Source organism: Pituophis catenifer, unplaced genomic scaffold (genome assembly GCF_029215685.1).
Source record: "Pituophis catenifer annectens isolate HBS135680 unplaced genomic scaffold, rPitCat1.0.hap2 SCAF_4, whole genome shotgun sequence".
Classification (NCBI taxonomy): domain Eukaryota; kingdom Metazoa; phylum Chordata; class Lepidosauria; order Squamata; family Colubridae; genus Pituophis; species Pituophis catenifer.
In genome coordinates this window covers 122,643,059-122,715,147 of record NW_027256884.1, presented here as the reverse complement: position 1 = coordinate 122,715,147, position 72,089 = coordinate 122,643,059, and the positions used below count along the sequence as shown (strand labels likewise).

The 72,089-nt window shown below is 44.3% G+C and overlaps 1 protein-coding gene across 1 annotated transcript; it reads right to left on the bottom strand.

Moving 5' to 3' along the window:
- Nucleotides 1-32,482: 32,482 nt before the first annotated feature.
- On the bottom strand, nt 32,483-71,267 carry RAB38 (RAB38, member RAS oncogene family). Its single transcript, XM_070944024.1, is given in 4 exon segments — nt 32,483-32,635; nt 44,296-44,576; nt 71,056-71,152; nt 71,154-71,267. Coding segments are annotated over 4 exon segments (645 nt in total).
- Between the last annotated feature and the right edge of the window lie 822 nt (nt 71,268-72,089).

The window sequence follows — 72,089 nt, the reverse complement described above, 5'->3', positions numbered from 1 at the left end:
GAGGCAGTGTTGCTTACCCGCTGAAAGCGCAGCCCTGGCTACTGTTTCTGTCTCTTCTCCAACCACTCGGAGCCCTGCGTAATAGCGCTGCAGCTTGCTTGAGGTAGCTGCCGTTTAGACTTCCCCCACCCCCCTCTTCCTCCATCTTCTTCTCCTCCTTGAGTTGGAGCCTCGTGACGTGGCCAAGGCTGAGGAGGGGTGGGGTAGTAGCTGCATGGATCCCCCGGCGCTGCCCGTGTCCCCTGTCCTGCAATAATGAAGTGCTTTGTCAAGGAAAGCAGAGTTTCAGGCTCCTCCTGGAGCAGCCAGGAGAAGGAGAAGCTGCCAGCGAGGAGGCGAGCCACCCCAGGAGGACTGGAGGAGAGCGCAGCTTCTCACTCATGGAGATCTACCGGTGGGGAAGTGAGCACGGTAAGCGGTGCGCTGGCCAGGAATCGGTCATGCTCCCTGGCCGGAGAGGGTTGCACAAACCTTTCCTGGAGTGAACGTGCAACCCTCTCCTGCCAGGGAGCATGACCGGTTCCTGGCTCGCGCATTTCTTACTGCTTTCTGCGACCACTTCCCCGCTGGTGGATCTCCATGAGTGAGGAGCTGTGCTCTCCTTCAGTCCTCCTGGGGCAGCTTGCCTCCTTGCTGGTGGCTTCTCCTTCTCCTGCCTGCTCCAGGAGCAGCCTGTCTGTTACCTGGCAAGAACGGCCTGCCACCACAGACTGCCTTGCCCTCTCTGCCCTGAGCAACTACCAGAGAACCAGAGAAGCGGCAGCACGAGAACTGCTCTTGCTGGGGGCAACGGGGTGGCGGTGGCAGAAGCAGCAGGCCAGGGCATCCCTCCCTCCCTCCCTCCCTCCGGAGGCCTAGGGCTATGACAGAAGTCTGTTCAGGCAGGGAGACAAGGAAGCTCCAGACCGGCCATCCTTGCCACCACCGCGCCCTTGCCGTTGGCGGCAGCGGTTCTCACACAGCCGCTTCCCTGGCAGTGGCAGGAGCAGCTGGCAGGGGAGAGGGGATGGCGGCAGGCTGCGGCAGCAGACAGTTCAAGCTGGCTAAGAGGCAACGTTCCTCCTCCTGCCAGCCTCGAGCTCAGCTCCAGCCAGTGTCCAGCCAGCCATACCTGGCTTCTCCCTGTGGCAGCTCACGTGGATCCCAGGCAGTGCAACTTCGGGGCCTTTCCTCATGGTGGCAGTGATGAGGCAGGCAGGCAGCCGGGTGCACAGGAGCGACTGGCGGCATCACTTCTGGCTGGCAAAGGGCGGAGTCCCGGGGTGGCAATGATGGTGGGCGGGATAAACGAGCGGCGACCAGGCCGGGAACCGGTTCAGGGGCGTGGCCAGCCAGTGTTATTACCGGTTCTCTGAACTACTAAATTTTTTTTACTACCGGTTCTTGCGAACTGGTGTGAACCGGGAGCAACCCACCACTGGTCCAAGGTCCCTTCCTTTTCTCTTCTCTTCTCTTCTCTTCTCTTCTCTTCTCTTCTCTTCTCTTCTCTTCTCTTCTCTTCTCTTCTCTTCTCTTCTCTTCTCTTCTCCCCTCCCCTCCCCTCCCCTCCCCTCCCCTCCCCTCCCCTCCCATCCCATCCCATCCCATCCCATCCCATCCCATCCCATCCCATCCCATTCCATTCCATTCCATTCCATTCCATTCTATTCTATTCTATTCTATTCTATTCTATTCTATTCTATTCTATTCTATTCTATTCTATTCTATTCTATTCTATTCTATCATATCCCTTACTCAGCCCTTCATCCATCCATCTTTCCATCCATCCTCTCTTCATGGTGCTCCTCAAGCAAAATCTCTCGGGGAAGCCACAGCTATTTAAATAAATGAAGTAACAAAAGGCTGCAATAAAAGCACTCTCAAAAGCTTTGCAATAAAATCCGTATCTTTAGGATTACCCAAAGCAATTTGCCTTGGAATTGCCCTCGCTTGGGAACACAGCTAGGAAAACAAGATTGTCTTTATGTCCTCTTTAAGGGCTCCCCAAAGATATCGATTTGTTTATTCTGGACCTTTCCAGATGATCAGCCTTTCCATCTCTCAAACACCTCCCACGTCTAGTATAAATTCACTTTAGGATTGATCCAGGTTGTTTTAACCATAGCAAGACTATTACCTGGCTTCCATTTCTTGCAATTATTCTGGCACATTTAGGTGTCCCCGGGGAAATTAACCAGAGTTAGTTAATGATGCCAGAATTGCCCATAGTCAAAACTAATTCTACAGTGGTCCAGCAATATATGGTATTGAATACTCTTGACTAACAAACTCATGCTCTAATTATGAGTCTTATTGAACTGTTATAATTGCAACTATTACCACAACCACAACGAAAAGAAAACACACAATGATTTTAAACAGAGGAATTCCAGATCCGTATTCCAACGAACAAGTACCAGAGACAACTGTGTTGGTAGAGCTAAAAGAATCATATGTCACATGAAGGATTTGGTGTTGTTTCATTAAATATACCCAATAATCCCTGGGATGATGATGATGATGATGATGATGATGATGATGATGATGATGATGATAGTGATGATGATGACAATGTTATCCATTCTGTCATATCCGACTCTTGGTGATTCTATGGGCCAGTTCTCTCCACAACTTCCAATCTTGCCCTACTTCTTTGAGTTGTTCTATACTCTGGCTGCTGTCAGGCTTGATGATGTCCGGCCATCGTGTCCTTGGTGACGTGGTTTCCTTTCGCCACTAACTCTCCCAAACAAAATGGCATTCTCCAGTGAATTTCCCCACATGACATGGCCAAAATAAGTGAGATGCATTTTTATGATTTTGCCTTCCAAGTGACATGACTTTCAAAAATTTGGCAACTGTAAAGGCTAGTTGAGTTGAGCTCCATGATCCAGTGGTGGGATTCAAAATTTTTTACTACCAGTTCTATGGGCATGGCTTGGTGGGCATGGCAGGGGAAGGATATTGTAAAATCTCCATTCCCTCCCCACTCCGGAGGAAGGATACTGTAAAATCTCCATTCCCTCCCCACTCCAGGGGAAGGATACTGTAAAATCTCTATTCCCTCCCCACTCCAGGGGAAGGATACTGTAAAATCTGCATTCCGTCCCCATTCCAGGGGAAGGTTACTGCAAAATCCCCATTTCCTCCCGACCAGCTAGGACTCGGGAAGCAGAGAATAATTGGGGGTGAGGCCAGTCAGAGGTGGTATTTATCGGTTCTACGACCTACTCAAAATTTCTGCTACCGGTTCGCCAGAACTGGTCAGAACCTGCTGAATACCACCTCTGATTCTGACTGGCTTCCCATTTGCCAATCAAAAGTCTTGTTGGAAAGCCCAAAGGTGCTTTTTCAAGAGGTAACTGGACTTTCTGGTTTTTCTTTGAAGATGTTCCTCATCCAAGAAGCCTCTTCAGCTCTGACTGGATGATGAAGGATGGAAGGCTTTATACTCCTTGCAGACAGCTGGTCATTTGCATTCTTTTTAGAGGGTCATTGAGGCCACTTGGAGATTTCTCTGTGTCCTCAGAGTCACCTGAGTAGTGCAAATGGGTGTGGAGCCTTCTTGGAACTGTTGAATGGACTGTGTTGTAGACTGAAGATGTCTTCAAAGAAAAACCGAAAAGTCCAGTTGCCTCTTGAAAAAGCACCTTTGGGATAACCATGACTTAGATGACTGAGAATCTCCATAGACACCTACTGGAAAGGATTCTTGGTGGATTGACTCTATTGGAGTTAGGAGTTCTACACATGTCTTGTGGCTTATGGGGTTCTCTAAGTGAAAACCAGCACTTTGAATCTGACCTGGAAGCCTATTGCAACCAGTGCAGAAAATAGAAAATAAATTTAATGCCGTCATTGCAGCTGGAGTTCAATTAACACATTGACCCTGCATTTTGGCTCACCTGCCGTTTCTGAGTGATTTCCAATGGCAGTCCTATGTTGAGCACATTGCAAAAGTCCAATCACGAGTGATAAGAGCTTGAGTCACTGTACCCAGGTCTTCACAGTCCAAGAACGATCACAACTAGAGCACCAGATAAATCTGTGCAGTTTCTCCTGTTTCGCTAAAACAAAGGTCTCCAAACTTTAAAACTTGTGAACTTCAACTCCCAGAATTCCTCAACCAGCCATATTTAAGGTTGCCAAATTTGGAGACCCCCTTACTTTAAAACATCTGAAAGATATCCCAAAGGTGCTCTTTTCAAGAGGCAATTGGACTTTCTGGTTTTTCATTGAAGATGCTTCACTTCTCATCCAAGAAGCTTCTTCAGCTTTGACTGGATGGTGTGGAATGGAAGTCAGAGCTGAAGAATCTTCTTGGATGAGAAGTGAAACGTCTTCAAAGAAAAACCAGGAAGTCCAGTTACCTCTTTTTTTTTAAAAAAAAAGCACCTTTGGGACAACCATGACCTGGATGACTGAGATTCTCCATAGACATCTGAAGGCTGTTAATAGCTTTGTCAATCTCCTATCACCAACAAAAGTGTCCTTGAGATTTTAACCAATATGGAAATTTCCCAGCTGAACAAATAGCTCGTAACTCCCGCTATGAAATTGCAATTTCTTGCATTTTTTTTTAAAGGTTTGCAAACTTTTAAAAAGCGCTCTTCTAAAGAACTGCATTGCCGTGGATATAAAACTGTAACTTAGTTGTTCTTTGATCCATGAAAAAGATAGCTTTAAATCCACCTGGCACCTAAACGGAACATGCTCTTGTTCCAGTAAAATAAAGATAAGTCACTTTCTAACACGGTTTGTCATATCTGTTTATGATGAAATTTGTCAGGTTGGAAATGATAAAGGTCGGCTGATTTTTCACAGCTAACGTAGTTTTTACTGCTTCGTTGCACCTTGATAGATAATCAGTCCTAGACTTATGTGATGCATTGATTTGAGACACCCGTGAGATCTGTCATAATACCCCAGCATAAAAGTTCAGCATTTCTATGCAGGCATGCGATAATAGAGTATGGCCAGAATAAGGAAAGATCTCTTGAAGTTGACCCAACATCTTTCGTAACACATAATCCCTGGGGTTTCATGGATGAGACTGTTCTGTCCCCCGTCCTCACACAGACAAATGCAGTATCAAACACGCCTGCCAATAATTTATTGTATTAACAGACCAGAATTCCTGGCAGACAAGAGTTCTGGCAGCTAACTGTAAAATGCCTGCCAAGTCCAATTAGTACTCCCAAAAAGCAGGAGAGGCCTTATCTGCAGTCCGTTTCCAGAGCGACAAATTATCCACAAGAGTTTAGTCCAAAATATATCTGAGCCCAAGTGCAGGATTCACAATATGAGTTTAAACTTTTGTCTGTCACAAAGCCTGCCGAGCAATCACGCCCCCTTTTATTCCTTGTGGGGCGTGGCTCAGTGACTCAGCTCAATCCCTGGCCCTCCCATGCCTCTTCCTTTGCTGTGCACGCTTCTCCCTCCGACGCTGCCTGGGATCAAGCCAGGATTCATCATTATCACTCTCCATCAATGGGTGCTCCGAAATGCCTTCCTCCTGGCCCATCCCAGGCTGTTCCTCCTGGCCTTCGGATGGAACTTGAGGCATTGCCAGAGAGGAGGGTCCTGGAGAGGGAGGCCTTGTCAGTTCCTCCCCCTCACCTTCTGAGTCCTCTTCCTCCATGAGGACAGGTTCGGGAGTCGGAGTCACTACAGAGCCTGGATGGAAGGGGAATGAAATAATTTTCAGGAGACGAGACGATGAGATTCCATTTGAGTGGTTATATTCTTTTCTGATGCACCAGATGCTTTTTGAATTGGGTTAGCCTAAATGGCTATCTAATAAATTTGATTGTGGAGAATAACAGAATAACCGAGCTGGAAGGGACCTTGAAGGTCTTCAAGTCCAACCCCCTGCTCAACCAGGAGATCCTATACCATTTCAGACAAATGGCTGTCCAATCTCTTCTCTTAAAAACCTACAGTGTTGGAGCACCCATAATTTCTGGAAGCAAATAGTTCCACTGATTAATTGTTCTAACTTTGTCAGGAAATTCCTCCTTAGTTCTAGGTTGCTTCTCTCCTTGATTAGTTTCCATCCGTTGCTTCTTGTCCTGCTTTCAGGTGCTTTGGAGAATAGCTTGACTTCCTCTTCTTTGTGGCAACCCCTGAGATATTGGAAGACTGATATCATGTCACCCCTAGTCCTTCTTTTCATTAAACCAAACATACCCAACTTCAACAACCGTTCTTTATATGTTTTACGAGCATATGAACATAATATAAACATCATCATCATCATCATCATCATCATCATCATCATCATCATCATCATCATTCTTGCCATTGTCTATATACTGCAGGCATCTTCCACATGTTTCCAACCAATACAATCTTAACTCTTGAGCTTTCTTTTGCCAGTTGGGCCCACAATACTTGCTGATGTCATTGATCCATGAACATATTAATAACCATACATTTCATACAGTAAAGGGAATGCTTTCCCTGTCCAGCCATGTCTGACTGTAAAGGGTGGTGCTCATCTCCATTTCTTGGCCAAGGGAGCCAGTGTTGTCCGAAGACATGTTTGTGGTCATGTGGCTAGCATGGCTATATGTCAGAGGTGCATGGAACACTGTTACCTTCCTACCAAAGTGGTACCTATTTATCTACTCACATTTGCATGCTTTCAAACTGCTAGGTGTGCAGGATACAGTAGTATTCTGCTAGGATACTATAATACTAGTGCTAGCACTAGATACTGGAACTAGTACTAGATGCTAGTAGTACTGTTAGGTGGGGATACACTAGCATTCTTCAAATAAAGGTCATTTTTGATTTACGGCTGCAGTTGGGACCAGAATTTTCATTGCTAAGCAAGATGGTTGTTAAATCAGAGGTGGGATTCAGCTGGTTCGGCCTGGTTCGGATGAACTGGTAGTAATGACCCGCGGTGGGCCCACCCCGCCCACCCGTCCTCCCAGGCACAATCCCATCTTATATCACTGTGTTTTTGATGCCACACGCATGTGCGGATTGCACACGCTCACATTTCCGGTGCTGGGCAAACCAGTGGTAACAGTATGTGAAACCCACCTCTGCATTAAATGAGTCATTTTTTTTTTGCCATGGATGTTAACCAAATCAACCAAATGAATCGTGTGGTTTATAAGTTGGGAATGGACATTAACAACTGGGAAACCTTGACCTCCAATCGTTCAGTTTGTAGGCTAAAGACACAGCATGGCCTTCTCCAATTGGAAGAAACACTTGTTCGGCAGGCTGAGGCAAAGAGGCAGTCCCGGAACCAGTGAAATCTGGGGGCTGGGCAGGGGACAGAATCAGTGGTGGGATTCAGCCAGTTTGGGCCGGTTCGGAAGAACCGGTTGTTAAATTGCTGGTTGGCCCCGCCCCGCCCCTTCCAGGAGTCCCCATGTGCCCCATTTTGGCTCCCAGGTAAGTGCAGGGAGGCCTACTAGGCCCAAAATGGGGCACGGGGGGGTACAATTCGCCCCCCCCTCGGCCCGTTTTTGCTCCCAGGAGGCTACAGGGAGGCCTACTAGGCCCAAATTGGGACATAGGGGGTGCAGCATGGGCCCCCCATGGCCCATTTTTGCTTCCAGGGGATGCCTGTCACACCCCCTGGCCACGCCCACCATGGCCACGCCCACCCAGCCAGTCATTAGGGCAGAGAACTGGTTGTTAAATTATTTGAATCCCACCCCTGGACAGAACGTATCTGCCCTCAGTGTGGAAGGGATTGCCACTCTCAAATTGGCCTTTTTAGTCACACCAGATGCTGTTTTAGGACCTCTTTCCAGAGCATACCATAGTCTTTTGAGGCTGAAGGTTGCCAATGATGGTTTATAAGTGAATCTGGTTTCCCCCGTTGACTTTGTTGGGAGATGTCTGGGAAGGTCACAATTAGCACTCACACAATCCCAGTTATGCTTAACACCGGGTTAGAAGCCTTCAAACTGCATTTACTCTAGTGCTGACATAAGAAGGAGAGGCGGAGGCGTCTGGAAAGGGATGTTTGACTTTTCACCTACTTATTTTCCCTGGAGATAATATCCCCTAGGAGATGGGATGGGAGGGGGGAAATTCCTTGGGCTGGAGCAGTAGATTAGGGGTAGAATGACTTGGAAGATGGCCAATGAGTACAGGGGAGTGGGGAACGGAAAGGGAGGGTTTTGGGTCTGGAAGTCAGTGTTGGCTTCGATGGAGTCGGGTTTAAAATGTCATGCTTAATAAATAGGAGTTTTTCTTCAAAGACTTTGTTTGAAATGCAATTTATTTGAGACGACCTCGAAACCTGACAGCCTACCTTTGCAACATTCCTTTGCCTGTCGATAAAGCAGCCTTAGTATATTTATTTTTTCCACCCCTCGATTAGGAAAATATGCCAAAAAAAAATTTCAGCCCTTGTTTCTTTTTCTTTTCCTTTTCCTTTTTTAACATTCAGAAGGCAGCCTACTAAGACAGTTGATGCGCTCCCTGGAGATGTGAATTTGAGCTTGAAAAGTTCTGAACTAGCCGGCCAAAAACAACAACAACAGGAGGGTTAGTGTCAAAATGTTCCAGCCATCCATGTTCTCCCCAGTGGGTTTCCGTCTTACAAACACTTCACATATAATCAATTCTGAAAGGCAGGTGATCCCACACCCTGAGTTTAAGCAGGCAGAAAAACAATGGACAAAAATTCTGTTTTAATGCACAGTTCCCTTGTGTTGTTAATCTAGCGTAGGAAGTTAGCACCCACCCATTTCCTAGACAAATGAAATATTTTAGGAAATATTAAAAGGGCAGAATATTTCCCTAAAAGGGAGGCAGAAACTCACCTCCCCACCTTTGTCAATGGGCCATTAAGGCCTGGACCGCTCTATTCTACATAACAAAGATCTACCTCCTTCAGGCAGAGCCATTTAATTGCCCTTCATTGCATCATCCAGCAAGATTCAACCAAACTTAGCACACAGACAACCTACAAAGCTAGCCATGACCTCTGACAGCAACCAATCAGGATACTCTTCCTGTGCCCCAGGAAGTTCAAAGCCAGAGAGGGTATAAAACCCAGGGACTCTCGGCATCTCTGCCCCTTTTTTCACCCAGGATCTCAAGCCATGCGATCCTGTTCATCAATAAACTTTCTTTCCAAGCAACTTCCATTAATCTTTTTCCCCACTTGGAACTGAACCCAGAAAGATATTTCTTCCAACACTAGGATTGCCAACTTCAGACGAAATAAGTCCCAATGTTCCTTCATCCCCCCATAAATGTCTGCATACGACACACTTGCATTATGCATCCATGCAAATGTGTGTGTGTGGGTTGTGTGGGTGTAAACATAGAGCTCAAAGCGGTGAATGCAATGCAAACGTGAGATTGCACTGGGCTTCACAGCAATAATGAACGTGAGGCGAATATGGAAAAGCAAAGACGTCAGACTGGCAACTAAATGTAGGTTAGTCTACTCTACATGTTCCCCATAGCTACTTATGAAGGTTGTGAAAGCTAGACCTTCAAAAAAAACAAAAAAACAGGAAGAAAATCAACTCATTTGAGCTGCAGTGCTGGAGAAGTTCCCGCGTATTCCTTGGACAGCAAAGGTGACTAACAACGAAATACTGGAGCAGGCATGTCACTGGAAGGAAAATCACAAAACTGTGTCTCACTTACTTTGGCTATGTTATGCAGGGAAATTCACTGGAGAAAGCAATTGTGTTTGGAAGAGTTAGTGGTAAAAGGAAAACAGGAAATCAAAGAACATGGTGGCTGGACACCATCAAAGCTCACCCCAACCAGAGCAGGGAACAACTCAAAGAAGTAGTACAAGATCAGAAGATGTGGAGAGAATTGGCCATAGACCAGTGGTCAGTTCCTCCCGGTTTGGCCCAGTTCGGCCAAGCCGGTAGCGGTGACGATATGACATCACCGAACCGGTTCTCTTTGTTTGGGAGCTGGGTCCTCCCGCCCCCCCCCCCGCATTATTCTTACCTTTTATTTGGCTCAGCCCCCAATCTATTCGCTGCCTCCCGAGTCCCAGCTGATCGGCTAGAAGGAAAAAAACTGTTTAAATTCTTGCCGCGGGGCTTCAAAGGGCCGCCCTACAGCTGATCAGTGTTAAAAGGCAGTGTGGTGGTAGACCAGAGCACTTGAAAAACGAATGAGTAGACCAGTGCCTCCAAAAACAAATGGGTAGACTGGTACAGCTCTGCAAGCAGTTAAAAGCCTGGTAGACCAGTACCTCTGCTAAATCCTAAAGAATTGTCACATTACCATCAAACCACGCCCACAAAATAAGCCACGCCCACAGAACCAGTAGTAAAAATTTTTAGAACCCACCCCTCCCATAGACCCATGATGGCAAATCTATGGCACATGTGCCAGAGGTGGCATGCAGCGCCCTCTCTGATGGCACTCGAGCCATCGCCCCAGTTCAGCTCTGCTGCACATGCGCACGCGCCTCCTGCCAGCCAGCTGATCTTTGGGTCTCTGCCGTTTATGCGCAGGGGGTGGGGTGTGTGCAGGGTGTGTGTGTGTGCATGTTTAGGGGGTGGGGCACATGCAGGGGGTGGGGCGCATGCGGATGGGCGCATGTGCATTCCTGGGGGGAGTGAGTGTGTGGGGGTGCGCATGCATGGGGGACATGCAGGGGGCTATGCACGCATGCACGTGGGGTGGGGCACATGCACCTGGCTATGTGCACATGCATGGAGGCAAGTGCATGCACGGGGCTGCAGGTGCATGCATGGGGGCTGCACACGCATTGCATTTTGGGGATTTGGGTGTCCTTTGGGCACTCGGTCCGGAAAAGGTTAGCCATCAATGCCATAGACTCACCAAGAATCAGAGACTGGATCATCATCATACCGGCCAGAAGACACACTCACTCGCAGATAAAACAAACCTACATAGAACAATAGGGTTAGAAGGGACCTTGGAGGTCTTCTAGTCCAACCTCTTGCTCAAGCATTCTTGACAAATGACTATCCAAACTCTTCTTAAAAGCCTCCAGTGATGGAATACCCACAACTTCTCGTGGCAAGTCATTTCACTGATTAATTGTTCTCACTGTCAGAAAATTTCTTCTTAGTTCTAGGTTGGATCTCTCTTCCATCATCTTCCACCTGTTACTTCTTGTCCTATTCCCGTTGACTGTTTTCACTAATATATGGTGGGATTTTGGCTTTCATATTAAATCTGATATTAAAAAAATGAACGACGTCCAACTTTGTTCAGCGCAGAAGAAATAAAATGTTACAGCCTCAAACTATTGCTTTACATTTCTAAATGTTTCAAGCCATTTCTGTAACATCAATATTATTCCCATGCTCAAAACCTAAAATTAAAATGTCATTTCCCCCTCCCCCACTCCTCAGTTTGGAGTACAAAACCCAGAAGTGGTTTCCAAATAAAAACCATACTGGATAAATTCTTCTATTTGATTAGGACAGAGGGGTCAAACTGGATTTCTTTGAGGGCCGGATCAACATTGTAGTTCTCCTCCGTGGGCTGGTGGGCGGGGGGGGGGGGGGGTGGAGAGCGGGGAGCAGGGGGAGACAAGATGGACGCCTCCTGCAGCACCCTGCTGGCCAAAACGGGGCATGCAGTGCAAGGCCCGTTTTTGGCTGGCAGAATCCTGCTGGAGGCCGGGGAGGCCAAAAACAGGCCTTGTGCGGGGATAGCAAGGCCTCCGCGCAGCCCATTTTGGCCAGCAGAGGCACCACGGGCTGGTCTTTTGATATTTCCAGGCCAGCCCCGCGGGCCAGAGTTTGACACCCCTGGATTAGGACATCCAGTTTTGCAGTAAATGCAGTAATTCCATTGTGGGAATTACTGTGTTTTTCCATTTTTGTGCATACAGGTAATCCTCGCCTTATGACCACAACTGAGCCCAAAGTTTCTGTTGTTAAGTGAGACATTTGTTAAGTGAATTTGCCCCCATTTTATGACCTTTCTTGCCACGGTTGTTAAGTGAATCACTGTATTTGTCAAGCTAATGACATGGTTGTTAAGTCAACCTGGCTTCCCCATTGATTTTGCTTGTTAGAAGGTCGCAAATGACTCTGGGACACTGCAGCTGTCATGAGTCGGTTGCTAAATGTCTCAATTTTGATCACGTGACCATTGGGACGCTGTAAAGGTCGTAAGTGTAAAAAAATGGACATAAGTCACTTTTTTCAATGCTGTTGTAAATCTGAACCATCCCTAAACAAACTGTTTAAGTTGAGAATTACTCATATAAGATTCTTGCCACTATCAACAAAGCTCTCTGTCCATTAGACCTAAAAGGAAAACTTCTGGCTTCAGTTTTATATTGATTTTAAGAATCTTTCGAATTAGGATAAAAATCTGATCCCGATATTTCTTTACTCTGTCTTTTTTTCTTCCTTTCTTCCTTCTTTCTAAACTTTTCTTTCTCTCTCTCTCTCTCTAATTTCCTTGACTTTTTTCTGTGTCTATATTTTATCCGATAATAAACTGTAATTTAAAAAAGAAAACTAAATTAAATCTGAGGTGTGTGTGTGTGCAAACCCAGTTAGTGAACGGTATAAATATAGAATTCCGTTCATGCTTACTGATTCTTCTTTGCGTTTCTTCTGGAATCAAATTGCAAAGACTGCATTTCGTCTAGCATTTCATTCACTTTCCATGGCTATTGAAAGGAAGGCCTATGCCATATCCTTTGCAACAAAAGATACATACCATGATTTATAAATAGATTTTTAGATTTATTTATTCATAAAATACAGGTGTGGTTTCCCTGACCCTTTGCAGAACAGTATGTGACACATAGATTATTTGTTTTTCCTCTCTCTCGTGTTTATTATTCTATGTTACCTGGTGGAATATAGAGGTATCTCATCCATCTTTTATGTAATTTAATTTTTAGCCCTTCCAGCAACAGCAGAATTCTCTGGCTGGATGACATATGACTAAAATAAAATTAAATAAAATACAACCGACAAATACAGTAATCAGCAGAGGAACAGTATATGCATGTCCACTTGGAAGAAATATCCAGGTCCAAACTGGGAGAAAGGCACTCGAGATAAAATGGAGGATGGAGGCTGATTGGAAAGAAAGGTTCTCTTTATTGAGGAAGCAGAACCACCAACCGGATGTGATTCTGGGACAGCTGACCAAATGGAGTTGAGAGTGGGTGGGTTTTTATACCTTCTGGATTCCTATGGGGTCATGTAGGGGTCATGGCTGGCTCTATAGGCAAAAGGGGAAACGCAAAACCTAGGTCGGCTTGTCCAACTTCTGGCCCGCGGGCCGGATGTGTCACGCACTGGCCATGCCCACCCCGTTTTAGTGAAGGGGGAAAAAATTGTGATACGTCATGTGACAACAACACGACACTGTGAGTTTGACATCCCTGTCCAGGGGTGGGCTTCAAAAATTTTAGCAAGGGGTTCTCTGCCCAGTTGCTGGGTGGGTGTGGCCATGGTGGCCATGGTCTAGTTCACCTCCTGCCCCCCAGGGGGGTGCTTTTTGCCCTCCCCGGGCTCCAGAGGCTTTTCTCGAGCCTCCAGGAGAGCGAAAATGGCCTCCCCAGGCTCCAGAGGCCCTCTAGAGGCTGGAAACAGCCCCATTTCTGGCCTTCTGGTAGGCCTGTTTTTTGCCCTCCCTGAGCATGCGCCCTGCACTTACCTGCATCCAAAATGGGCCGCATGGGGACTCCTGGGAGGGGAGGGGTGGGGTGGGCGGGGACCAGACAGGAGTGGGATTTGTGGGTTCTCCGAACTGCACAGAATCTTAGCTAGGGGTTCTCCTGAACCCCTGCGAACTCCCAGCAGCCCACTGCTGCCCTTGTCCTAGATGTTTGTCTGAGCTAATTTTGTCAACCTTTGGCTTGATTGTGTTGCTTGTTGTGTTGCCCTAATTGTGTTGCTTATCTGAGTTTCTGTCTGACCCAGGCTTTCTGAATGGATGACCAAATCTGCATTTCTAAAAACTGGCCTCCTCAGTTTCTGCTTGAGCATGGTTTCTGCCTCCCTTAAGGTTTTTTTTCCCCCCATTTCTCCTTTAGGGGAAATATTCTACCCTGTTTTTTTTAATATTCCCCCAAATATTTTGTTCTTTGTGGGGGAGGGGGTGCTTCCCACACTCCCACACTTTTCTTGGATCCAAAAACTAATTTCATTAGCAGCTTTCCATGTGCCACTCTTGGCACCATTTTCAACGTAACTCTCTTGCCCTCTTGCCAAGACATGCTGGCTTTGAAGTCAGCTCAGTGTTGGGGTTTCATGTTAATCAAACATGGCAACTGCCTGGCCCAGGGGGTCAGATGGGTTCATGCAAATGTCAGATGCTCACAGCATCGTCTTCCATCCTTGACAACATCAAGAAGCAGATGCTGATCAGGTCTGCTCCAGCAATGTGATATGCAGCTTTGATTTGACAAGTGCCATCTCACTGTAGGAGGTTAGTATCCACCCCTTTCCTGGAAGAGTGAAATATTTTAGGAAATATGAAAAAGGCAGAATATTATATTTCCCTGGATGAGAAATGGATAAGCATGTTTTGAAGCAGCTCCCATCTTCCTGCCCCACACTCTTTGTCAATGGGCCATTAAGGCCTGGGCCAGTCTATTCTACATAACAAAGATCTACCTCCTTCAGGCAGAGCCATAGTAGGAATTGCCAAAGATCCAACAAAGATAGGATTAGCCCTCTACACAATAGCAGCAGAAACTCACCACATGTGACCTGGGAAGCACATGTGACCATCAGCCAGCAAGGCTAGCTAAGACCCCCACCCCCTGGGAGTCTGACAACCAATCAGGATACTCTTTCGGGGCCCCAAGAAATGCAGAGTCAGAGAGAGCATAAAAACCCGAGGATTTACTGTATCTGCTCTTTTCTGTTCAGGAACTCAAGCCATGTGATCCTGTCCACCATTAAACCATCTTTCTAACCAGTCTCCATGTTTCCAGTTTCTGTTTCCCCACTTGGAGCAGAACCCAGAAGGATGTTTCTTCCAACATCACCAAACACAAATATGTCTAAGCAAGGAACATTGACTCCCCTCTGTAAGTACGGGAGAGATAAGAGTCTGCCTTCCAATATTTGCAGGATAAGATGCAATGGATGGAAACTAATCAAGGAGAGAAGCAACCTAGAACTAAGGAGAAATTTCCTGACGGTGAGAACAATTAATCAGTGAAATGATTTGCCTTCAGAAGTTGTGGGTGCTCCATTACTGGAGGTTTTTAAGAAGAGATTGGACAACCATTTGTCTGAAGTATAGGGCTTCCTGCCTGAGCAGGGGGTTGGACTAGAAGACCTTCAAGATCCCTTCCAACTCTGTTATTCAGATGCTTCAACTCCATAAGGTGAATAACTGTGTATGAGTCAGCCCACTCCATTCAGATATTTCGAAAGGTTCTATAACTGAAACAGAAACACCCTAATTGAAGTGTGTGTGGGAAGAATTTTAATAATCAGTAATAATCATAGAAGATCTCCTCCACCCCCATCTCAAATAATTGACCAAGGCTATTTGCAATCTAATGAGTACATTTTAACAAAGATCCACTGCTAAAATTGCTCTATCCATTGATGAATAGTAAAATCAATGACCTGGGCAGGAGTAATTAACCAGAGAAAGAATCTGTTCATTTATACTTCCCCAAATCCAAAATTGGTGGCCCAGACACCATCTACACAACAAAGGCAAGCTAACAGATACCAGGAAGGACAATTAAGATTGATCTTTTGACAGAGTCACACACTAGAACAGCATGTACACAGACTAAGATCCAGTCCCCACTTATAAAACAACCTCTCTGTACCTCATTTTATCTGTAGGAAGGAAACCTCTTTGTTTTGGGGAATTAATAAATCTCCCTTCTTCACAGTCTGTGAGGAAACAAGATCAAATCAGAAAGGTTTTCATTCTGATTTGATCTTGTGCAGCCCCAGTTTGAATTGGGACCCCCAAGTTATTCTTATTACATGTGCTTTGCTCACAGGAGTAAAGGAGGAGAGGAGAGGAGAGGAGAGGAGAGGAGGGGAGGGGAGGGGAGGGGAGGGGAGGAGAGGAGAGGAGAGGAGAAGAGAAGAGAAGAGAAGAGAAGAGAAGAGAAGAGAAGAGAAGAGAAGAGAAGAGAAGAGAAGAGAACAGAAGAGAAGAGAACAGAACAGAACAGAACAGAACCTAGGAGTACTCTGTCAAGAACCTAGGAATACTTATCTCAAATGATCTAAACCCCAGAGCTCACTGTAACAGCATTGCCAAAAAGGCTTTAAGAATTGTTAACCTTATTTTGCGAAGCTTCTTCTTCGGAACATTGAATTGTTAACTAGGGCATTCAAACCTTTGCCAGACCAATTCTCAAATACAGCTTGTCTGCCTGGAATCCACACCGTATATTGGACATTAACACAATTGAGCGGGTACAGAGATATTTCATGAGAAGAGTCCTCCGCTCCTCTACTCACAATAGAATCCCTTATGCTACCAGGCTTGAAATTTTGGGTCTGGAAAATCTGGAACTACGGTCTGATCTAAGCATAGTACACAAAATTGTCTGCTACAATGTCTTACCTGTCAATGACTTCCTCAACTTCAACGTCAATAATACACGGGCAAACAATCGATACAAACTCAAGGTAAACCGCTCCAAACTCGATTGCAGAAAATACGACTTCAGCAACAGAGTGGTCAATGCCTGGAATGCTCTACCCGACTCCGTTGTTACATCCTCAAACCCCCATAGCTTCAACCTCAAACTGTTTGCTGTGGACTTCACCCCATTCCTAAGAGGTCCGTAAAGGGGGCATGCATAAGTGCACCAGCGTGCCTACCGTCCCTGTCCTACTGTCCCCATTTATCTGTATTTACTTCCTTTGTTCATGTTTATGTTCGTACTTATACGTGCTACCTTGTACATGTTTGACAAATAAATGAAGAGAAGAGAAGAGAAGAGAAGAGAAGAGAAGAGAAGAGAAGAGAAGAGAAGAGAAGAGAAGAGAAGAGAAGAGAAGAGAGAGAAGAGAAGAGAAGAGAAGAGAGGCAGCATTGAAGCTTCCGGTTTTCTGGAAAGCTGACAAAGAGAAGAGAAGCATTTTTCTTAACTCCAACAAGCATAAAGTTTCCCCCGACAGATTGCAAAGGGATTTTTCTACTCAGATGGCAGCTGGCTTTGAATCAACTTTCTAAGAAGCTCTACCTGTCTTCGTATAATTAATGAAAACTTGGCCGTGTCTTTTTCCCACCTTGCCTTCGCTGCTCCATCTTCCTGAGCCAAAGACACAATAAGGAGTTTTCAACATGGTCTTGCTTTCCAGTACTGCCTGGTTTCTTCTTACAAGGGGCCTATTTTTAGCAGCTGGTTTCTGCCAAAGATCCGAATTCTAATTTACTGGAGCTTGTTGCAGAGTTGTTCAAATTAGCCCCAAGCATGATTTGCTCCCCGTGGGATTAAACCTGGAGCTTTGTAGTTTAAAGGGAAATCTATACTCTGTGTTTTTGTTCCCCCCCCCAAAAAAGGAGGCTCCAATACATGTTATAATTTTATAATAAGTGTTATAATTGTATGTTATATACATACAGGGGATGTGGTGGCTCAGTGGCTAAGACACTGAGCTTGTCCATCCGAAGGTCGGCAGTTCAGCGGTTTGAATCCCTAGTGCCGCATAATGGGGTGAGCTCCCGTTACTTGTCCCAGGTTCTGCCAGATCTAGCAGTTCGAAAGGACGTGAAAAATGCAAGTAGAAAAATAGGGACCGCTAAGATGTTCCTGAAAAGCTCACCAATATGTTGGAAATGGAACAAGATCTATGGAACATATTTTCATCTTTGGTGGACTTGTCCGGCCGCAAAAAAGTTTTGGACTAAAATCAAGAAATAACAGAAAAAATAACAGATCAACCTATTGATGCGAAACCAGAGACATTTTTATTAGGAATATTCACTAGAAAATATACTAAAGAAATAAAATACTTGATTTTAGATATTATAACGGCCGCACAAATATCATATGCACAAAATTGGAAAAGAAAAAACATACCAACAGAGGAAGAATTGATTAAAAAAATCCTAGAATGTGCCGAGATGGACAAATTAACAAAAGAACTTAAAGAAAAGGAAGATATGGAATATTATGTAATATGGAACCAATGGTACAATTGGTTGGAGACCAGAAATAGTGAACAATAAGGACAGGGGAGAAGCTATAAATGTTAAATGTTTATAGGACAATGTATAATATGTATAAAAAGGAATATTATGACTGTTAGGAATTATACTGTAAATAAGAGTGAAAGGGACAAGAGGAAAATGAATCGTATAAAGGGAATTGGAGGGAAATGTAAATATTAGAAGATGATCATTACGAAACAGTTGTAAAAAGGGAATATATATTATGTGTTTTGTGTTTTGTGTTTGTTATATTGTGTTGTGTTATAAATAAAAACAATTTTAAAAAAAGAAAAATAGGGACCACCTTTGGTGGGAAGGTAACAGCGCTCCGTGCGCCTTTGGCATTGAGTCATGCTGACCACATGATCACGGAGACATCTTTGGACAGCGCTGGCTCTTCGGCTTTGAAACGGAGATGAGCATCGCCCCCTAGATTCAGGAACGACTAGCACATATGTGCGAAGGGAACCTTTACCTTTACCAATACATGAGATGCCCAGGCCATGACTCTATCTATCTAGGCTCCAAAACTGAACTGAATGCAATTGGGAAGAGCTTTCTTTAAAAACAAAAAAAAAACAAAAATAAAACTACCCAGAAGAGACAAACAGAAATGCATGACACCATTTGCAAGTCAGGGGAAAAGGAGGTGAGTATTAAAAGAAAAGCTCATCTGATTTTCCGATGAATGTGGCACCTATTGTTTTTTTTCAGATTGAGGAAACTCGTTCTCAATTTACGAGTCCAGAATTTCTGCTGCTAAGCGAGACAGTTGTTAAGTGAATATTGCCACATTTTATCACCTTTCTTGCTGCGGTTATTAAGTGAATAACTGCAGTGGTTAATTAACAGAGAATAGAATAATAATAATAATAATAATAATAATTTTATTTCTATACCGCCCTTCTCCCGAACGACTCAGGGCGGTGTACAGCCAATTTAAAAACACAGGACACAACAATGATTAAAAATTAAAATAATTAAATAAATTTGGCCGATTTAAAACCCCAAAAATTAAAATACCCCAATTTAAAAATTATCATGTCGATAGCCCGGCCTGGCGGAACAACAGGGTCTTCAGTGCGCAGCGAAACACCTGGAGGTCGGAGATCTTACGTATTTCCGGGGGCAGTTCATTCCACAGGGCTGGGGCTCCCACAGAGAAGGCCCTCCCCCTGGGTGTCGCCAGCCGACATAACTTGGCTGATGGCACCCTGAGGAGACCCTCTCTGTGGGAACGGACTGGTCGGTGGGAGGCTATTGGTGGCAGAAGACGGTCTCGAAGGTACCCGGGTCCTATGCCATGGAGCGCTTTAAAGGTGGTAACCAACACCTTGAATAGCACCCGGAAGACCACTGGGAGCCAGTGCAGCTCGCGCAGGAGGGGTGTCACGTGGGCACAACAAGTTGCACCCATAACCACCCACGCGGCCGCATTCTGGACCAGTTGGAGCCTCCGGGTGATCTTCAAGGGGAGCCCCATGTAGAGAGCATTACAATAGTCCAGCCGGGAGGTGACAAGGGCATGAGTGACTGTGCACAAGGCGTCCCAGTCCAGAAATAATAGAATAGAATAGAATAGAATAGAATAGAATAGAATAGAATAGAATGGAATGGAATGGAATGGAATGGAATGGAATGGAATGGAACGGAACGGAACGGAATGGAACGGAACATAGAATGGAATGGAATGGAATGGAATAGAATAGAATAGAATAGAATAGAATAGAATAGAATAGAATAGAATAGAATAGAATAGAATAGAATAGATTTCTTTATTGGCCAAGTGTGATTGGGCACACAAGGAATTTGTCTTTGGTGCATACGCTCTCGGTGTACATAAAAGTAAAGATACATTCGTCAAGGATCATAAGGTACAACACTTAATGATAGTCATAGGAAAACAGTCAATGTAAGTCTTAAGGATACCAGCAACAAGTCATACAGTCATAAGTGGGAAGAGATGGGTGATAGGAACGATGAGAAGATTAATAGTAATGCAGAAGGATAGAATCAAGATCACATGAAGTGTTAATATCACTTAATAATGCCTTGGTAAGGCCAAAACTTGGACTACTGCATCCAGTTTTGGTTGCTGTGATGTAAGAAAGATGTGGAGACTCTAGAAAGAGTGCAGAGAAGAGCAACAAAGATGATTAGGGGACTGGAGGCTAAAACATATGAAGAACGGTTGCAGGAACTGGGTATGTCTAGTTTAATGAAAAGAAGGACTAGGGGAGACATGATAGCAGTCTTCCAATATCTCAGAGGCTGCCACAAAAAAGAGGGAGTCAACCTATTCTCCAAAGCACCTGAGGGTAGGACAAGAAGCAATGGATGGAAACTAATCAAGGAGAGAAGCAACCTAGAACTAAGGAGAAATTTCCTGACAGTTAGAACAATTAATCAGTGGAACAACTTGCTTCCAGAAGTTGTGAATGCTCCAACACTGGACATTTTTAAGAAGAGATAACCATTTGTCTCAAATGGTAGAGAGTTTTCTGCCTAAGCAGGGGGTTGGACTAGAAGACCTCCAAGATCCCTTCCAACTCTATTATTCTATTTGTGATTCTGTTTGTGAGTTGTGAAAATGAAAGCGATTCTTCCGTGAGTTTCCTGCAAAAGGGAGGCTCACACCCCTTCGCCACGTTTGCCGAGAAAAGTACTTAAACGCCTCCATCAATTCAGACTCTGAATATCGGTAAAACACTTGATTGAAGCGGCTTCCTGCATATGCTAAAACTGAGATTGATTAGGGAAAGTTGGATTCCCTTGCTCCTCTTTTGCAGAGAGTTAAAGCTTAATTAAATCCTTTGGATGTAATTAATTCATCTGTAGCAGGGGGTTGATAATATTTTCAGGTAACAGCCCAGGGGCCTTCCCTCTTTAACTTAAATCACGCAAGCTCTTGCATTCTTTCATGAGGTTTCTCCTTCCCAAAATATATCGGGACATGCAGGCATCTGAACCAGTGTTGGGTTTCAAAAAATTTTATTACCGGTTCTGTGGGTGTGGCTTGGTGGGCGTGGCATGGCTTGGTGGGTGTGGCTTGCTGGGCAGGGGAAGGATACTGTAGAATCTCCATTCCCTCCCCACTCCAGGGGAAGGTTCCTGCAAAATCCCCATTTCCTCCTGATCAGCTGGGACTCGGGAGGCAGAGAATAGATGGGGGCGAGGCCAGTCAGAGGTGGTATTTGCCAGTTCTCAGAACTACTCAAAATTTCTACTGAAACCCACCACTGATCTGAACACTCCCCTGGGGCAGAGTTGAAATTTTGTTTTGGGGGTGCTGTGGTGATGACAACTGGCTGCTACAAATTTCTTTAAACACAACTGCATTTATTACAATCTTGAAAAATGATGCAATAAGTACAGGTTACAACCATTCATTTAAAGACTGTTCAAAGCAGGGGTGAAATCCAGCAGGTTCTGACAGGTTCGGGAGAACCGGTAGCGGAAATTTTGAGCAGTTCGGAGAACCCGTAGAGGAAAAACTGGTGATCATTCGAAGTTACAATGGCACTGAAAAAATTCAGTTCAATTCAGAATAGAGCTGGAAGGGACCTTGAGGGTCATCTAGTCCAATTCCTGGCTCAAGCAAGAGACCCTGTACCATTTGAAACAAGTGATTGTCCAGGGTCTTCTTAAAAACTTCCAGCTCCTTCAGAACTCTGGGATGTAATCCATCAGGTCCCAGTGATTTATATTCATCAAGATCAGACAGGTAATCTATTGCCATTTTCTTATTTTAATTTTTATTTCTAGTATGTCTTTTATGGTTATGTTTTTGGTAATTGGGCTACAATTTCTGTTTGCGTGAAGATGGAATGAATTGCCAAGGGTCAGATTTTTTGATCACGTGACCATGGGGATGTTTCAGGGTCATAAGTGTGAAAAACCATCATGTCACTTCTTTCAGCGTCATTGTAACTTCGAGTATTCACTAAACAAACGGTTGTAAGTTGAGGGCTACCTGTATCTGCTGCGAACTTTGCATAGGCATCAGGAAGGGCATCCGGCCAGTAAATGCTCAGCTCCATCCAGTCGCCCAGACTCTACCCCAAATTAAGGGATTATAGGGTCATAAAAAGGGTGTTTATTGTGGAGAAAATCTATGTAGTTGCCAAGAGCAACTAGAACTGGATAGCACATTGTCAGTCAGTCAGTCAGTCAATCAATCAATCAATCAATCAATCAATCAATCAATCAATCAGATGAATCCTGTCAAATGTTCTCCAAATATTCAGAGATAGGTTTTGTCCAAGTCCTGCCTGGAGACAGTCAGATCGAACCAAACATCTTTAATATGCAGAACAGGTGTGTGACCACTGCACTATAGCATTTCCACAGCTCAGTGTGAAGTTATTAGGTGATATTTGCATAGAGACCAGTTCAGAAGAGTCTCAGCAGGCATTCGGTTTTTTCGGGTAACTCACAGTAGGTCTTGTGGATAGAAGAATACGCACATAATTCCTGCTTTCAACTTTTCTACCCCTTCACTTCTTTATTTTCCTATTCTGAGCTGGACAGAATTAGGGGGGGCTTTGATAACTGCAGATGTTAGTAGCCAGCTCATGTGTTCTACACTTTGAGGAAGTTCTGATTAGCTACAACTCTCATTTATCTACACACACACACACACACACACTGGCATATACGTGGGAGTGCAATGGCTCAGCGGTTAAAGATGCTGAGCTTGTCAGCTGGAAAGCTGACAGCCTGGGTTCAAGACCCAAGTGCCCGCCCGGCATGGGGAGCTCCCGTTCCTTGCCCCAGCTCCTGCCAACCTAGCAGTTCAAAAGCATGCAGATGTGAGTAGATAAATAGGTATCATTTTGGTGGGAAGGTAACAGCCTTCCGTGCGCCTCAGTGAATAATCATGCCAGCCACATGACCCCGAAAGTGTCTTCAGACAACGCTGATTCTCTCAGCTAAGAAATGGATATGAGCATCGGGCCCTACAGTCAGATATGACTGGACAGGGGAAACCTTTACCTATACCTCCTTCACAGAGTCATGAATTGGTCTTCCATTTTGATTGTGCGCAACCTAAAAACAGAAATTGCTCCTTTGCTCCTTTGGATGTAGTTTAAAAACTTGAAACTAAGGATATTTGTGTTGTGACCTAGGCTTACTGAGTCATTACAATAGACAATTAGTCCCCAAAAAAAACTGTTTTATTGTAACATCTGAGAATTACGTTCATTCCCAGCTGAGTCCCAATTAGTTGCAAAAAAAGTCATTTGGAAGAAGTCCTTCGGGATAATCACCAATCTTTATCTTCTTTGACACCCTGCCAAAGGCCCTACTTTGCAAAGCCCCACGAAGTTCAGAAACAAACAAGAGACGCCGACTGGAAACAGAGTTAGCAATGTTGCTTTCCTGCAAAAGGCCCAAAGTGCCTTTGTTTCTCTTTTAAGCCTTATGAGAGGGGCCAATCAGCTCCTGGCCTTACTCCCAAGTCGTCCCTTTTGCTTTAGCTGCTCTTGCCTTCTGGCAGCTCTGTGCATACATGCACTAGGAACAGGCTCCTCCTGTTCCTCTGCCTCTCTGCTGTCCGACTCTGGGGGCTCCGGAGTCTGTGCATTGCTCCCAGATGGCCCTGGCCCCATCTCTGGCTCCAACGCAGAGCCCTCGTCCGGGCCTGCCCCAGACTCCAGGACTGGCCCATGTTCCTCCCCAGCCTCCTCATTGTCCAACTCCGCTGCCAGCTCTGCAGGCTGCTGGCGGACCACAACAATTTGTACCACCTCCTCACCATGAGTAGAGGTTGGAGTTTTCTAATCTTTTCCCCCAATTTAGCTTAGTAAAATATTGGAAGGTATGGAAGAAGAAGAAGAAGAAGGAATACAATTAAGGGGAAACTGATTTATGGTTTTGAGTCCATTGAACAAACATCTCTATATGTACCAACTGGAGTGTATCATTTCAGCATAATAATATGAGTTAGAGGCAACGTACAATCAAATTATCAAACTGCGGTAGCTCTTCAGCTAAAATTGCATCCTTAAAAGCAGTAGTACATTTTTAAGAGAGCAAACAAAAAAATGAAACTAAACTGCCCCTCTGCATGTCCAGCTGAGATAAGCAGGTATTTTTCTCCTGATGAACAAGCAGGAAAAACCAAGGTGGAAAGCATTAAAGCTGCAATCTTCCCCAACTCTGAATATATTACAGTCAGGGGTGGGATTCTTGGGGTTTGCAAGGGTTTGGGAGAACCTCTAGCTAAGATTCTGTGCAATTCAGAGAACCCCCAAATCCAATCCTGATTGGCCCTGCCCCTCCCAGGAGCCCCCACACGGCCTGTTTTGGATGCAGGTAAGTGCAGGGCATGCACGGAGGCTCAGGGAGGGCAAAAAACAGGCCTACCGGAAGTTCAGGAAGGCCTCCAGAACCTGAGGAGGCTGTTTTCACCCTCCTGGAGGCTCAAGAAAAGCCTCCGGAGCCCGGGGAGGGCAAAAATGCCCCCCCTGTGGTGCAGCTTTATCATCTAGGTGACCCTTATCCCCGCTCCTCCCCACACATTAATCATTGTTCCCTTAGATACTGCAATTAGGTGGAGGGGCATGGCCAACGTCGCAGCAGCACAACGGACTCTTTGGGGGCTCCTAAAGAGTAGTCGATATCCCCGATGACCAGATTAGCCATTTATATAAATGGCTAACCTGGTCATCGGGGATATAGACTACTCTTTATATATATGAGGGTCACCTAGATGATAAAGCTTTATAAGGTGGTGGGGAGCACAAAGCATTAGCTCCAACAAAATTTTCCTGTATTGATTTATGGATGTTAGTTCGTGCCGGTAAAGGATTCAAACCATCATTTATGTGTGTGGATTTTTCCTTATACACCGGAACCTGACACTATGATGTGGGAACCGGAATTCCAGTCGGCTCCAGAATTGAACGGGGGCTTCTGGTTAAGACCTTTGTGGCTCTTTGAGTGCTTAAAGTTACCGACCCCTGGTTTAGTCCACCACCGCAACTCAAAAGCATTAATTTTTCAGCACTCAGCCTCCCTTACGGTCCAATCCTCACAGCCATACATTCCTCCTGGTAAAAGCCCAGCTTTGGCAATACAAATTAAAGCATCCCAAACCGATGGGTTTACGGCCTTTATCTGAATGTACAGTGTGAGCAGTCCTCAATCTTATGACCATTGGTTCAATGATGGCTTGAAGTTATGACGGTGCTGAAGAAAGTGACTCACTGCCTGCTCTCGAAATTACGACCTTCACATCAACCGCGGATTCATGCGATCACAATCTGGGCACTTGGCAATTGGCTGGCTTTGACCACAGTTGCAGCATCCTGCAGTTATGTGAACACAATGTGTGACTTTCCCAGCCGGATTCTGACAAGCGAAGCCAATGGAGAAAGTCAGATTCAATTTCACGACCACAAGATTCACTTAACGACTGTGGCCACAAAAGGTTGTAATGGGGTGCAGTCGTGCGTTACCTCACTTAACAATGAATTTTCTGACTCCCATTATGGTCGTAACTTGAGGACTAAGCATATTTGGTAAATGCTTCCAATTTGTTGCTTGTATCCTTACGATTTATATTGATATTGTTTCCTGATTGCTTATTTGTACCCTATGACTATCATTAAGTGTTGTACCTTATGATTCTTGATGAACGTATCTTTTCTTTTATGTACACTGAGAGCATATGCATCAAAGACAAATTCCTTGTTTGTTCCTTTACTTGGCCAATAAAGAATTCTATTCTATTCTATTCTATTCTATTCTATTCTATTCTATTCTATTCTATTCTATTCTATTCCATTCCATTCCATTCCATTCCATTCCATTCCATTCCATTCCATTCTTTCAAATTGTTTTTATGGATAAGTATGTTTTAATTTGCATGCCTTTCCAAAATTTAGATTTTTTTTTAAAAAAAGTTTTTTTTTTAACCTCTGGGATAATAGATTACATATCTTGATTTTATTCTCTGTGACACGTTTTCAAATAATTTGAAGGATGCAATTTCTCCCTTCGTCGGCCCGCGAATACCAAAATGAGCCATCAAAATAGTACACAATGCTACTGGAATATAGCATTCTTCACTGGGCTGCCATGGAAAATAGATATTCTACACCCTTCCTTAAAAAATCTCTAGAAAAATTATTGCAAACCACTCCATCATGCGTATCTCCAAATTGCCATGAAAATATTCAGTTCCATTATTGTTGTTGCTTTTTGTAGATAGCGTTGCATACAAAGGTTTAAGCAGCTCTGGTCAAATTGTATGCTTCATTGAATCCTTAAGTGAACAGAAGCTGACACTGCCTTTCTACACAGTGAAAGATAAGCACAGCAACTTTCTGCAAATGCAGACTTATTATTTATGTGCAATTGCTTGCAGATTCAAAATAAGAAAACAGCGAATGTGGCAGGTGTAGAGATTTGGACATCCTTCCAGTTAATTCAGTACTTTTTTTAAAAAAAAACTCTTAAAACTATTAATAAGGCCCCCAAAGACTTAGTAAGTCTACCATGATCTAGGCGCAGACAATTTGGCAGAAGAAATAGTCAGATCCTTCCAACTTTTCAGAGTCTTAATATTGTTCTGTAGCAGGGGTGGGTTCTAAATTTTTTTACTACCGGTTCTGTGGGCGTGGCTTATTTTGTGGGTGTGGCTTGGAGGTCATGTGACTAGGTGGGCGTGGCTAGCTGGTCAGAGTCATTTCTGGAAGCTCCTCGCACTTACGACCAGTCCTCGCACTTACGACCCGACTTATTTGTTTGCTTTTAACACTGATCAGCTGTAGGACGGCCCTTTGAAGCCCCGCGGCAAGAGTTTAAACAGTTTTTTTCCCTCTAGTAATCAGCTGGGACTCAGGAGGCAGCAATAGTTGGGGGTGGGACCAAATAAAAGGTAAGAATAACGTGGGGGGTGGGTGGGTGGGGGAGAGAGAACCGGTTCGGTGATGTCATATCGTCACCGCTACCGGCTGGGCTGAACCAGACCGAACCGGGAGGAACCCACCACTGTTCTGTAGGAAGTTAGCACCCACTCATCTCCTAGGAAAATGAGATATTTTAGGAAATATTAAAAGGGCATAATATTTCCCCTAAAAGGGAGGCAGAAACTCAGCCCCCCACCGTTGTCAATGGGCCATTAAAGCCTGGGCCAGTTTATTCTACATAACAAAGATCTACCTCCTTCAGGCACAGCCATAATAGGAATTGCCCAAAGCCCCTTTCATTATATCATCACCCAGCAAAAGTCAACCAAGCTTGGGATTCAGGACAACCTACAGAGTTGCCCCCTGCATGGCCCCATGGGAGTCTGACAACCAATCAGAATGCAAGCTCAAAATCAAAAGCCCAGAGAGGGTATAAAACTCAGGCACTCTCAGCATCTCTTCCCTTTTTTTCTCTTCAGCCAACTTCTTCAAGGCATGTGATCCTGTCCACCATTAAAACCATCTTCCCAAGCAGCCCCCATGTTTCCAGTGTCTTTCTCCCCACTTGGATCCAAACCCAGAAGTGTCATTTTTAATTGACACTTCCTAATTACTGTTTCATATTATTCTCTGCCAACATTCATAATTCTTTTTTTGCCAATTACTGAAGCATAGATTCAAATTATCTCTTGTTGATATTACATGTGGTCATTCTTGATCTCTTTAACTTTCAACTGTATATCACCAAATGCTTGTATCTCTGACAACTGAGGGGCCCCTCTGTAAATGTTTCTACTTCAAAGGAATACTCTGCCTTTCATCTGGTTAATTCGCTTCCCTTAAACAAGCACATTTCCTTTCTTACAATAAAGAGGGCCCTTCAGTGATCATCCAGCTGGATCCGCTGCATTTACCTACTTTAGAAGGACATTTCTTCCAACAATTCTGTCTACATACAGCAGCTGTGGGTTTTTCTAAGCAGCTTCTGAAAATGAATATATTTCTTCCCTCTTACAGCATGAGAAAGCTATTCAAAAAAATATCTAAATGTTTCTGGCCATCAATTTAAAAAAACAGTGTTTGGGAATGGAAGTTCATGAAACTGTTGAAATCAGGAGCCAATCTGGAACACTAAGAATAATCTCTTAGTATGTATGTAATGATATTAAATATTACATGTTGTAACAGCAGAGAGGGTTATATTCGCACAGTACTGGGAAAATGAAGAAACACTGCAAGATGAAGAGATAATTAAGAAAACACTAGACTGTTGGAAGAAATCTCCTTCTGGGTTCTGCTCCAAGTGGGGAAACAGACACTGGAAACATGGAGACTGGTTGGAAAGATGGTTTAATGGTGGACAGGATCACATGGCTTGAGTTCCTGAACAGAAAAGGGCGGAATAAAAGCGAGTCCACAGGTTTTTATGCTCTCTCTGGCTTTACATTTCCTGGGGCACAGGAAGAGTATCCTGATTGGTTGTCAGACTCCCAGGGGGTGGGGGTCTTAGCTAGCCTTGCTGGCTGATGGTCACATGTGCTTCCCAGGTCACATGCTTCCCAGGTCACATGTGGTGAGTTTCTGCTGCTATTGTGTAGAGGGCTAATCCTATCTTTGTTGGATCTTTGGCAATTCCTACTATGACTCTGTCTGAAGGAGGTAGATCTTTGTTATGTAGAATAGACTGGCCCAAGCCTTAATTGGCCATTGACAAAGGGTGGGGGCAGGAAGATGGGATCTGCTTCGTCTGTAAAATATGCTTCTCCATTTCTCATCCAGGGAAATATAATATTCTGCCTTTTTCATATTTCCTAAAATATTTCACTCTTCCAGGAAAGGGGTGGGTGCTAACTTCCTACAAGACCATTATACTGGACTTGTATAATGGCAAAGAAGTATTGGAGAAGGATTAGGAATTGGATTAAGGAAATTACTAATGTGGACCTCCAAAGGAAACCTGAGATATATTTACTAGGTATTCACCCAGAGGGGCTGAGTAAGAAAAAATGGTATCTCACTCTACATATTTTAGCCGCAGCTAGAATAGCGTTCGCCCAACAGTGGAAAGAAAAAGAGATACCGGCTAGTGCCCAAATTATAAATAAAGTATTAGAGTGCACTGAGGCGGATAGAATGACGTATATGTTGAAACAAAAGGAGGATTCTCAATTCTTTCAAAGTTGGGACAGTTGGTATTGGTGGTTGAATAAAAGGATTGAGATGAAGTGAGGGCCTAAGTCAATATGAGGAGAGATATATTTATCTAGATTGAAAGATAATTGTATGAAAACCATATTTGGAGATTATTTACTTTATTCTGTGTTGTGGGCATAATTATTTATTGAGGACAGGAACATTATTTGCCGGGATAGATGTGTTTGTATGTTTAGTGTTATGAATGGGGGAGGGAGGGAGGGAGGGGAATGTATTGTTTTTGTTGTTATGTATAATCAATGTTTTTGTCTTATGTTGATTTTAAACTTGGAAAAATTAATAAAATGTATTTTTTTTTTTTAAAAAAGAAAACACTAGACCAGTGATGGCTAACCTTTTTGTCATCGCGTGCTGAAAGCGTGCGCGTGTGCGACAGTGTGCGCATGTGTGCTGGCACCCATAATGCAATGTGCTCGCGACCCTCCCCGCACTACCCCCGCCCTCCCACACATGTGCACACCATCCTCCTGTGCTCCATTTTGGGCCTACCAGGCCTCCCTGCAGTCTCCTGGGACCAAAAATGGGCTGCGGGAGGGGGCACACTGCACCCCCCGAACTCCCCCCACCCCCACACTTGTGCCCGTGACCCCCACCCCCTCACACATGTGCCCACAACTCCCGCATGAACCCCCCCCCCATGCGTGGCAGAGACCCAAAAATCAGCTGGCTGGCGGGAGGTGCACGCGCCTGTGTGGTGGAGCTGAGCTGGGGTGACGGCTCGCGTGCCCGCAGAGAGGGCTCTACATGCCACCTTCGCCATCACGGCACTAGACTGTGGAGAAATTGATATATTGACATTGAATAATTAAGCAGAAAGAAGACACAGAATACTATCAAACATGGAATGTATTTTACCAGTGGTTGGAAAAAAGATTAAGAATATAATCAGAATTGTTAAGCAAATTAAATACCCAGACAACAGAATGTTTATTAAGCACTAAGAAATGTAATTAATAAAAAAATCAATAAAATTTGAAAAAAAAAGAGAAGAAGAATCTCTGCTACAGCAATCCCCCCCCCAAACTTACTGGGTTTGGTAATGGTATGTGGGAATTACTTTGAGAGACCCTTGGCCCACGGCCATAGTTCCCCACTCCTGTTTTACAAGCAAGTCTAGAAAGATTCTACGTTGACTGCAGGACACTCTTGGAAGCTGTTATTTCTCTGAAAGAGGTTGGCTGAAAGGATATCCATACTTCTGTATTCACTATTTTCTTATTCTGAATCTGTGAATAACGGCCCAGAGTAATAGCAATAGCAATAGCAATAGCACTTAGACTTATATACCGCTTCATAGTGCTTTACAGCCCTCTCTAAGCGGTTTTACAGAGTCAGCCTATTGCCCCAAACAATCTGGGTCCTCATTTTACCCACCTTGGAAGGATGGAAGGCTGAATCAACCTTGATCCTGATGAGATTTGAATTCATCATACAACTTAGCCTCCAGACCACTGGTGAAATCCAATTTTTTTTACTACCAGTTCTGTGGGTGTGGCTTGGTGGGCATGGCAGGGGAAGGATACTGCAAAATTTCCATTCCCACCCTACTCCGGGGGAAGGGTCCTCATTTTACCCACCTCGGAAGGATGGGAGGCTGAGTCAACCTTGAGCCTGGTATGATTTGAACTGCTAAATTGCAGGCAGCATATTGCCCCCAACAATCTGGGTCCTCATTTTACCCACCTTGGAAGGAAGGAAGTCAACTTTGAGTTGGACAGGATTGAACCAACCTTCCTTCCTTCCTTCCTTCCTTCCTTCCTTCCTTCCTTCCTTCCTTCCTTCCTTCCTCCCTCCCTCCCTCCCTCCCTCCCTCCCTTCCTTCCCAATAGCACTTAGACTTACATACCGCTTCACAGTGCTTTACAGCCCTCTCTAAGCGGTTTACAGAGTCAGCCTATTGCCCCCAACAATTTGGCTCTTCATTTTACCCACCTCGGAAGGAGGTGGGAGGCTGAGTCAACCTTGAGCCTGGTGTGATCTGAAATGTTAAATTGCAGGCAGCCGGCAGGCAGCGGAAGCATCCTGCAGTACTGCACTCTAACCACTGCGTCACCGCGGCTCAATATAGGTAAATCCTCAACTTATGATTGCAACTGAGCCCAAAATTTCTGTTGGTAAGGGAGATATTTGTGAAGAGAGCTTTGTCCCATTTTACGGCCTTTCTTGCCACAGTTGTTAAGTGAATCACCTCCGTTGTTAAGTTAGTAACACATTGTTAAATGAATCAAGCTTCCCCATTGACTTTGCTTGTCAGAAAATCTCAAAAGCTGATTACATGACCCTGGGACACTGCAACTATCATAAATATAAGTAAAATGCCCAAATGTCCGAATTTTGATTATGTGGCCATGGGGATGCCACCACGATCCTAAGTATGAAAAGAGGTCATAAGTCACTTTTTTCAGTGCCGTTGTAACTTTGAATGGGTCATGAAACAAACGGTTGTAAATTGAGGGCTTACAATACATGCGTTCAGGAAGATGTCAGGTTTAACTTTATACCATGTTGAGGTTATGTCAGTTTCTCTCCAGTTAGGGATTCATGGAAACATACCATTAAACCAAGATTTACAAGGACTGAGATGCACGATGAGAAAATCTTCAAGGTAGCCATCTTTAACAGGGATGAAATCTACTTACTTTCCCTACCGGTTCGGAAGTGTGTGCGCCACATCTTCACATTGGATTTTGGACCCTCTGCGCATGCGCAAAGCCTTCTGCGCATGCACAGAGGGTCAAAAACAGGTTACTTCCTGGTTAAAACCAGGAAGTAACAACATCCGGGCAGGTGGGCGGAGGCTTGCACTGCCGCCGCTACGGTTCACCGAATCATGCACCGCCGCTACCAGTTCGCCCGAATTGGAGTGAATTGGTAGCATTTCATCCCTGATCTTCAAGAGAGTTAACTCTCACACCATGAAAGTGACAAACAATATATTCAGACACCTTAGTCTTTTAAGGAAAGCACTTTGGCTGAGCAAGTATAATTAACATAAATTGCCCAGGTAATAACCCCTATTTGCATAAGATTCTCGAACAAACTACTCGAAGGAATAATAATAAAAAAAATATTTGTTTTAAACATTTGGGCTTTTTTCTTTTTTCTTCCCAGCCATATGTCGAGGAAGGATACACATTTTCTAATCTTGGTTTCTGTTTGTTCAAGAGCAACTGCCTTGCATTGGAGAGATCCTGCTTCATGGGTTATTCATGAGTTCTTATGGGCTCAGTTCCAATGTCCATAAACAACTTGGAGATTGCTTAGGTTCTGAAACAAGCTGAGCAGGGATGGCGTTTGGAGGAATTCAGGTGAAGGTTAATGACATCTGGCTTGATAGGCTGCCCAGGTTCACTGTTGCTGGAAATTATGTGCTTCACCAAGCACCGAGCAGCTTCCTCAATGTTGATGTTGTCCTGAATGGGGGGGGGCAAAAGACAAGAAAAGGAGAAGAATGAGTTATAGTAGCCGGTTCCTGATGTTCTCTGGACATCTTGGGGTTGCAATCCACAACATTCCTAGAAGACAATACAACCCCCAAGAACTTTTAGCCAACATTTGAATGCCCAGAACTCTTATGGCCAATAATACCCCAAGCAGATATTCTCAAATATCTAATGTGCTACAACACTCAGAATTCCTAGACCGCACAACCAAATTTCTGGACAATGTAAGTGACTAAATTAGAGAGTCTCCGTTGAATGAAGTCAATCTGAAACTCATTATCTTTTTCTTCTTCTTCTTCTTCTTCTTCTTCTTCTTCTTCTTCTTCTTCTTCTTCTTCTTCTTCTTCTTCTTCTTCTTCTTCTTCTTCTTCTTCTTCTTCTTCTTCTTCTTCTTCTTCTTCTTCTTCTTCTTCTTCTCCTTCTCCTCCTCTTCCTCCTCCTCCCCCTCCTCCTCTCCCTCTTCCCTCCTTGTAAAAGATACTTATGTCAGTGGCAAGAAATCCATGCTAAATACAATTCTACTTCCAGTACCACCCCCAAGTTTAAACTTCAGGAAACTGCCAAGTAACGCAACATGATTTTCTACAATTGTGGAGCCAATAAATGAATAAAATATGTGCTCTAAGCCTACATTAATTTGATACCTGTGGCAGTTCACCTCCAGGCTAAAAAATTATTTTCCATGCGGCTCTGAGCTACTTTATATATATTATATACAGAGAATTTAAAATGAGTTCTCAGGAAAAAAAAAATACCCATGCTTACTTAAGGCTGAATTTAAAGTACATTGTTTGGTAATTCTGAATGATTTGGCTTTAAGTTCATTTCAGAATCAGTGGCACCAAGGAATCACAGTTGTTAAGTGAATCTGGCTTCCCCATTGACTTTGCTTGTCAAAAGGTCGCAAAAGGTGATCACATGACCCCGGGACATTGCAACCGTCATAAATATGAACCAGTTGCCAAGCGAGCAAATTTTGATCACGTGACTATGGGGATGCTACAATGGTCGCAAGCGTGAAAAACAGTCATCAGTCACTTTTTCAGCGCCGTAGTAATTTTGAACAATCACTAAACAAATGGTTGTACATCAAGGATTACCTGTACATCGTAATAATGGAGGCATGTAGATCAGTGGTGGAACTCAAATTTTTTACTACCGGTTCTGTGGGTGTGGCTTAGTGGGCATGGTGTGGCTTGGTGGGTGTGGCGGGGGAAGGATACTGCAAAATCTCCATTCCCACCCCACTTCAGGGGAAGGATACTGCAAAATCCCCATTCCCTCCCCACTCCTGGGGGAAAGATATTGCAAAATCTCCATTCCCATCCCACTCTGGGCCCAGCCAGAGGTGGTTCTCCGAACTACTCAAAATTTCTGCTACCAGTTCTCCAGAACCTGTCAGAATTTGCTGACTAGCACCCCTGATGTAGATTATAATGAAACAGTAATATTGATACAATATTATTTTAAATTGTCCTCATCCATCCATCCATTTGGGAAGTTGTAGCACTGGATTTTCCCTGGACAAAGTATCTTGGAAGCTGCTTGCAATTCTATCTGTTTACACATTCTTGCAGGAGAACCTGGCTTATAAACTATGAAAATTTGTACATATCACAATCCAATGCTAGGTCTCAATTAGCCAGTGACTCAACTTTGGAATTTAACAATTTGCCAACTGATACTGAACGAACAAGAGGCACTAACCATTGGCAATCACAGACAACAAAAATTGATGGTGAGATTTTCTGAACAGACCTGGCAAATTCCTCTGGTTGACATGTAGCTATTTTCAAGTTGCTGTGAAATGCCACGAGAAAAAGTCACGTAAATTTAAAAACTGTTTTTCAACTCCAGCTGAGAGTGCTAGAGAGAAAAGAGAATTTCACCAGAAGTCTGGATTTAATATCTGCTGCCAAAGATTCGGGCCAACGTTAGAGAACCAATTCTGCATGGAAAAGATTTCAATTCAAATTCGCAGCATCGTTAGATACAACTGAAAGAACAAAAACTCTGTCAGAACCTCTGGAGAATTGCTACCATTATTAACAAGGCCATGTTCCTAAGAACAGTCAAATCTTTTACCTAGGTTTATAAACTAGAATCATAGGGCTGGAAGAGACCTTGGAGCAGTGGTGGGGTTCAGCTGGTTCGGGCCGGTTCGGGCGAGCCAGTAGTTAAATTGCTGCTGGCCCTGCCCCTTCCAGGAGTCCCCCCCATGGCCCATTTTTGCTCCCAGGAGGCTTCAGGGAGGCCTCCTAGGCCCAAAACGGGGCGAGGCTGGCTGATGCCCCCCCCACAGCCCATTTTAACTCCCAGGAGGCTTTGGGGAGGTCTACTAGGCCCAAAACAGGGTACAGGAGTGGTGGTGTGGGGCCCCCGTGTCCCATTTTTGCTCCCAGGAGGCTGTAGGGAGGCGTACTAGGCCGAAAATGGGGTGCAGGGGTGCAGCGTGTCCCCCCCCCAGCAGCCCATTTTTGCTCCCAGTGGGGTGCAGGAGGCCAAGTGCTGCCTGTCACACCCTCTGGCCATGCCTACCATGGCCACACCCACCGAGCCGGTCATTAGGACAGAGACCCAGTTGTTAAATTATTTGAATCCCATCACTGCCCTAGAGGTCTTCTATCCAAACCCCTGCTCAAGGCAGCAGGCCTTATATAAATTCCCAGGGGTTTTTAAGGGGAGTTTTAATGGTTTTTAACACTTAATATTGATTTTATCTGTTTTTATTGCTGTGAGCCACCCTGAGTCCTTTCCGGAGAGAGGGCAGCATATAAGCTTCATAAATAAATGAATGAATGAATGAATGAATGAATGAATGAATGAATGAATGAATGAATAAATAAATAAATAAATAAATAAATAAATGGTTGTCCAATTTTTTCTTGAAAACCTCCAGTGATTGAGCATCCACAATTTTGGGAGGGAGGCTGTTCCATTGATTAATTGTTCTCACGGTCAGAAAATTTTTCCTTATTACTCTTTCACAAACTTCCACCCAATACTTCTTGTCCTGCCTTCTGGTGCTTTGGAGATTAAGTCCATCCCCTCTTCTCTGAAACAGCCCCTCAAGTATTGGAAGACAGTGATCAGGTCCCCACAATCCTTCCCTTCCATTGGTGAGACATAATTAGCTCTCTAAACCATTCATAGCAATAGCACTTAGACTTATATACCGCTTCACAGTACTTTTACAGCCCTCTCTAAGCGGTTTACAGAGTCAGCCTATTGCCCCCAACAATCTGGGTCCTCATTTTACCCACCTTGGAAGGATGGAAGGCTGAGTCAACCTTGATCCTGATGAGATTTGAATTCATCATACAACTTAGCCTCCAGACCAGTGGTGAAATCCAATTTTTTTTACTACCAGTTCTGTGGGTATGGCTTGGTGGGCATGGCAGGGGAAGGATACTGCAAAATTTCCATTCCCACCCTACTCCGGGGGAAGGATACTGCAAAATCCCCATTCCTTCCCCACCCTGGGGCCAGCCAGAGGTAGGATTTGCCAGTTCTCTGAACTACTCAAAATTTCTGCTACCGGTTCTCCGAACTACTCAAAATTTCTGTTACCGGTTCTCCAGAACCTGTAAGAACCTGCTGGATTTCACCCCTGCTCCAGACCCTTTATTATCTTTGTTGATACAAAATTTTTGTTGATTTTGATTTTGTTTTCTGTTGGTCTAAAAAGGTTGTTGATACAACTACTGTAAGCAGGACTGAAAAGCAGGACAAATTAATATATTATCATATTACGTATGAACCACATTTGCTCATTGCTCCAAGTGGCTCAAAGCTACGTATAGAGGTGAACAATTATCAAATCCTTTCCAATTTGATGTACACTGTATGATTTGAATGAGATCTCTCAAAATTCCCAACATGGACTGTAATTTGTGAGAACACTTCCATAGGGCATGAGGTCACAGAAGACTGATACACAATGTGCAATTTTTAAATTTTTTTTGCATAAATACTCTTTGTATCTTTGCTGCCAAAAAACCCCCCAAAATACTGATTAAACTTTGAGCCAGTGTGCAATTTATTTCTGGATAAGTGGGATATAGTTAATGTCCCAAAGATACTTTTTCCAAAAGGTAAGTAGACTTCCTTGATTTTTTTTTCTTTGAAAACATTTTGTTAAATTTGCTATTTCCTAAACTTCTAAAATATGACTTCTGTCTCCATGGAATACAGCAATTCAGTAATTGAAAAACTCCTGATTTATCTTCAGTCAGGTCTATGCTGTAGCTGGGATCTCATATGATCTTTGTGCTGCAGCTGCCAAAAAAGCCAATACCAGCTGCATTAACAGAGGGTTAGAATCAGTGGTAGGATTAATTTTTTTTTACTACCGATTCTGTGGGTGTGGATTTGTGGGTGTGGGACAGGCAGCACTTGGCCTCCTGCACCCCACTGGGAGCAAAAACGGGCTGCGGGGAAGGAGGTGCGCCCCACATGCCATTTTGGGCCTAGGAGGCCTCCCTGGACTTACCTGAGAGCCAAAGTGGGGTGCGTGGGGACCCTTGGAAGGAGTGGGGCAGGAAGGAGTGGGACCAGCCATCAATTTAACTACTGGTTTGCCCAAACCATCCCGAACTGGCTGAATCCCATCACTGGTTAGAATCAAGATCACATGTAGGCCAGTTCCACTGAAGAAGCAGGATGAAAAGTGAAACATTTTCAAAGAAAAAACTTAGAAAGTCCACTTGCCTTCAATAGAATTGAAGAAGCTTCTTCGATGAGAAGCAAAACGTTTTCAAGGGGGGAAAAAACACCAAGAAAATTTGGAAAAAGCAACTTTGGGACAACCATGACCTGGATGACTGAGAAGCTCCATAGATATAGTTAATGGAAAGCTTTCTTGGCAAAAAATAAATAAATTTTAGAAAACTAAGATGACTGCTGTAAGTTACATATGTGGTGATTCGATCTGATTTCTATGTTTAATCCCTCTCCAGTCCCCCCAAATATAAATGATAAGACTCTTTGATTATTGATAATGTTGGAAGAAATATCCATCTGGTTCAGTTCCAAGCCGGGAGAAAGGCACTGGAGACAAAATGGAGGCTAGAGGCTGACTGGAAAAAGGGTCCATTTCTTGATGAAGCAGTACCGCCAAGCACGTGTGAATCTGGGCGGCTGACCAAATGAAGTTGAGAGTGAGGGGTTTTTATACCTTCTCTTGGGCTTTGCACTTGAGCTTCCTGTTCCTGTGCAAGAACGTGTATTCTCTTGGTTGTTGTCAGACTCCCATGGTGCCATGTACAAATCCTAGGAGTTTGTCTGAGCTAAGTTTGGTTGAAGTTTGGGCTGATGCAATGAAGGGGCTTGTTGGGCAATTCCTATTGTGGCTGTGGGATAACCCTACTTTTCTTCAGACCTTACTGCAGGGAGTAATGGATTACCAAATCTGCATTTTAAAAAATCTGGCCTCAGCTTAGTATCTGCTTGGGGGCAGGGAGCTGGGGTTCTGAGTTTCTGTCTCCTTTAAGATTTTTAATTTCTCTTTTACGGGAAATATTTTATTTTGCCTTTTTAAAATATTTCTCAATATTGTTCATTCTTCTAGGAGAGGGATGGTTGGGTGCTAACTTTCTACAGTAATAAAACTGACTGCGCAAGCAGCAAAGGTAAAAAAAAAAAGGAGTGATTTTATGTTAACGTGAAATAAACACTTTATTGAATACACCCTCAAGCAATCTTAAAAGCAGTTTAATGTTTGTCTTTGCATTGTTCTTCCTGCCTCTAGATCAGACCTTAAAGTCCTCCGTTGTAATCCCTGAAATAAATTCCCTTAAATCCGAGTAGCTGGTTTTCTTTTACTTGACATAATGGGCCTTTATTAGTTTTTATGGGCCATTCTCTCTTCCAGATGAAATATTTTATGACTAGCCATGCAAATCTTTTATAGGATTTATGACGCTGCGATCCCAAGATATAAAACTATGCCTAGTTTCATACCGAACAGTAGTTTTACTTTACGATAGCAGAAAATTCTGTTGGTTTTGAAGCTCAAGAGGAAGCGTTATTTTAGGCAATCCGGGTTTTTGATATAGTACCTGTTTATAGAATGACATGCCTGGTGTTGCCTTCTAAATTTGAAGTTTTGGGTGTGTTCCTTGACACACACTATAAAAAACACAACACTACAAAAAAGATGTTGAGACACTAGAAAAAGTGCAGAGGAGAGCAACCAGGATGATTAGGGGACTGGAGACTAAAACATATGAAGAATTGTTACAAGAACTGGGTGTGACTAGTCTAGTGAAGAGAAGAAGGACCAGGGGAGACATGATAGCAGTCTTTCAATATTTGAGGGGCTGCCACAGAGAGGAGGGGGTCAAGCTGTTTTCCAAGGCACCTGAAGGCCAGACAAGGAATAATGGATGGAAACTGAACAAGGAGAGATGCAACCTAGAAATAAGGAGAATTTTTCTGACAGTGAGAGCAATCAACCCATGGAACAGAAGTTGCCTTCAGAAGTTGTGGGAGCTTCATCACTTCAGACTTTCAAGAAAAGATTGGACTGCCATTTGTCAGAAATGGTGTAGGGTCTCCTGCTTGAGTGGGGGGGTTGGACTAGATGACCTATAAGGCCCCTTCCAACTCTGTTAATCTGTTATCTGTTATCCCTCTGAAGGAATCTGGTAGCACCTGTTCCAATTAGCAATTTTTTATTACAAGGCATAAGCTTCGGTAAATCTCATGCATTTGAATTTCATGAGCTACAGTTAGTTTCCTGCTGAAGTGTTGTTGCTATAGAGCAGTGATGGCGAACCTTAGTGCCGGAAAGGTTGTGCGGAAATGTTGTGCGCACATGCTCGTTGGGGCCTCACTCTGGAAGAGCCGAACTTCTGGGTTCTAGCATGCATGCACAGCCAACAATCAGCTGGTTGGTGTGAATGCACAGGCCAGTTTTTGGCACTGCCGCGCACGCAAAGATATCACGCTCTCAAAAAGCTAAACTTCTGGGTTCTGGTGCACATGCGCACCTGACAATTAGCTGGCCGGCACTCACGCGCACACCAGTTTTTGGCACTGCCGCGCATGAAGGACATCTGATCATCGCACACGCATGTGTGCCAGAAACCCGGAAGACAAACAGGCAAGGCCATGTGTGCTGTGTGACATGGCTTCACGTGCCACTTTGGGCATGCGGCTATAGAGTGTAACCTTACTCGTCTCTCCTCTGAGCCTTCTGCTACAGTACAGATAATCCTTGATTTAAAATGATTATTCTGTCTGGCAGCATCCAAGTCTTCAATTTAAGACCACAATTAGGGCTGGAATTGGGGTCATTAAGTAGCTGGACCAGTGGTGGGTTGCTCCTGATTCGCACCGGTTCGCAAGAACCGGTAGTAAAAAAATTTAGTAGTTCGGAGAACTGGTAATAACATTGGCTGGCCATGCCCCCGAACCAGTCCCCAGCCCAGTTATCCCGCCCACCTCATCAGAGGCTTTTTTTTTTTAATTTTTAAAAGCATTTTTTCTACAACCTCTTCGGCTGAAAAAATGCTTTTAAAAGTTAAAAGAAAAGCCTCTGATGATTGCACGGCTGAGCTGGGATCTTCAGAGGCTTCTGAAAACTTTTTTTCTGCAACCTCTTCAGCCGAAGAGGTTGTAGGAAAAAAAAATCCCTTTAAAAGCCTCTGGCGATCCCAGCAGATTTGCCTGATGGTCAGAAGCTTCTAAAAGCATTTTTTTCTGCAACCTCTTAAGGTTGTAGAAATAATGCTTTTAAAAGTAAAAAAAACCAAAAAAACAAGTTGGCCACGCCCACCCAGTCCCATTACCCCCCCATGTCATGCCCACAAAATAAGCCACGCCCACAGAACCGGTAGTAAAAATTTTTAGAACCCACCCCTGAGCCGGACCCAATTTTATTATCATGTTTACCACAGTCATAAAATGGGACAAAGCTCACTTAACAAGTGTTTCACTTAAGAACAGAAATTCTGGGCTCAATTATGGTCGTAAGTCAAGGACTACCTATACTGTAAAGTTAGTTCGGAAGAAAATTTGCTGCCTCTTTTGAACTGATCAAAACTCAAGAAAAAAAAAAACCCAAATAAAGTGCAGGAGATCCCCAACGAGAATGGTCTTTCCATTTCACATGACTTCATGAGTAGTGCAGCAGCCATAACTTTGAAGATGGGTGGTAAACTTTTTCAAGTCCATCGTAATTTCAAACAGTCTTAAGCAACCAGTCATAAATCAAGAACTACCTGTACTTTGTCCCAAAGGTGCTTTTTCGAGAGGCAACTGGACTTTCTGGTTTTTCTTTGAAGACATTTCACATCAGAAGCTTCTTCAGAGATGAGAAGCGAAACACTTTCAAAGAAAAAAAATCTAGTTGCCTCTTGAAAAAGCACCTTTGGGATAACCATGACCTAGATGACTGAGAATCTCCATAGACATTTACCTGTACTTTGCTTTAGAAAGATTTGGTAAGGATGTTTGAATTGGTTAATAAATGACTAACAGATTTGTTTTCTCAAATTTCAAAGACGAGAGAAAGAACATAATTTGGCTGTGAAAAATGAGCTATATATGGAAAAGTTCAAAAACCGCTACTCACGTTAGATTGGATTGGGCTGATATTCGGAAACAGAAATAATTTGAGAATTAGAGGCATTAGGAAACATGCAGTAAAGACTAATTAAATCGGGTATCTTATCTCAAAAATTTAATTACAAGCTATTAGGTTTAAAACTTCGAGGTAATGATGTGAAACTCACCCATAAATTCTTCCCTTCTGAGTTCAACCAAATGCCAAACCCAAAAGATATGCTAATAAGATTTCTAAAATAATCAAGTGAAAGAAGGGAAATCTGCAAAAAGCGCATGGAACGAAAGAGATAAATTGGGATGGAGATAAAGTTTCTTTTTTAAAAACACTAGTTGTGCCATGATACAAATTCTTCAAAGCAATGGGAGGAGAATGATTAAACGTTTCCCTGTCAGCCATATTCAACTCTAAAGGTCAGTGCCCATCTCCGTTTCTTGGCTGAGGGAGCCAGCATTGTCCAGAGACAATTTCCATGGTCATGTGGCCAGCATGACTATATTCTGAGGTGCATGGAATGTTGTTACCTAAAATGGTACCTATTTATCCGGGGCTAAATGCTCTGAAGTCTGCTACCATTTGCTTCGCTACTGGTTCGAAAGCAGGATTTCCTGCTTTCTAGCGAATATAAATCGCGCGGCACAGTAGAAAAATAGGGACCAACTTTGGTGGGAAGGGAACAGCGTTCCATGTGCCTTTGGCGTTTAGTCATGCCGGCCACATGACCACGGAGATGTCTTCAGACAGCGCTGGCTCTTTGGCTTTGAAACGGAGATGAGCACCGGCCCCTAGAGTCAGGAACGACTAGCACATACGTGCAAGGGGAACCGTTACCTTTATGGTGAATATTAGTAAATATATCCCATATAAATGAAAGCACTTCTCGGGTCCTCTATTATTTTTTAAAATGGGGCAGGGTCCTGAAAGCAAAATGTTTAATAATTGGTCTCACAGTGGACTTCCTATCAGAGCAGCCCTAGGTTAGCTCTTAAGCAAAACAAGCAGGTACTTAGGCCATCATGGGAAAGGGGATACCAGAGAGATTTCCCCCTCTAGCAATCGTACCCTTAATGCTTTCATTGTCATACTTGGCTGTAGTTTTCAGCTCTTGTTGAGTCTTAATGTCTTGTTAGATAAGCAATAGAACGGATAAAGAGCTGTGTTTAGGGTTTCCATTGGCCATAATCTGGCCCTTCAGTGGATAGTAGAATCTAATAACAGAATAACAGAATTGGTAGGGACCTTGGAGGTCTTCTAGTCCAACTCCTTGCTCAGGCAGAAAACTCTATACCCGTGATGGTGAACCTATGGCATGCGTGCCACAGGTGGCACGCGGAGCCATATTAGTGGGCACGCCAGCTCAGCTCTGGGGCGCATGCGCATGCCGGTCAGCTGATTTTTAGGCCTTCTGGGCCCACCAGAAGTAGGGAAACAGGCTGTTTCCTGCCTCTGGAGGGCCTGGGGATGGGGTGGGGAAGGCCCATTTTTCTTTCTTACCTGGCTCCAGATCCTCTCTGTGTATCTGGGAAGGGCGAAAACAGCCTTTCCCACTCCCTTGGAGGCCCTACGGAGGCTGAAAGGGCCCATTTCCCGACTCCCGGTGGGACAGGAAGTGACATTTTTTCCTGTCCCCAGCCTCCAGAGACTCCTAGAGAGGCTCCTACAGACTCCTAGAGTGGCTCCAAGAGACTCCTAGAGAGGTTCTGGAGTCTGAGGACAGCAAAAAATGTCACTTCCTGTCCCACCGGGAGTCGGGAAATGGGCCCTTTCAGCCTCCGTAGGGCCTCCAAGGGAGTGGGAAAGGCTGTTTTCGCCCTTCCCAGATACACAGAGAGTATCTGGAGCCAAGTAAGAAAGAAAAACGGCCTACCAGGCCATCATGTGCCAGGAGCGGGCAGGGGAGGGGGGAGGGGGTGGCGCACGCATGCGCGTGGGCACATGCTCATGCGACCCTCCACCGCCCCCCTCTCCTGGCACACGATGGCAAAAAGGTTAGCCATCACTGCTCTATACCATTTCAGATAAATGGTTGTCCAATCTCTTCTTAAAACTTCCAGTATTGGGCAGTGGTGAAATTCAATTTTTTTTCTACCAGTTTTGTAGGTGTGGCATGGCGGGTGTGGCTTGGTGGGCATGGCAGGGGAAGGATACTGGAAAATTTCCATTCCCACGCAACTCTGAGGCCAGCCAGAGGTGGTATTTGCCGGTTCTCCAAACTACTCAAAATTTCCACTACCGGTTCTCCAGAACCTGTCAGAACCTGCTAGATTTCACCCCTGGTATTGGAGCACCCACAACTTCTGGAGGCAAGTCATTGCACTGATTAATTGTTCTACCAAGAAATTTATTTTTAGTTCTAGGTTGCTTCTCTCCTTGATTAGTTTCCATCCATTGCTTCTTGTTCTTCTACCCTCAGGTGCTTTGGAGAATAGGTTGACTCCCTCTTCTTTGTGGCAGCCCCTGAGATATTGGAAGACTGCTATCATGTCAGTCCTAGCCCTTTTCATTAAACTAGATATACTCAATTCCAGCAACCGTTCTTCATATGTTTTAGCCTCTAGTCCCCTAATCGTCTTTGTTGCTCTTCTCTGAATTCTTTCTAGAGTTTCAACATCTTTTTACATATTTTTTATAATGAGTGATGACCAGGGGTGAAATCTAGCAGGTTCTGACAGATTCTGGAGAACCGGTAGCGGAAATTTTGAACAGTTTAGAGAACTGGCAGCAGAAATTTTGAGTAGTTCGGAGAACCGGCAAATACCACCTCTGGCTGGCCCCAGAGTGGGATGAGAATGGAGATTTTGCAATATCCTTCCCCCAGGAGTGGGGAGGGAATGGGGATTTTGCAGTATCCTTCCCCCAGGAGTGGGGAGGGAATGGGGATTTTGCAGTATCCTTCCCCTGGAGTGGGGTGGGAATGGGGATTTTGCAGTATCCTTCCCCTGCCATGCCCACCAAGCCACACCCACAGAACCAGTAGTAAAAAAATTTGGATTTCACCACTGACGATGACCAAGCCTAATTCAATGGGTCAGTACTATTACCTGACACAGAAGGGAGTTACCTTAGCTGATGTTTCGAACCATCCCACAAAACCATTGTCCTTGCAGAACTGGTCCATCTTGAAGCCATTATTCACCAGTAACTCTTGGTCTTGATCACATTTGTTTGCTAATAGGACAGTTGGCACCACCTGGCCATTAGGGAGAGTCAATTTAGTGTCCAAATCCTGCTTCCACTTGGTTACGGCTTCAAAGGTAGCTGGCCTTGTAACATCGAAGACGATAAAAGCTCCCACGGCGTCTCGGTAATAGACCCGGGTCATGTTCCCAAACCTTTCTTGACCTATAAAGGATAAAAGGACACTTTTTAACATATCCACACCTATTACACTGTGAGAGATTTGTGGGGAAGCTGAAAAAGGAAGGGAAAGGAACACAGACATAAGCAATCGGGAGGTAATGGATGAGTTTATCTTGGAGGTATTCTAGTCCAACTCCCTGCTTAAGCAGGAAACCGTACACCGTTTCTTCATGGCAGCCCCTCAAATATTGGAACAGCCATGAAGAAGAGAGGTTCAACCAGGGGTGGGCTTCAAAAATTTTAGCAACGGGTTCTCTGCCCGGTTGCTGGGTGGGCATGGCCTAGTCGACCTCCTGAACCATGGGGGGGGGCATTTTTGCCCTCCCTGGGCTCCGGAGGCTTTCTTCAAGCCTCCAGGAGGGTGAAAATGGCCTCCCAAGGCTCCGGAGGCCCTCTGGAGGCCAGAAATGGGCCCATTTCCGGCCTTTCCGAACTTCCGGTAGGCCCGTTTTTCATCCTCCCTGAGTCTCCACATGCATCCTGCACTTACCTACATTCACAATAGGCCGCGTGGGGATTCCTGGGAGGGGAAGGGAGGGTTAGGCGGGACCAGCCTGGACTGGGATTTGGGGGTTCTCCGAACTGCACAGAATCTTAGCTAGAGGTCCTTCCGAACCCCTGCAAAGCCCCAGCAGCCCACCCCTGGGTTCAAACCTATTTCCCAAAGCACCAGAAGACAAGACAAGAAATAGTAGATGAAAAGTAATCAAGGAGAGAAGCAACCTAGAACTAGGGAGACATTTCCTAACAGTGAGAACAATTAACCAGCTTGCCTTCAGACATTGTGGCTTTTAAGAAGAGATTGGCCAGTCACTTGTTTGAAATGATATAGAGCAGGGGTGTCAAACTCATGCCCCGCGGGCTGGATATGTCATGCGCTAGCCACCTCCACCCCCATTTTAGCAAAGGGGGAAAATTTTGCGATATGTCACATGACGACAACGTGATGTTCAGAGGTGGGTTTCAGCAGGTTCTGACCAGTTCTGGAGAACCGGTAGCAGAAATTTTGAGTAGTTTTGAGAACTGGTAACTACCACCTCTGACTGCCCCCCCAATCTATTCTCTGCCTCTCGAGTCTCAGCTGATCAGGAGGAAATGGGGATTTTGCAGTAACCTTCCCCTGGAGTGGGGAGGGAATGGAGAGTTTACAGTATCTTTCCCCTGGAGTGGGCTGGGAATGGAGATTTTACAGTATCCTTCGCCTGCCATGCCCACCAAGCCACGCCATGCCCAGCAAGCCACACCCACAGAACCGGTAGTAACATTTTTTGAATCCCACCACTGGCAATGACATAAGTTTGACACCCCTGGTATAGAGACGAGAAGACCTCCAAGGTCTCTTTCACCTCTACTATTCTCCATTCTATACAGTTTAACTTATAAGCAATTTAGTCCTCATGAAAAAAAAAATCTGAGAAGACTTTTGAAGCATGAAACAGAATCTCACCTTACTTAACATAGACAAAAAGAGGCATCAACCATTGTGACACAGAAAACACTGTCTGAACGTTGCAAATTTGGCAAAGGGCAAAACAAACCGAGAAACTGTTTTGTAGAATTCTGAAAGAAAACCTTCCGAAGAAGACTCTTAACAGAGACAGATTTAGCATTTAGGTGAACATTTGAAATAGTTATCTCCATGGAAACAGTTGCTAGAAATACTATAAAGCTGCAATCAGTAGTGGAAACACAACTAAGCTTGCAATAGTATATGTTCAAAGAGTGACAGGCCCAAATGAACTGAGTTATTGTTGTGGCAGAGGTTCACACATGCGGGTTCAATGCAGATTTAAAGACAAAAGTTTTAAATGCAAGTATGATATCTTCAAACAGCTTGTTACACAGGGGAAAAAAATACCCCCCAACCATACCTCACGATAACAACCAAATCATGACTTTAAAATGGAATCCAGTTGTGCAAGAAGAAGAATTTGGTAAGCATTATAAAATAGGGATAACTAATTTTTAATTTTTTAAAAATAATTTTTATTCATAAACAACTTTTTTTTTTTTTGAAAAACAATGCATTGTCAGGGTATACCATTTACAAATAAAAAAGACCAAAAAAGGAGAGTGGTGTTAAACATTGACATACATTCCATTGGCATCCTTCTGTCTCAAGAGACTATGGTATCGTGCTCTGGAAAAAGGTCCTAAAACAGCATCTAGTGTGACTAAAAAGGCCAATTTGAGAGTGGCAATCCCTTCCACACTGAGGGCAGATACATTCTGTCCCCGGCCCAGCCCCCAGATTTCGCTGGTTCCGGGACTGCCTCTTTGCCTCAGCCTGCCGAACAAGTGTCTCTTCGAATTGGAGAAGGCCATGCCACGTCTTTAGCCTCCAAGCTGAACGATCGGAGGTCAAGGTTTCCCAGTTGTTAATGTCCATTCCCAGGGCCTTTAGGTCCTTCTTGTAGATATCCTTATATCGCAGCTGTGGTCTCCCTCTGAGGCGTTTTCCCGGCACTAATTCTCCATACAGGAGATCTTTCGGAATCCAACCATCAGCCATTCTCATGACATGCCCAAGCCAGCATAGATGTCGCTATTTCAATAGTGTATACATGCTAGAAATTCCAGCACGTTCCAAGACTGCGCTATTTAGAATGTTGTCCTGCCAGGTGATGCCAAGAAAACGTCGGAGACAGTGCATATGAAAGGTGTTCAACTTTCTCTCCTGCCGTGCGTAAAGGGTCCAAGACTCACTGCAGTACAAGAGTGTGCTCAGGATGCAGGCTCTATAGATCTGGATCTCTGTATGTTCCGTCAGCTTCTTATTAAGCCATACTCTCTTTGTAAGTCTGGAAAATGTGGTGGCTGCTTTACCAATACGTTTATTCAGCTCAGTACCTAAAGAGAGAGTGTCAGAGATAGTTGAGCCGAGGTACACAAAGTCATGGATGACCTCCAGTTCTTGTGCATACAAGCTAATAACAATATAATTGACAATACAATTGGCATGGTGAGTTGACCATGGTGAGTTGGTCACGGTGACTTGGGCATGGTGAGTTGGCCACGGTGAGTTGGCCACGGTGAGTTGGCCATGGTGAATTGGGTATGGTGAGTTGGCCACGGTGAGTTGGCCACGGTGAGTTGGCCACGGTGAGTTGGCCATGGTGAATTGGGCATGGTGAGTTGGCCATGATGAATTGGGCATGGTGAGTTGGCCACGGTGAGTTGGCCATGGTGAGTTGGCCATGGTGAATTAGCCATGGTGAGTTGGGCATGGTGAGTTGGGCATGGTGAGTTGGCCATGGTGAATTGGGCATGGTGAGTTGTCCTTGACGAGTTGGCCGTGTTGAGTTGGTGTGGTGAATTATCATAGACTCGTTGAAGACAAGCTATATTGAGTGACAGTCCACCCAATTGTAGCCAGATAATTACCAACCTGAAAAAGAATGGACTCAGACCTATAACACCAACCCATATTTCAGTAGTGGCCAAAATTGTGGAAACCTTTTGGGAAAAGCGTTATTTTCTAAAAGTAGCTAATAACACCACTTTTTTTGGGAGTAGTGCCATAAAATTATATATCAGTGGAAAGATAATTTAATCGAGAATGTAATGCAATAACTTTTATGAAGGATTTGCTATTAGAATAGCAGTTACAGTATAAAGAAGAAAAGTGAAACACGTAGAAAAAATGTGATATACAAAAATTATCATCATAGAAAAAACGAGATATACAAAAATGATCACCATGTCAGTGAATACTTAGTTGGGTAACCTTTAGCATGAATTATGGCCTTACAATGTCTTCCCATGGAGTGAGCCAAGTCTTTTAGTTCTGCAGCTGTTATCATGTGAAACCAAGATTGAATGATTGCTTCTATTAACTGGGTTTGATTGCTGGCTTGCTTCTGACTAACAAGTTTCTTTAGTCGGCTCCATAGATTTTCCACTGGGTTAAGGAATGGCCTGGGCTACTCCCAGGCCATTCCAGCAGTGGAATAGGATTATCTTGAAACTCCCCAAAAAAGTGGTGTTATTAGCCATCAAACCTCAAAAATACACTTTCCCCAAAAGCTTTTCACAATTTAGGCCACTACTGTATTCAGCTACAAATGGGCTGGCTGAAATGTTTGTTCAAAGTCTCAAGACTGCTTTGTCTAGAGAAAGGTTCACACTTGTGTCAAATACTTGCTATACTTTTATTTACCAATTGCAACACCCCACACAGACAATAATAATTCAAAGGCCAGCAGTCTTGTTCTTTGCTCTCACTTTATGTTCAAGGTTGGACCGTCTCAAATCTAATTTAAGCAGAGTTCAGAAAAACAGCTAACACAACTGAGATAGATCCTTATCCAGAGCATCAGCATATTGTCCTGCTGAAGGAAACAAAACCACTAAAATAATTTAAGACTGATGCAGCTGAACTCAACTCTAAACTCTTGAATTACTAGCAGCTGTTCCTGAAATCAACTCAGAACCAGTGGCTTCTCCATGATCACCACACGGTCCTCTACTTATGACCTATCCTCGCACTTAACAGCCACACGGTTGCAGTTTCCCCACGGTTGTGTGATCAAAATTCAGGCACTTGCCTCCTCCCAACATGTATTTCTGTTAGGAAACGGTTATTTGTCTAACTAGTTGGTCAGGCAATATATAAACCAACAATGTATATCTGCAGTCAGAAAGGTATTATATTGCTTTCAGACTGTATTACATCATCCTGTATCCTGATTGGCTAAGCTCTGTAGCCAATGTACTTAAGGGAAGTCAGGATCATAGCTTGTGTGGATATTACACCATTTTACCTGCTTATTTGCTGTAACTCTCTACCTGATCTCTCTGCATGATCACTGTTTGATCATAGCTACATGTTGTTTTATTTATTGAATGTTTTGAGATTGAACTTGTTCCTGTTTTGGAACTCAAGAAGAACTGTTTTATTGTGTATGACTACAACTGGTAAGAAGACTTTGTACTTGAAATATCCCTGGATTGATCTTTTAACTCTCGTCTTATCTGTGTATGACTTGGATTGTTTTTGGACTTTGCTTTACTTTTTTCTAAAAGTAAAAGACTACAACAACTCAGTGTGTTTGTATGTTAACTGTGATTGTTCATAACCACTCCCAGTCACTTTTCATGTGTTTACTCAAAGGGTACTCTGCTCAATAACCCACAACATCAGTTATGAGCCAAGAATATCCTTAACAATTTCCAACCCTTAAGAAGATATAGCTTCAAAAAGACATATTGTCCAGCTATTTGAACGTCCTGGTTTTTGTGTTGATTTTCACCACAATAGTCAAACAAGCTTTTTGTGTACTGTGTCCTTGTCAATTTCTCTTCCTTCCTCTCTTTCTTCTGCTGACAGGCGCCACAGTCTGGTTTTACATCATTCAATTTATTTCCTGATTCCAGCAGTGGGCTTCGGTCCAGTTCCTTCAAATCTACGAACATTGTAGTCTGAAGATCTCATGACTTGTCACACATTTGTCTGGTGAAATCTGGAAAGTGTATTGTCGTCAGTTCTACATTATTGCTAGCATATGTTTTTGAAAATAAAAAAAAATTGTTGGAACAATACTGCGGTTGAAAAAAAAAACAGACTTTCTGATTGATGGAGAAAGAAATTTCAAATAGATGTAGACATAAGAATATGCATTTTGGGAGTTTTTCACTAATTTTAATCACAGATGCCAAGAAAGCACAAGTAGTCCTCGATTTAGGACCACAACTGAGCTCAGAATTTATGTTGCTAAACGAGACAGTGGTTAACAGTGAATTTTGGCCCATTTTACAACCTTTCTTGCCACAGTTGTAAAGCAAATCACCGTGGCTGTTAGGTTAGTAGCACCGTTGTTAAGTGAATCTGGTCTCCCCATTGACTTTGCTGGTCAGAAGATCAGAAAAGGGGATCACGTGACCCCGGGACATGGCAACCGTCATAAATACGAGCCAGTTGTCAAGCATCTGAATTTTGATCATGTGACCATGGAGGATACCGCAACTTGCTCACCAAGCTATACCCACAGAACCAGTAGTAATAATTTTTGAATCCCACCACTGGTGGAAGGGCTTCATTTTCATAACCTGGTGGCCGTTTTTTGTCTCGATTTTTTTTCCTATCATTGTGCAGCTATTTTGGCTGCCTCGCTTTGTCATCTCAAAAAAAGATCTATTCTAAAAAAAAAAAAACACCACACACCTCCTCCCACCATAGACTGCTGGAGGAGACATGGTTGCATCACAAAATTCTCGATCCACAATTTTCCTTTCTGCAATTCTATAAGTTAACGCAAGGATTCTCTATTAGCCCCATGAGAAATTCATGGGACTCTTTTGACGGATTTTGAAAAAGTACCAACACTTGAGGAGTCCAGAAATACCACACCCCTTCTGACAGCTGTATTTCTCTTCTTTCTTTCTTTCTTTCTTTCTTTCTTTCTTTCTTTCTTTCTTTCTTTCTTTCTTTCTTTCTTTCTTTCTTTCTTTCTTTCTTCCTTTCCTCTTTCCTCTTTCCTCTTTTCTCCCTTTCTTAAAAAATAACCTCCACAAAGCATAATAGGCCAAAAGCCAGTGCATCTGAGGACACAACAGTCTTTTCATTTACAGATCATATCACAGATTCTAGTATCATACTTTTATCTTCTTTTTTTAGCAGGGGAAAAAATTGTTTTCACATGATTTTGAAATTCCATAATTAACATTTTGGCTTTAGATTTTTTCTGATATAACAATGCTGTCCTTTGATAAAGCTAAACTCAAGTTTTGCTTATGATTAGTCTCGATGGGATAATCTGAGGAGTATATATATCATGTGTTAGTCAATCATATCGTCATAGCGATGGCTTCCTTGTGTCTTGAGGTTCCTCCATTGCGAAACCTCAATATGTCTGAGCTTTCAGCATCATCCCCTAAGAAATTTTTTTTTCTTAGAAATCATTATGCTGGGAAAAAAAAGGAGTAAAAGTTCTCTAAATATTTTGGAATGAAAAGGAATTTATTTTGTGCAAACAAGGTCCAAGACTCTAAGAGTTCAGATTCATATGGAGTATATATGCAAGGCTATGAAACTGCAAAATATAAATGTCAAACAAGAATTGTAGGAAGAAGATAATAATTCAAATTATTATTTTTGGTTGGTAAATAAGGAACTAACCTGACTCCGAGGATATGCTATTTTTATTTATTTATTAGATGTTTATCCCCCTTTATTACTTTGTAAATAACTCAAGGTTGTGAACATACCTAATTCTCCTTCTTTCTTCTATTCTCTCCACAACAACCCTGTGAGTTGGGTTGGGCTGAGAGAGAATGACTGGGCCAATGTCACCCAGCCAGCTTTCGTGCATAAGGTGGGACTAGAACTCACAGTCTCCTGATGATTAGCTCAAAGTCACTCAGCTGGCTTTCGTGCCTAAGGCGGGACTAAAACTCTCAGTCTCCTGGTGATTGGCCCAAAGTCACTCAGCCGGCTTTCGTGCCTAAGGTGGGACTAGAACTCTCAGTCTCCTGGTGATTGGCCCAAAGTCACTCAGCCGGCTTTCGTGCCTACGGCAGGACTAGAACTCTCAGTCTCCTGGTGATTGGCCCAAAGTCACTCAGCCGGCTTTCATGCCTAAGGCGGGACTAGAACTCACAGTTTCTTGGTTACTCTTGTCTGCTAGACAAATTGACTTTTTATTTCTTCATGATGTCAGAATGATCATCCATGTCCTTCCTTCATCTGTTTTGCTTACTATACAATCCTTTTGTTGTGGTCTGCAGGCAGCCTGCAGAGCTGGCAGAAAGTTGGACAGTGAGGAGGCGGGGGGTGGGGAACATGGGCCAATCATGGAGTCTGGGAAAGGCTCGGATGAGGGCTCTGTGTCGGAGGCAGAGATGGGGCTGGGGCCAGGGCCATCTGGGAGTTATGTGTGGACTCCGGAGCCTCCAGAGTCGGACATCAGAGAGGCAGGGGGAGCCTGTTCCCAGTGCGCGCATGCGCAGACCTGCCAGAAGGCACGAACAGTTAAAACAAAAGGGGCAACTCGGGAGTAAGGCCTGGAGATGATTGGCCCCTTCCATAAGGCTTAAAAGAGGAGCAAATGCATGTGGACCCTTTGCAGGAAAGCAACTGATGTTCGTGCTGGCCAGTTTCATGTCTGCAGTTCCGTGTTGACTCTGTGTTCTGTGTGGCCTTGCAAAGTTAATTGCCAATTAGGTCTTGGCAGTGTGTCAAGGGAGATAAAGGTGGGTGTTTATCAGCCTTATCAGAAGAACTGTGGCAGACTTCTGTTGGACTCTTTACAACTATTTGGGACTCATCTGTGAATGAACAGATTGAGAATGAACAGGCTCTGAATGAGCAGAATTCACAGCCATTGAAATAAAAAGAGGGGTTTTGGGACTCATTGTGTGCTTTTATCAGGAAGCCTAGGTCAGAACACCTTTAAGGTTACCGCCCTTCTCTTTTTAATCATCCTTGGGACCTGTTGTGGCCCGTCAGCAGCCTGTGCAGTTAGTAGCTGATTCCGACAGCGAGGAGGCTGGTGTTGTGCTGCGCCAGCAGCCTGTGCAGCTGGCGCTCGAGTCAGACAATGAGGAGGCTGGAGAAGATGTGGTGCCAGAGGTGGGGATTCAGCCAGGGCCTTCAGAACCTCCAGAATCTCCCATAAGTGAAGAGGAAGAGCCTCTTCTCAATGCATGAGTGCACAGAGCTGTTAAAAGGCAGAAGTGGCTCCTCAGGAGGAGGTCTCCTTGAGAGTAAGGCTAGGGGCTAATTGGTCACTCCCCTAACCTATTTAAGGAAGGACGACGACTGATGTAATTTGCAGGAAACAACTTCATTCATATTCCTTCACGTCTTGATTCCAGAAACGTTTGATTCGGCTCTTCTTTCTCTCTTGTCAGTTTTCCTGCAAATTGCTTCTGGGCATTCTGCCAACCACAGTAAGATTACAGTTATTTAAAATACTGTGTCTCAGAATTGAGTTATTATTCTTTGGATTCTTGTCGGCTGTTAATGAAGTTAAATTAACAGCCCTTGTTCAGAAAAGACTGATTTAAACTGTACTTGTGTTCGAACAACTACTAAGAAAGCTCATTAGTAGTCATTAATTAGTAAACTAAGGTTTGTATGGACTTTGTGTGTGCTACATTCTTTGGGGTCCATAGCTGGGGCAGAACAGGACCAGGACATGAAAGATGGAAGGAAATGGAAGGTTCTTCTTTATCAAGGACTCTCTAAACCAGGCATTTTTGATATGTGGCATCACTCTCTCGTCTAGCCAGTTTTATCACAATAGTTTTGTAGGAAGTTAGCACCCACCCCTCTCCCAGAAGAATGAAATATTCTAGGAAATATTAAAAAGGCAGAATATTATACCTCCCTGGATGAGAAATGGAGAAACACGTTTTTTTAAAGGCAGGAAGCAGACTCACTCTTAATAGCCCCCACCCTCCTCAATAGCCCACAGCAGATGTCAGCACTTAAGAGATAAAGAGATAGCTAGGTCTATTCATAAGCAAATGTCCTCACCCAAGATCCAACAGAGGTAGGATTAGCCCTCTACCCGTCTAGCAACAGAACTCACCACATGGCACCTGGGGAGATTGCATCACCCAGCAAAGCTCAACCAAGCCTGGGACTCAAAAGACAACCTACAAAGTTACCCCTGCATGGCCCGTGGACGAGTCTAATAACCAATCAGGATACAAGCTCAAATTCAAAGCTGAACAGAGGGTATAAATCTCTCTCTCTCTCTCTCTTATCCATGTGCTTTTTTGCCCAGGACCTCAAACCATGTGGACCTGTCCACCATTAAAAACCATCTTTCCAATCAGCCACCATGTTTCCAGTGTCTTTCTCCCCACTTGGAACTGAACCAGGGGTGAAATCCAGCAGGTTCTGACAAGTCTGGAGAACCGGTAGCAGAAATTTTGAGTAGTTTGGAGAACCGGCAAATACCACCTCTGGCTAGCCCCAGAGTGGGGTGGGAATGGAGATTTTGCAATATCCTTCCCCCAGGAGTGGGGTGGGAATGGGGATTTTGCAGTATCCTTCCCCTGGAGTAGGGAGGGAATGGGGATTTTGCAGTATCCTTCCCCTGCCACGCCTACCAAACCACGCCCACCAAGCCACGCCCACAGAACGGGTAGTAAAAAAAATTTGGATTTCACCACTGAACTGACCCCAAATGGACGTTTCTTCCAACAGTTTATTCTACTAAATGCAAGCCAGCATCTCATACCGTCTGCTCTCGCTTGAGCTAAATCCACTATTTCTTTCAGCCTCTCATCACAATTCACACTTTCCATATCACTTTCTTCACTGACCACCTTGAAACGGATTCTAATTTTCCAATCTTTTAAAGCAAGGTTCTGAAAATTAGATGCAGTGATCTGCGTTAGAGATTCTCTGTTACACGCGTTAAAATTTGGCTTCACTTTTTGCAACAAGCCTTGCATTTCCCTCCAGTCAGATTTCAGAAAGAAAAACTGTCCATTTTCCAGAAATGCGATGTATTATTAAAGGAATGTAACTGAGATAGCATCATGGCTGTTTTCTTGTGCTGAATTTGCATTCCGAATGCATCTTTTTTTTTAAAGAATATCCTCCAACATACTTAACCCAACTCCTATTTTTAAATACCTCTTTGAGGGTTTGTATAGGATCTTGGGCTTTGTGAAGACCTCTATTTCTAAAGAAAGAACTATCAGGCATGGAAAATGAGTCTATTCAGTCATTACAGCTGCTGTTTTCAATGTGAGCCTCAGAAATTAGAATACATAGGCATTTTTTTTTTTTAAAGGACAAATGCAATCAAAATGCAGCCAAGAACCCTAGGCTAAAAATATGGGCCCATTCTTTAACTTACTTACTTAAGGGTAAAGGTTCCCCTCGCACATATGTGCTAGTCATTCCCAACTCTAGGGGCCGGTACTCATCTCCGTTTCAAAGCTGGAGAGCCAGCGCTGTCCGAAGACATCTCCATGGTCATGTGGCCAGCATGATTAAACGCCAAAGGCGCAGGGAACGCTGTTACCTTCCCACCAGAGGTGGTCCCTATTTTTCTACTTGCATTTTTTATGTGCTTTCGAACTGCTAGGTTGGCAGAAGCTGGGACAAGGAACGGAAGCTCACCCCATTACGCAGCACTAGGGATTCGAACCTTACTTACTTACTTACTTAACTTATTTGCATTCTGCCTTTAATTGTTTTTACAAGTAATGCAAGCTGGCAGACATACCCTTCACACCTAACTTCAATTATTATTTTTGGTTAGTAAACATGGAACTGACCTGACTCAAAGAGGAGCTATATTATTTTTATTTATTAGATGTTTATCCTTCTTTATTACTTTGTAAATAACTCAAGATGGTGAACATACCTAATCCTCCTTCCTCCTCCTATTTTCCCCAGAACAACAACCCTGTGAGGTGAATTGGGCTGAGAGAGGGGGACTGGCCCAAAGTCACCCAGTTGGCTCTTGTGCCTAAAACAGGACTAGAACTCACCATCTCCTGGTGATTGGTTCAAAGTCATCCAGTTGGTTTTTATGCCTAAGGAGGGACTAGAACTCACCGTCTCCTAGTGATTGGCTCAAAGTCATCCAATTGGTTTTCATGCCTAAGGAAAGACTAGAACTCATGGTCTCCTGGTGATTGACCCAAAGTCATCCAGTGGCTTTCATGCCTAAGGAGGAACTAGAACTCACTGTCTCCTGGTGATTGGCTCAAAGTCATCCAGTGGCTTTCATGCCTAAGGAGGTACTAGAACTCACTGTCTCCTGGTGATTGGCTCAAAGTCATCCAGTTGGTTTTCATGCCTAAGAAGGGACTAGAACTCACGGTCTCCTGGTGATTGGCCCAAAGTCATCCATTGGCTTTCATGCCTAAGGAGGGACTAGAACTCACGGTCTCCTGGTGATTGGCTCAAAGTCATCCAATTGGTTTTCATGCCTAAGAAGGGACTAGAACTCACGGTCTCCTGGTGATTGGCCCAAAGTCATCCATTGGCTTTCATGCCTAAGGAGGGACTAGAACTCACTGTCTCCTGGTGATTGGCTCAAAGTCATCCAATTGGTTTTCATGCCTAAGGAGGGACTAGAACTCACGGTCTCCTGGTGATTGGCTCAAAGTCATCCAGTGGCTTTCATGCCTAAGGAGGTACTAGAACTCACTGTCTCCTGGTGATTGGCTCAAAGTCATCCAGTTGGTTTTCATGCCTAAGAAGGGACTAGAACTCACGGTCTCCTGCTGATTGGCCCAAAGTCATCCATTGGCTTTCATGCCTAAGGAGGGACTAGAACTCACTGTCTCTTGGTGATTGGCTCAAAGTCATCCAATTGGTTTTCATGCCTAAGGAGGGACTAGAACTCACGGTCTCCTGGTGATTGGTCCAAAGTCACCCAGATGGCTTTCATGGCCAAGCTGGGACTTGAACTCACAGTCTCTTGCTTTCTAAACTGGTGCCTTAACCACCAGACAAATTGGCTCTCTGGTTGAAAAACAGGTAGTGAGATTCTAGATTGCAACTCCTACTGGATCACCCAAATTAATCTATGAATTAGTTCAGTTGTCTGATTCCTGTTTGCCAGCCAGCCCTTCAACCGTGACAAATTTACCCTGGCACTTTTCCAACCCTTAATTTTTAAAAAGCCGTATGAAGACAGTCATCTCCAAACTTGCTCCTGTTTATGTAGTCAACAACCAGCAACATTTGGGGGAAAACAAAATACAACGCCAAAGTAAAATCAAATAGATAAGATAAAATAGAGCCTGGTGGCGCAGCAGACTAAAGCACTGTTATTAACATCAGCTGCCTGCAATTACTGCAAGTTCAAATCTCACCAGGCTCAAGGTTGACTCAGCCTTCCATCCTTTCAAAGGTAGGTAAAATGAGGACCCAGTTTGTGGGGGCAATAAGCTGACTTTGTATAAAATATATACAAAAGTATGAAGGCTATTGCTTAACGCATTGTAAGCCGCCCTGAGTCTCCGGAGAAGGGCGGCATATAAATCAAATTAAAAAAAAAATACTAGCAAAATAGAGATAAAATAACAGAAAAGAACATAACACGCACTGCTAAAATTTAATGTCCATTACCTGTGCAAGTGTAATTCTAAAATATTTCAGTCTATGACGCTATGTGTACATATAGATAGATACCTCTTAAAATGAGATAGTTAGCATTGTTGAATCTTAAAGGATAAATAAAGCAGAAGTGGTTATTTCTGTGACAGTTACACCTTATCTTCATTGCAGCAACGGAGAATTTGGCTGCAGCACAAGTGATAAAAGAGTTTTGAATGTTCCAGAAGAAATGGTTCACTTTATAAATCATCTGGCCTTACTGGAAATGCACATATTGCAAGCAGAATATAAGCAGACCCGATGTCCCTGTACAATTTACAATAAAATAATACGTGAAATGCGAATTTTGGTTTTCTTGTCACCACAGTGCAAACATAAACTTCTTTATAGATTAAAAGCAAGAAGCCATTACACAAGTCACTATAAGTGCGGAGGTACCCCAAATTCTCTTTGCTCCTATGCCTTCCCCAAAAAGGGAGGGGGAGATGATTGAATAAACAGCGTAGATTCTTACTTCATGTTGTACAGGTAGTTCTCAGCTTATGTCCATTCATTCAGTGACTGTCCAAACTTGTGATGGTGTTAAAAGACAGGGGCTTCCCACAAGCCAATTCAGTGTGGAAGCAAATAGGAAGTCGGAAGTGTGTGTGTGGGGTGTCATGTGAGGCCCTCACTTAATGACCCAGGCTGCCCTTGCTTAACAATGGTAACCAGGACTACCAGAACTGCTATCTCTAACCAGCATGATCACATGACATTGTGCATTATGACCATGTCGCTTGGCAATGGCAATCCCAGGTCAAACTGTTGTCATAAACTGAGGACTGTATGCTTTTTTTAAGATGGAAGGAAGGAAGGGAGGGAGGGAGGAAGAAAGGAAGGAAAGTTGGAGATAAGGAGGGAAGGAAGGAAACAGGGAGGGAGAGAAGGAGGAAGGGAGGGAGGAAGGAAGGAAGAAAGGAAGAAAAGAGGGAGAACCGAGGAAGGAAGGAAGAAAAGAGGGAGGATGGGAGGGAGGAAGGGAGGAAAGAAAGAAAGAGTGAGTGAGTGAATGAGGGAAGGAAGGAAAAGGAAAGAGGGACGACGGGAGGGAGGGAGGAAGGAAGGAAGGAAGGAAAGGAAGAGTGAGTGAAGGAAGGAAGGAAGGAAGAGTGAGTGAGTGAAGGGAAAGAGGGAGGGAGGAAGGAAGGAAAGTTGGAGGGAAGGAGGGAAGGAAGGAAACAGGGAGGGAGAGAAGGAGGAAGGGAGGGAGGAAGGAAGAAAGGAAGAAAAGAGGGAGAACCGAGGAAGGAAGGAAGAAAAGAGGGAGGATGGGAGGGAGGAAGGGAGGAAAGAAAGAAAGAGTGAGTGAGTGAATGAGGGAAGGAAGGAAAAGGAAAGAGGGACGACGGGAGGGAGGGAGGAAGGAAGGAAGGAAGGAAAGGAAGAGTGAGTGAAGGAAGGAAGGAAGGAAGAGTGAGTGAGTGAGTGAAGGAAGGAAGGAAGAAAAGAAGAAAGAGTGAGTGAGTGAAGGGAGGGAGGAAGGAAGGGAGGGAGGGAGGGAGGGAGGGAGGGAGGAAGGAAGGAAGGAAGGAAGGAAGGAAGGAAGGAAGGAAGGAAGGAAGGAAAGGGTTCTTTTATCAGGGGAGCTGAAACCTTGTCAAGTCACCCTTCCACTTAATGGACCTGGTTAGGGTGGCAGGGATTTTTACCAATGAGGGAACAGCCTCCTCATAGAAACTTCAAAGAAAAGGCTCTTTGGATTGCAGTTTTCAATATGCCACAGCTAAGCCAAAAGAAATTTGTCCTAGCTCTTGAACCCCAATGACACCACAGGATTGCAAGAACTAACTCTGTGTTCAAACTGGTGCAGAGTCTGCACGCAGATTAGTTATCAGAGAGCTACTGACCCGGGAAACAAACGTTTCTCTGTGTTTTACACATATCAGTTCGTATTCTTGCCCTCTGGAAGCATATCGATCCCTAGCAAAGCTCAAGACACTAAGATAAGAGGATTTGCTAAAAACCAATATAGGAAGCAGAACTAACCCGATTTGGAGAAATATTTTGAGATTTGATTTTTAACCTTTATGGATTGCGTCATAGGGGTTGTGCCACTTTGGGATTATTATATTTTAATTCTGCCCAACTACGTTAGTTTGATACAAAGGGGGGGGGTACAATTCATAGTTTCCCAGGAAGATGCTGAGATTTGAACCTGGGAATGGATGCAAATAAGCGATGATTACCACATGAGGATATTAATCAGTGGGGAAATGTAAAAGTTGTTACTACCGGTTCTGTGGGCGTGGCTTGGTGGTGGTGGGGGTAATGTGACTGAGTGGGCGTGGCCAACTTTTTAAAAAAAAAACTTTTAAAAGCATTTTTTCTACAACCTCTTCGGCTGAAGAGGTTGCAGGAAAAAAATGCTTTTAAAAGCCTCTGACGATCAGGCAACTCAGCTGGGATCGTCAGAGGGGGTGGGCCTTGGTCTTCATCTGAACCCCCTCTCCCTTTTTCTTTTTTTTTTAAATTTGATTTATATGCCGCCCTTCTCCGGAGACTCAGGGCGGTTTACAATGCGCTAAGCAATAGCCTCCATCCTTTTGTATATTTATACAAAGTCAGCTTATTGCCCCCACAAACTGGGTCCTCAATTTACCTACCTTAGAAAGGATGGAAGGCTGAGTCAACCTTGAGCCTGGTGAGATTCGAACCTGCAGTAATTGCAGGCAGCTGGTCTTAATAACCAGCTTAATAACAGGGTGCCTTAGACCACTGTACTACCTAGCTCTCCCCTGCTCTGCCCAGCCTGACTTTGCCCTTCCCCAGTTTCTTCCACAGCCAATGGAGCCACACTCTCGCTCTCTGTCAGATGTTCGTCTTCCCCTTCGTATTCAGACTCCGACAGGAGCATGGCATTTATTTTCTGAGTCTGGCCTTCCTCGAACGACTGACAAATATTCCCAAGAGGCAGCTCTGTGCAGACTTCCATGCTATTTCTTTTAGAAGGATCTTGTTTTTTGAAAGAAACCCAACTTTAATCTCTGATTTCTGAACATTTATTGGTTCGATTTTATAGGTTCGATTTATATGCCGCTCTTCTCCGGAGTCTCAGGGCGGCTTACAATGCATTAAGCAATAGCCTTCATACTTTTGTATATATCTGCTTAGTAGGGCTTTTGCCCCCCCCCAAGCGGTCTTCTTTTTTATACAAAGTCAGCTTATTGCCCCCACAAACTGGGTCCTCATTTTACCTACCTCGGAAGGATGGAAGGCTGAGTCAACCTTGAGCCTGGTGAGATTTGAACTCGCAGTAATTGCAGGCAGCTGGCAGCTAAGTGCTACTTTAACAGCACTTTAGTCCGCTGCTCCACCAAGGAGCTTTTCTCCCCCCCCCAAAAAAAATTACAATACTATAATTCTCTCTTCCTCGTGGCATAATTCAGCAGTTGTGCTACTCATTAAAACCTACTGCTTTTTTTGGCAATTACTTGCAAAGCTTTGATGGGTTGGCTTCAAAGTCGCATCTTATGATTTTTGTAGCACGGGATTCGCCACAGAATTCTTTTCTACGCACACGGAGAGAGGTTAGTAAAAACCACAATGTTCTTACTTGAGATTCTCTGCCCGTTTTTTTTTTTTTTTTTTTTTAGAAAAAATGCAACATTAAGGAAGTTGGCACCCTAACGAATTCCAGACATTCCCCTCAGCTTCAATTCCTTCCAGTGCTAATTATTCAACGTTATTATGAATTTATGGTTTCCAAATAATACTCCAATCCGGGGCAAAGAAAGGCTACGAGGCTGCCCTTTGACCAGTGGGGGATGCATTTGTCTTCCTATCTAGGCCCACAATTCATCCTAGATATAATTATTAATAGAGGTAGTCCTTGACTTACGACAGTTCATTTAGTGACCGTCCAAAGTTACAACAGCCCCGGAAAAAGGGACCAGTTTTTCGCAGTTACAACATTTGCGGCATCCCCAGGGTCATATCCAGATCCAAATTCAGATGCTTGGTTCATATTTACAGCTGTTGCTGTGTCCCGGGGTCGCGTGATCCCATTTTGCGACCTTCTGACAAGCAAAGTCGAAGAGGAAGCCAGATTCGCTAAACAACCGGCTTGCTAACTTATCGACTGCAGTGATTCACTTAACCACCGTGGCAAGAAAGGTCGTAAAATGGGGCTGTTGTGGCTCTGTCCTCCGAGCCTATCTTATCGGAGGAAGAAGGCTCCGAACATGAAGGAGAGGAGACGGCCAGGCCTCCCTCTCCAGGACCCTCCTCTCTGGCAATGCCTCAGATGTCTCCCGAAGGAGAAGAGATTGGCCAGGAGCCAGGTGTTTCCGAGCTGTCGGATAGTGACGAAGAAACATTGTGGTTGGACCCACGCCAGCGTCGGAGAGACAAGTGGGCGCAGCAGAAAAGGAGGCGTGCCAGAGATTAAGCTAAGTCACTGGACCACACTCCACAGGCTATAAAAGGGAGTGTGGTGGCCATTCGGACTCTGTGACGGACAAAGCTAATCTCTGGCGAGGCACTTTGCACCTTCGGACACAACACCTATTTCCTGTGGATTTAATTACAAACTGGACTATTCAAACTGTGTGTATTTTTGTCTGTGTTATCGGAGTAAAAGTTCTTGGCAGGCAGCCATGGAGTTGCTGCCAAGTTCCTTATCACTGACGATTGAGTGTTTGAAGAGTTTATTTAACCCTCGGCTGGCTGGTTGGGTGTGTGCGTGATACGGGGACAGAACAGGGGCAAAGCTCACTTAACCAATGTCTCACTGAGCAACATAATTTTTCGGCACAGTTCTGGTCGTAAGTTGAGGACTACCTGTAGTTGTGCTTCAGAAATGATACCAAAAAAAAAAAAAAAATCCTAGATCTGTACTCTAGATTTTTTGCAAATGTCCATCCATATACAGGTAGTCCTTGACTTACGACAGTTCACTTAGTGACCGTTTGAAGTTACAACGCCACTGAAAAAAGTGGCTTATGACCATTTTTCATTTCACTTATGACCATTGCAACATTGTCACACCATTCTATAAAGCCTTGGTAAGACCACACTTAGAATACTGCATCCAGTTTTGGTCACCACACTATAAAAAAGATGCTGAGACTCTGGAAAAAGTGCAGAGGAGAGCAACCAAGAGGATTAGGGGACTGGAGGCTAAAACATATGATGAACGGTTGCAGGAACTGGGCATGGCTAGTCTGGTGAAGAGAAGGACCAGGGGAGACTTGATAGCAGTGTCCCAATAATTGAGGGGCTGCCACAGAGAGGAGGGGGTCAAGCTATTTTCCAAGGCACCTGAAGGCCAGACAAGGAATAACGGATGGAAACTGATCAAGGAGAGATTCAACCTGGAAATAAGGAGAAATTTTCTGACAGTGAGAACAATCAACCAATGATTGTTTGCCTTCAGAAGTTGTGGGAGCTTCATCACTGGAGGCTTTCAAGAAGAGATTGGACTGCCGTTTGTCGGAAATGGTGTAGGGTCTCCTGCTTGGGTTGGGGGTTGGACTAGATGACCTACAAGGTCCCTTCCAATCTGTTAATCTGTTACTGTTACATGATTTCCATTTGGATGCTCGACAACTGACTCACATTTATAACTTTTGCGACTTTCCGACCAGCAAAGTCAACAGGGAAACCAGATCCGCTTAACAACCGTGTTACTAGTTTAACAGCTGCAGTGATTCACTTAACAACGGCAGCAAGACAAGTCATAAAATGCGGCAAAAAATTCACTGAACAAATTAGCAACAGAAACGTTGGGCTCGGTTGTGGTCGTAAATTGAGGTCTACCTGTAAATTTATCCTGATCTTTTCTAAAATTAAGGTGTCCGCATACCAAGTCCTCGTTGTGTACATTTGCCTATGTTTAATTTCTTTCTTGCTTGCTTTTGATTGTTTGCCTTCTACCTATATTATCTTGGTGGGGTTGGCACTGAAAGTTTTTGGAGGTTGCCCGTTCCTTCCACGAGCAAAGTATAACCTTGGCTTTCTCTCTTTCACCCAGTCATTTAAGAAGAGGTCCTGGTACAATGGGGTGACATGCTCTTGGTGGAACTCAAGAAGAGGATAAAAATATTACATCCGTTTTCTGCGTTACGCCGTGCCAGATTCCGAGCTTAAGGAGTCACAGAGTTCAAACAATGCCGAATGTATGAAATACAAAAGCAGGGGCTGCAGAAGTGCAGCTGAAATCACCAAGGCCAAAAAAACAAACCAACAACAACAACAACAAAAAAAAATACCCAGCACAAACATCTAAAATCCCTTAATTCAAAAAAAAAAAAAAAAAAAAAATTGGAATTCGTTCTCTGAGTCTCACTTTACTCTTATATGAAGTCTGGAGAAAGAAAACAAGAGAAATAAAAAATGGGACATGATGACATCCGGGCGGGTAGGTGGAACCTCCCACAGCTGCTATTACCGGTTTGCCCGAACCGGATAAAATTGGCTGAATACCACCACTGGCCGTTCCACATGGACACCGCTTCTGAATTTTGTGCTTGAAGTGGAAAAGAATGAAACTTTGATTTTGGGTTTCCAGTGTTTCTCAACCTTGGAAGCTTGAAGATGGGTGGACTTCAACTCCCAGAATTCCACCCATCTTCAAGGATTCTGGGAGTTGAAGTCCACCCATCTTCAAGCTACCAAGGTTGAGAAACACTGGATTAGACTGATAGATCTTTATAGAAATGGCTAGTTTATATTATTATGAAAAAAAAAAAAAAGTTGCGATTTGGCATTAATGCCTTATTTTACTGCAACAGGGACAGTCGGAAATCAATGCCTTTTTCTTTTTCTTGATCCTTCCTCATTTTTCTTCCCTCCCCCTTCTTCCCCATTGTTTTCCTATTTTCTTTTGTATTTTGTATCTTATTTTATCTTATAACTCAAAATCTTCTGTGTCGTTTAATGACCCCGTAATCCAGGGGTGGGTTCTAAATTTTTTTACTACCGGTTCTGTGGGTGTGGCTTATTTTGTGGGTGTGGCTTGGAGGTCATGTGATTAGGTGGGCGTGGCTAATGGGTCAGAGACATTTCTGGAAGGTCCTCGCACTTATGACCAGTCCTCGCACTTACGACCTGACTCATTTGTTTGCTTTTAACACTGATCAGCTGTAGGACGGCCCTTTGAAGCCCCCGCGGCAAGAGTTTAAACAGTTTTTTTCCTCTAGTCATCAGCTGGGACTCAGGAGGCAGCAATATATTGGGGGTGGGACCAAATAAAAGGTAAGAATAACGTGAGGGGGTGGGGGGGTGGGAGGGCGGGGGGGGAGAACCGGTTCGGTGATGTCATATCGTCACCGCTACCGGCTTGGCCGAACCGGACCGAACCTGGAGGAACCCACCATTGCTGTAATCCCTTGTGGGGTAGAGTCTGGGCAACTGAATGGAGCTGAGTGTTTACTGGTCGGATGCCCTTCCTGTTGCCAATGTGGAGTTATATTCAGCAGATATATTCTCATTGTGCCCAGAGAAAGAAATATCTGCCTCTACCTAGAATCAAACTCACAGCCTCCTGATTGTGAGGCAAGAGCTCCACCTCTAGACCACCGCATCTATCTTATAATTCAAAATGGCAATGGAAAAATATGGTGGCCGTGTGTGTGTGTGCATATGGGCCTTCAAGTCTTTATCGAATCCTGGTTATTTCCCGAACCAGTCCCTTTGTCAACTTGCAAAGCTTTCAAGTTGCCATGAGCAGGAGGGAGGGAGAACTGATAGAGCTGATTGATTTCCCTAACTGAAGCTGCATTCCATACATTCTTTCTGACCGCAATCAGAAGGAGGGTGTTGGATTTCACAGCCAGCCAAAGTGGTTAATTGGAGAATGCGATTTATGACATGGCCAGAGAGGAGGGGAGAGACAGGGTCATAGGGGAACATAAATCTATGTAGGATTAGTTCTAACTGCATCCGAATATTGCCGAAAGGGCGCTCCTAATAAATGACTGTATTTCTTTTGAAGTTCGGCTCATGGCTCATGAATTAATTAGGGCATCTTTCGGAAACTTCACACCCTGGAATTTTCTTAGCAAGGTTTTGGAAGTGGCTTGCCATTGTCTGCCTCCTGGACCTTAGAGACAGCGACTCTGACAGGAGACCTGGTAGCACGGTGGTTAGAATGCAGTACAGGTAGTCCTCAGCTTACAACAGTTCGTTTAATGACCGTTCAAAGCTACAACGTCACTGAAAAAAGTGACTTAGGATCGTTATTCACACTTACAGGTTATTGGTCTCTAATACTGATCCCGTGCGGATGAGCGAATATGTTTTCAGCCTTTCTGGTCTAGGGATGAGAATTAGTGACTACCTCAAAGTCCCCCAGCCAAACTAGCACTTTTTACTGAGTTTTGCCCCATTTTACGACCAAAAGATGATCACATGACCCCAGGACACTGCATCCGTCATAAATAGGAGTCAGTTGCCAAGCAGCTGAATTTTGATCATGCAGCATACGGGGATGCTACAACAGTGTGAAAAATAGCACTAGTGTGGTCCGCCAGCAGCCTGCGGAGCTGGCAGCAGAGTCGGACGGTGAGGAGACTGGGGAGGAACATGGGCCAGTCCTGGAGATGAGGGCTCTGTGTCGGAGGCAGAGAGGGGGCCAGGGCCATCTGGGAGTTATGTGCGGACTCTGGAGCCTCCAGAGTCGGACATCAGAGAGGAAGAGGAACAGGGGGAGCCTGTTTTTAGTGCGCTCATGCGTAGAGCTGCCAGAAGGCAAGAACAGTTAAAACAAAAGGGACAACTCAGGAGTAAGGCTTGGAGATGATTAGCTCCTCCCATAAGACATAAAGGAAGAGCAAAGGCACATGGGCCTTTGCAGGAAGCAACATTGTGGATGGTGTCGGTTGGTACTTTGAAGCTCCATTTTTGACTCTGTGTTTCCATGTGGCCTTACCAAGATAATTGCCAATTAGGTCTTTGGCAGCATGTCAAAGAAGATAAAGATAGCCTAAGTCAGAACAACAACAACGGGAGCTGTGGTGGCACAGTGATTAGAATGCAGTATTGCAGTATCCTTCCTTCTTCCTTCCTTCCTTCCTTCCTTCCTTCCTTCCTTCCTTCCTTCCTTCCTTCCTTCCTTCCTTCCTTCCCAATAATACGTAGACTTATATACCACTTCATAGTGCTTTACAGCGCTCTCTAGATGGGTTATTGCCCCCAACAATCTGGGTCCTCATTTTACCGACCTCAGAAGGATGGAAGGCTGAGTCAACCATGAGCCGGTCAGGATCGAACTGCTGACAGTCAGCAGAGTTAGCCTGCAATACTGCATTCTAACCACCGCGCCACCACAGCTCATTTAAATACATTTTGTATTTTAAACTTTTGAATAAAATAAAGAATTGTTAAAAAAAAAAAAAAGGAAATGAAGACAACAGGAAGGCTGCAGAGAGAGGAAAATTTACACAACAGGAAAAAGAGGAAAGCCACACAGTGCTGTGGCTCTGTAAGCTCTGCCTCCTTTGGTGTGATGTCACAAGGCACGTGCAAAAATAGTGTGGCTAACTGCACAACCTTTTTCACTTTCCGTCTGTTGCAGATGCCACCAAGAGTGACATAAATATGTATCGATCTCACTAGTGTGAGCCGTAAACCACTAAAAGAAAATAAACAAAAACAGGAGCTAGAAACAGGGAAATATATGGAAGGACCAGTGATATAAGGAAGGTATGTTAAATTGGTTAAACAAATATTATTATTGTTATTATTAGTAGTAATTTATTTATTTATTTTTATTTATTTAATATAATTTATATGCCTGTTGGGACTCCAACCCCCGAGCCCGTCTTATCAGAGGGAGAAGGCTCCGAAAGTGAAGAAGAGGAGTTGGCCAGGCCTCCCTCTCCAGGACCCTCCTCTCTGGCAATGCGTCAGGTGTCTCCCGAAGGAGAAGAGATTAGCCAGGAGCCAGGTATCGCCGAGCAGTCACAGTTGGACAGTGATGAAGATAAGTCTTGGCTGGATCCACGCCAGCATCAGAGAGACAAGCGCACGCAGCAGAAAAGGAGGTGTGCCAGAGATTAAGCTGAGTCACTGGACCACACCCCACAGGGGATAAAAGGGGGTGTGGTGGCCATTCAGGCTCTGTGACGGACAAAACTAAACAACTAGCGAGTTGCATTGTATCTCTGAAACTACGTTATCTGCCTGCCTTGGATTTAATACGGACTGGACTTGACAATTCTGTGGCTTTGTGTATTTGTTTTGGTTTATCTGACAGAGGAGGAACACCTCCCTCTGTGAGTAAAGTTCTTGGCAAGCAGCTACTGGGTTGCTGCCAATCGTGTTATCGAAGGAATTTATTGTCTGCAAGTTTTATTTAACCCCTGGCTGACTGTTTGTGTGCGTGTGTGAGACGGGGACAGAACAATGCCGCCCTATCTCCATAGGACTCAGGGCGGCCCACAACAAGTAAAAACAAAGCCAATAAAAGACATAAAATACATAAATGTATAAATATATAGTTTAAACATATATTAAAACCCATTAAAATAATCAAAAAACCCCTCAGTCCCGGCTGGGCGATGTGAACAGCCATGTTTTTAATTCACGGCGGAAGGTGCGAAGGTCGGGTTATTAATACTATTATAACTGATACTAATGCAATGAGTACTGTTGTAAACACTTTGACTATTATTTCCTAAAATGATTTGTACCCAGACAACACACTGTTCAATTGAAACTGGAATTTTTGTATGTGATAAAGTCAAATACAAACTTATAAAAAAAGAAAAAAAATAAGAAAATAAGAACTTCAAAACTATCGTGAGAAAGAAGTAGGGAGGAGGTCTTTTTGAAGCAAGATATTGGAAGTCAAATTTCACCTTTACAGCAGAGTACTTGTAACTCAGAATTGAATTTTGAAATCGATCGTGCTCTCTTGAGCTTTGGTTGTTTGCTTGCAGATGTTTTGTTACCAAACTAGCCCTGATGGTGTTAACTAGTTTGGTAATGAAACGTCTGTAAGAAAACAGCCAAACCCAGAGAGCAGCAAGGACCCCAAAATTTCACCTTCATGTGACCTTCTGACAAGCAAAGTCAATGGGGAAGCCGGATTCCCTTAACCACAGTATCACTAGCTTAACAATTGCAGTGATTCATTTAATGACGGTGGTAAGTAAGGTCGTAAAATGAGGCAAAACTCACTTAAATGTCTCACTTAGCAACAGAAATTTTGGGCTCAGTTGTCATCGCAAGTCAAGGACTACCTGTCCTGACTTACAATGCTTTCCACTGAAGCTGAGAAGATGTCAAAAAAAGAAAGGTTGTAAAATGAGGCAAAACTCACTTAAATGTCTCACTTAGCAACAGAAATTTTGGGCTCAGTTGTGGTCACAAGTCAAGGACTACCTGTCCTGACTTACAATGCTTTCCACTGAAGCTGAGAAGATGTAAAATAAAAAGGTCGTAAAATGAGGCAAAACTCACTTAAATGTCTCACTTAGCAACAGAAATTTTGGGCTCAGTTGTGGTTGCAAGTCAAGGACTACCTGTCCTGACTTACAATGCTTTCCACTGAAGCTGAGAATATATATATAAAAAAAATTTTGCCGTATTATGTTCGCTTGTTTAGAAGTCAAGTCCAAACTTTTTCAACTTTTGGATCAACTTGGATGAGATGACGCTGGATTTCTGAGTTTTATCCAGAGCTTAAAAACGTGGCTTCAAATGCATAAAAAGTATGACAGTTTACTTGGGCATAAGACCCAGTGGATTCAGTGGGTCACAGAGGGGGTTACACAATTCAGTGGATCACAGAGAGAGTTACACAATTCTTTTGTATCATGCTTCCTTACTTAGGAGAAAGGCTCAGAGAACTGGGTGGGGTTGATCTATCCAATTCAACCTTAATACTAGTTTAACAGGCCATTTGCTGTGCTCACACACCCTGCAATGCTACAGCAAACAAACAGGGTTTCATTTATGCGACTTGTGACCAAATTATGCTTAAGGTCAGATTGAACTATAACATATTGTGTGAAATCTTTTTTTTAAAAAAAAAAGAACTGAAGTTGATGGTCCATTTGGAATATTGTACTTGCTGCTCTATATTTAATTGAGTATCCTATGGACTTTAGTTGAATTGTCACATACAAATGCTGCCATCTTCATCATAATCATCAATCATCATCATCCTCTGCTTGAGTCAACCTATCCTCCAAAGCACCTGAGGGCAGGACAAGAAGCAATGGATGGAAACTAATCAAGGAGAGAAGCAACCTAGAACTAAGGAGAAATTTCCTGACAGCTAGAACAATAAACCAGGGGAACAACTTGCCTCAAGGAGTTGTGAAGTCTCCAACACTGGAAGTTTTTAAGAAGAGATTGGACACCCATTAGTCTGAAACGGCATAGGGTCTCCTGCTTGAGCTGATGGTTGGACTAGAAGACCTCCAAGGTCCCTTCCAACTCTACTATTCTCTTATTCACCCTCGTTTAAAAAAAGTAAACCCACCCATTTTGGTTCCTGTACATCTGTTCTCCCAGCTTCCCTGTTCCACTAACTGATTTCAACCTGGCCTAACCTGGCCCAGGCCTGGCTGACCTGTCAGACTACACCTCCCACCATGGCCTGCCAGGAGACTGGGTTGGTGGGAACAGTAGTCCATCATCCGGGGGAGAAGGAGGAGAAGGAGAAGGAGAAGAAGGAGGAGGATGGGGAGGAGGAGGAGGAGAGGAGGAGGAGGAGGAGGAGGAGGAAGAGGAGGAAGAAGAGGAGGAGAAGGAGAAGGAGAAAGAAGGAAGGAGGAGGAAGGAGGAGGAGGAAGAGGAGAAGGAGGAGGAGGAAGGAAGGAGGAGGAGGAGGAAGAAGGAGGAGGAGGAGAAAAAAAGGAGGAAGGAGGAGGAGGAGGAAGAAGAAGAAGAAGAAGAAGAAGAAGAAGAAGAAGAAGAAGAAGAAGAAGGAGGAGGAGGAGGAGGAGGAGGAGGAGGAGGAGGAGGAGGAGGAGGAGGAGGAGCAGGAGGAGGAGGAGGAGGAGGAAGAGGAGGAGGGAAGGAGGAGGAGGAGGAGGAGGGGAGGAGGAGGAAGAGGAGGAGAAGGAGAAGGAGAAGGAGAAAGAAGGAAGAAGGAAGAGGAGGGAGAGGAGAAGAAGAAGGAGGGGGAGGAGGAGGAGAAGGAGAAAGAAGGAGGAAGGAGGAAGGAGGAAGGAGGAGGAAGGAAGGAGGAGAACGAAAAGAAGGAAGAGGAGGAGGAAGAGGAGGAGAAGAAGAAAGGAGGAAGAAGGAGGAAGAAGAAGGAGAAGGAGAAAGAAGAAAGGAGGAGGAGGAGGAGAAAGAAGGAAGAAGGAAGAAGGCGGGGGGAGGAGGAGGAGGAGGAAACGGAGAAGGAGAAGGAGAAGGAGAAGGAGAAGAGCAACATCCGAGGAGCAAAGTTGGCTCTGGCGCTCCGGGCCGGGCGGGGCAACTCACCGGCGATATCCCAAAGCTGGAGGCGCACCACCGTGGCCGAGTCCCAGCGGAGGACTTTGAGGGCGAAGTCCACGCCGATGGTGGCGCGGTAGTGCGGGGGAGAAGTGGCGGTGGACGTAGCGCCTGATAACGCTGGTCTTGCCCACGCCCAGGTCGCCGATCACCAGCACCTTGTAGAGATGCTCTTGTGGGCCCGGCGGCTGCTGGCGCATCTTCCCCGCCGCGGCTCCTGTGTCCGCTGGGGACGAGCGAAGGATCCGAGCGAGCGGCAGCGGCAGCAGCAACGAAGGCAGAGGGAGCCGGCAGAGAAGGCGAGCGAGCGCTCTCTCTCTCTCTCTCTCTCTCTCTCTCGGGATCTGGCACCGCCGAGGAATCCCCGCCTCTCCGGCCCCTCTGGGAGAGATCACATTTCACCCTTCCACAGGGAATTCCAACCTGAGGGCTTCCTTCCTTCCTTCCTTCCTTCCCTCCCTCCCTCCCTCCCTCCTCCCTTCCTTCCTTCCTCCCTTCTTTACTTCTTTACTTCTTTACTTACTTATTTACTTCCCTCCCTCCCTCCGTCCTTCCTTCCTCCTTCCTTCCTTCCTCCATCCCCTTTCCTCCTTCCTTCCTCCTTCCTGCCTCCCTCCCTCCCTCCCTCCTCCCTTCCTTCCTTCCTCCCTTCTTTACTTCTTTACTTCTTTACTTACTTATTTACTTCCCTCCCTCCCTCTGTCCTTCCTTCCTTCCTCCTTCCTTCCTCCATCCCCCTTCCTCCTTCCTTCCTCCTCCCTGCCTTCCTCCCTCCCTCCGTCCTTCCTTCCTTCCCTTCCTCCCTCCCTCCCTCCCTTCTTTACTTCTTTATTTACTTACTTCCCTCCCTCCCTCCCTCCCTCCGTCCTTCCTTCCTTTTCCTCCATCCCCCTTCCTCCTCCCTCCCTCCTCCCTCCCTCCCATCTTCCTTCCTTCCTTCCTTCCTCTATTCCCCTTCCTCCTTCCTTCCTCCTACCTTCCTTCCTCCCTCTCGCCCTCCTTCCTTCCTTCCTTCCATCCTT